The following is a 72,089-nucleotide window of genomic DNA, read 5'->3' as shown; positions in this document are numbered from 1 at the left end:
AGTAATGTCTACAATGAGGGCTGTGCCTGCTCAGGCACCACCGTAGGGGTTACAATGTCCCTTTCCGCCTGCCCATTCATGGTGATTCACCTGCCATGAAAAGGCAGGCAGAAAGTTTCTATGGAGGCCCCTAGCAGGACCCCCTTCCACCCTGGCCATCTGCTATGGGGTCTGGGGGTTATCTATGGTGCCCCCACTAAACATCCCTGCACCATGTGGCAGGCCACACTTACCTGCCTGCCACATAGTGCAGGGATGTTTTAAATGTATTTATTCGCTATTGGGGCGAGTGCTGCAGCCTGCAGCACATGTCGCAATAGGAAATATGCACATGGCTTCCTTCATTAAGGCAGTCACATCCAAATTCAGGCAGCAGGACTGCCAACTTCTAGTCAGGTGTTCCTGCCTTCGCCACAATGCTGGTTGGACGAGAGACTGACCTGCATCGTAATCAGTCCCTAGTTACCGATCAAAAGAATGACAAGTTCAAGCCTTTGGTGAATGGAGGATGGTGAGAAAAACTAACACAGGCAAAGCAGACCCGACTCAGGGCCCCTAAATCCCACTACAAAGCCAAGAAAGCATGTATTTGGCGGGGAGTCACTCCCCAAGCACCCCCCTGAAAGCTGATCCCCTGAACATACCTCACAGTCTCAGCAACAGTATTTTGAAAATCTCAGGAACCCCACAAGAGGGCTGATTTTGCAGCAGAATGGACTTATTTTATTACTTGCCCGTTTGTATTATGTGATGGCTAGTTTATGAATCAGAAAGTAGAGAAGTTGTGAAATATCAGCAATTTTAAATAAAGCAATGCGGAGTCTGCATCCTAAGTAAAAAGAGCTGTCTTATCTGTGGGGGTGTTGAATAAAATGGAATGCAGCACGAATTAGAGACATTTATATTCTTTACCATGCAGGGTAAAGTTGTTGAGGTGACACACTGTGAACCCCGCATGTCAAGTCTCAGCGCATATAACACTTATTGGCAAAGCAAAATGGTCTTGCCTATTCGAGATCTATTGGCTTTGTTAATAGTTTTTTTGCCATTTTGTTCAGCAGTGGGACTGCTTTGCAGTATGACTGAAAGTAAGAAAAAAAGTGGGAAAGAACGTCCAGCATTGACTGCATTAAAATAGTTTTTTTTTTCTGTCATGCTGCAAAGTAGCCCAGCTGCCGTACAACATGGCTAAAAAAAACATTGACAAAGCCAAGGGATCTTGCATTGGCAAAACCTATTGGCTTTCCCAATGCATGTTTTAGTGGTGTATTGGAATTTCCAACTTGTTTACAAAGGAACTATTTAAACATCAGTCTGAAATTGAGCTTAAGCATCTATCTGAAAGATGGATTGCTGACAGAATACAGAAACACAAATATTGTGTGGACCAAAGTAAATAGAAGTTAAGTGCAAATAGCTAAGTATAGATTTACTATTCTTAACTCCACGTGTATGCACCTTGAAGATATATATATATATATATATATAGATATATATATATATATAGATATATATATATACATACATATATATATATCTATATATTCACTGAAAAAAACATAGGTTTCACGCCAGTTATAGTTAGCTGGACATTTTACTGACATAAAACCATTGAAATTCCCACGTTATGGTTAGTTGGACTCACTATAACTTACGCGCCTGCAATGCACTGCTGATGACGTCACATATTACATCACTCATGACATGGTCAGTGACATCCCTCATGACATCACTGATGACACCATCCAGTGAATGTGTGTCTTTCTGAAAAATAAATATGTTTTATATGTGTATTTGTAAAGGTCGATGGACGAATAAATGTTTAAATAAATGTGTAAATGGATGTTTTTTTAATAAAATATTGATTGGTTAACTGGCTTATAAAGTGTATCTTAGTGAATATATATATTAGCGAGTAATTTTTAAATATTTAAATATAAGTATCAGTGTTTCACTTTGTGTATAAGTGGCTGCATGGGTTGGTGACTGACTCACTGTTTGTACATGTTTTGAAGACAGCATATGTGCAGGACTGTATGGGTGGATGAGTGTGTATATGTGTGTGTTTAGTGAGTGAATGCCTGCCTCACTAGTGTCTTTATGAGTAACTACATATGTTTTAATCTAGTATATGTGAGTATTGATGTATATAAGTGAGTATATATGAGAGTGAGAGATTGAAAGAGTTCCTGTTTAAATAAGTATGTGTTTCTATAAGTGATTGTTTAAGAGAGTAAGTATGTGTAAGTTTCCTTAGAAGTAATGTGCTAGTGTGTGTATAGCTGTATATGCAAATAAATGGATGTTCAATAGTTTATTTGCATGTGTGAGTATGTGTGTGAGTAACTTTTGGATGACTGTTGGTGTGTAACAGGATGTATATGAGTATCCCTACATATGATGAGTGAGTATATGTATGAGTGACTATATAGAACTGTTGCTGAATGAGAGGATGTGTATATAGATGGTGGAATTACTGAATTGGGTGTTGTAACTGGTATGGGTATCTCCATTTTTTTGAAAATGTTAGTTTCTATTTTTGAATATGTGTTTCAAGGGTTACATTACACTGAAAGGAGGTCTGTCAGTCTGTCACAAGGATGGTGTCATCAGTGATGTCATGAGTGATGTCACTGACCATGTCATGAGTGATGTAATATGTGACGTCATCAGCAGTGCATTGCAGGCGCGCAAGTTATAGTGAGTCCAACTAACTATAACGTGGGAATTTCAATGGTTTTATGTCAGTAAAATGTCCAGCTAACTATAACTGGTGTGAAACCTATGGGTTTTTCAGTGAATTTAATAGGTTTTTTAAATGCTAATTCCTAACTATAACTGGTGTGAAACCTATGGTTTTTTCAGTGAATTTCATAGGTTTTTTAAATGCTAATTCCTAACTATAACTGGTGTGAAACCTTTGTTTTTTTCAGTGAATTTCAAAGGTTTTTTAATAGCAAATTTCTATAGCTATGAAATGTAATATTTTTTATAATGAATCCTATAATGTATATTCATGTATTACTATTTTTTTATGTATATTGTTCATGTGTTTTGTTTTTTTTGCCCTGGAGCGCTCCCGGTGTGCGTCCCGGTGAGCGCACCGGAAAGCGCAGTCTTGCGGCGTGCCCCAGGGCGCGTACCGGTGAGCGTCCCGGTAGCGCCTTTGCCTTCGAACTAAAACATCATCGTGACGTATCGCGTAGCCGCGTGATACGCACGGTGTAAACGCACCCGGAAGCCCCCACGCGCATACGAACGCGCTACGTAAGCATCGCCGGGCGCGCACCGGAGTTCGTAGCGTAAGCGCGTCGGGTCATGTGACCTGAAAATAACACTTTTCATTGGTTCAGAACAGTTTTGGTTTCCAAATGATGAAAGCCCGGCTCGTGTGACCTGAAAATAACACTTTTCATTGGTTCAGAACAGTTTTGTTTTCCAAATGATGAAAGCCCCCACCTTTTTTCCTCATTCTCACCTATTCTTTGACTGAGGAAGACCTGCTTCTATTGATAGAGAAATGGCTACAGTAGCAGCAGCAGCTGGAGCATCTGCACCACCACCACCACAAGGACCACCACAACATCACATTGGTGGTGAAGAAGAAGAGGAGGAGGAGGAGGAGGAGGAGGAGAGAAGGCAGTTCCTGCCTGAAGACAATCCCCCAGATAAACCTAAGGAGCACTTTATATGGGAGTTTTTTTAAATCCCAAGGGGCGCAAAAAAGTTAATGCTGCAAAGGTGACCTGTCTCATCTGTGGCGCTGAACTTTCCAGGGGGAACCCTGCAAAAAAATATTCATTTGGGAATCACACAATGCTTCGCCACATGCAACGAAAGCACCCAAATAACTATTCGGCAGCAGAGGTCAGAGAACTGACCAGAAACCCTCCCCAATCTTCTCCGAGCACCTCTAAACAACCCACTCCATTGGGTCCTGAAACTATAGAGATGGTCCCATGCATCCAACGCCAGTTTGAAGAATACAAGATTACTTGTATATTTTGTGGGCCTACCATTTCTTATGGGGAGCAGAGCATCCAACTCATAAACCGTGCTGGAGACAACCACCGGTGCCGAAAGAAGCCTTAATTTTTCCCTGTTTTTTTTTTGCTCCAGTTGAGCTGTTTACAATTCTCTGTTTTTTGTTTGTCCCCATAAAAAAAACAAAAAAAATATAAAACTGTTCACAAAAGCCAAAAAAAGTATAAAATGTTCCAAAAAACAAAAAAATAAATAAAACAACAAAAAGAATTTAAAAAAACAGTTCTTTTTAGAACTATCTCCAATTTATAAAAAAAGGCTACATTTCTTTAAAAGTCTGCCATTCTTTTGTCCCCATGGTACGCTCCCCGGTCCGCTCCCGGGTGTGCGTACCGGGTGCTCCCCCCGTGCAAATCGAAAAAAAAAAAACATTCCCCGCGGGGCCCTTTTATGGCCCCCACATCAAACCTAGGGGGTCAGGGGGGGTCTACTCTGCCCCCTTTTGGTCATTTCCCCCTTTGTTTTTGCCACCTCTTGTGTCTCGATCCTACCGAGATACAAGATGGCGGCCGCTCCGGACTGTTTGGAATGTTGATAGACACCCGAGAGCCAATCAGGTTTCCGCACACGAACTCGCGTAGTGCGCTGGTTCGCTCCCCGGTGCGCGTACCGGGGCGCGCTTATGGATATATATATTTTTTTGAACCTAAATTACTCAAAATCCACTGGAGAAAATATCTTGAGACATAGCAAAGGCACATCGGGCTACCAGTCCCTACAATTTTACCAAGTTTGGTGGTAATCAATTCAGCCGTTCGGGCAAAAGTGAGGTCGACCGCCCTATGGAAATTAACATGGGGAAAACACATTTTGGGACCCCCCTTTTATATCGGCCCCCGCTTGACGAATCCCCCCCAAACTTTCAGGGAAGGACCGGAGCGCGGCGAGGCAAATTTGAGGAAATTTTCAGGCAGATTCCTCAACCGGCGCCAAAGTTATTCCCAATATAATGTTGCGATTTCCCTATTGAAAAAAATCCTAAATATAACTACCTACTGGCGACCGCCAGTAGGTAATATATATATTTAAATATATGTATATTTTATATATATATATATATATATATATATATATATATATATATATATATGTTGTGAGAGGCATCAATAAACTGCACTTAAAACTTCAAACCTTTCGTGGTGGTCCGTTCCTGGTGAATGAGTTCGCTTTTTTCAACTCAGGATTTGGTTATATATATATATATATATATATATATATATATATATATACACATATATATATATACATATATATATATACTCCAACCTCCGTTCTCCTACCGCAATCGCCTTCGCTCTCGATCGCGCTGGAAACAGACACGGACCAAACGTGAGATGCTGGTTTTCAGATTTTATTCAGCTGTCGCTGAAACTGCTCGCCCTGGAACTGCTTTAAGCCCATTTTCATACTTGCAACGGGGGCAGCGACGCCCACTTGGGTGTACTTTGGACAAACCTGGGGTCTTTAACAAGCATACAGACTGCATCTACCACAATGCAATGCCTGAATACGCCCACTGGGGCGGGTCCTCAAGCAAAACAATAAAATGGTTTCCTGATACTGCTACTGCCTCCGTGTCTCAGTCTACACCAGTGATCAAGGGCTCACAGCCCGAAACGCGTTTGGTGAATCGAGGGGAATGAGCCAATGCAGCAGCTTTGTCACCGCCGGGGATGCGAGTGCGGTAACTCCTCACTGAGTGACCTTTCCTCTGGGGGCAACCTTTCTTCTTTGAGATATATATATATATATATATATATATATATATATATATATATAGTAAATCGTCGAGGTACATATATATGTTGGGTCATATGCAGTAAAACTGTACTTACCTATAGAAACTTGCTTTCAAAATATTTTTGGCCTCGAAATTTTGTCCCACGATATTTGTGTGTCCGATATTGTGCCTAAATACATTCTCACATTTTTGTCCTGTTAACAGCAGTAGAAAATGTTTGTGGAAACAGCAATTGTACTGGGAACTGCATGAAGTGTTGGACTCAGTAATCATGGGTCCTGCTTCATATTCGCCATTGTGGGCCAGCACGAGACCTTTAAATGTGGCTTTTCAATAGCTCAGCTCTTTTCAAACAGTCAGATAAACCACGTTTGCGTGAATGTGGTGTCAATAGATGAAATAAAAACTAACTTTTTCTTTATTGCAGCAAATTTTACTGTTTCTGTGCTGATTATTAACACTTGTACTGTAACACCGGGATTTTGATTTTCAACTGTGTTTTGACATATCTGGAACTTACAATATAACGGAAATTGTTGTTCGTCATTTTTGGCGCACCAAACGTTTAGAACAAACATCTAAGTTTACCTTTGTGACTCGGGACCGTTCTGTACAAATGTAGAGAGGTGTTTCCACTTCATGCCTGACCTGGGGGAATTACGCATTGGCATTACCCATGACCCCTCTCCTTGGGAAGCTTCAGTATATTCCATTGCAGTGACCCATGCTTCTCATGAGATTCTTACTCATGAGCTTTCATTTCTTTTTACTAAATAGTAACAAGATAAAACTTGGTTTCTGAAATGATTCATATGTCCTTAACCGCCCATGGACAGGAATGGGAGTTGTTTCACTGATTTCCTGAGAACTGTACTGAACTTCACCGGCAGAACCAAAACATGTTGAAACAAGTATTGGCATATTTCTTAGGTCTGGCATTGGCAAGTCTGCATTGGTTTAGCAATCTAAGGTTTAAAAGTGTAACATTTAATAAAAAGTTAATATGCCAATCTGCATATGTGTGCAAAAAAAAACCCAAAAAACAAAAGGAAATTAAAGAAGAAATTAAAGCAGGGATAGGCTTTCTTGTGAAGAGGACTACTTTTAAAGCTGATGTGCACATGTGCACAAGTTAGATGCTGTTGCACGTTGCGAACAGAGCCAATAGCTGAGATAGGCTGACCAATTGCCCATTGCTGTATGCTGAGGTTTGCAAAAGCAACATGTGAATGGCACTTGAACATACCAACACTGAAAGTCCTTAAATGTATATACACATATACATACATATGGATAGATCAATATAGCAGAAGATGTTGATATAGAGAGTTATAAGATATATGTGTTTGTTTTTCTTATTAATCTTTTAGAATATCCAATACCTGAGAAAGCCAAACTAAAGAAAATCATACATCAGCACAGCAGATAGTTTTTAAAAGATCTAGGGCCTGATTTAGAGGTTGGAATTCTGGGTACTCTGCCACAAATGTGGAGTACATCCACAAAACTGAAAGACCACCGCCCCATGTAGAGTTGGTCAGACCATCAAGCTTCCGTCGGCGTGCCCTCGCTGGTGCTGCCATTGGAAACCTTGAAACACAACACTGGGTGTGGGCTTCCCACAGTAAGGCCAAGCCTCTTGAATACAACAAACCAACCAGAATGTCAGTACTGAGATTTATCTTTAAATGAAAATTGCCTACGCGCTGAGAATTAAACTGAGTGCGGGACAGTGACGTGGTTCACAGATTGAATCTATTTTATTTATAAATCAATTATTTGGAAAGAATCAGTTGGTTCAAAGTTTACCAAATGTTCATCACAATTGCAAACAATAACAATACAGAGACAGCTATTCATAAAAATGACATATTCTTAAAATGGACATTCCTAACAAAACAATCCAAAAAACAGTTCTTAGAACACACGCTAACGTACCATGTTGATCAACAAATCACATTCATTCTCTCATACACAGCACACACTCCAACAAAATGTAAATTTATAATGTCACAAATTAATTATTGAAATACAAGTGGATGGAAAATATATAACGGGATGGAAAATATATAACACCATAGACAAATGTTTTAGGAAAACCAATTGGCCTATTTTATAATTTCCACCAGAGTTAGTTTTTGATTTGATGGTCTTATGGTGTGGGAGAATGGTCTACGCGTTTCGAACCCTTAATGGTTTCAGAGGTTCTCATCAGGACCTCAAAGCTGTGGAAAGAAAATTGAGGGCTGGGTCAAAAAAGGTTGGTTTGTGTCATGCCTCTACGCCTTTGCGCTTCCTACCTGGTGTGCGGTTACACGTTCTGACAAACCACCCGGGCGTTGGCCAACTGCAAAACAAATGCGATGGGACACTGTCAGCCTACTATTCGACATTACATTGCTCCACCAAGAGTGTTCAGTGCACCATTTCATACTCACATGTAAAACACTTGGGGCCATGGTGTTTAATCTGTGAATAAGAGGGAGATTGTATGAGCCACCGAGAGGAGTTTACAGGAAAAGTGACAGGTGGCACAGGGCCTGCATATTTGCTTACTTGATAGTTTAGATCGTCGAGTTTCTCTAAAGAGGGTGTGGCGCTGCTCCGGTCAATTGAGGAGCGGGCCTGGAAAAAGAAGGTTACCGGGCCTGTTAAACCAATGTCTGCCGAAGATTGGGTGCTCGTGTTTCAAAGTGTCTGGGCGTTCTAGACATACCTTTGCAAAGCCGCAGTCGATCCTCTGTATTGTCGCACGCAAGACACCATCTGTGTGTGTTTGCGGTATGGCGAATCCGGGATTTTTAATCTACTTCCGCGTGGGTCACGTGTACGGAAGCCTTCGCTTTGCCCGGGCTGGAACCACTAGAGCATTTGGTTGTTTGGCCGTGGGGCCAGCTGCGCGGTGCGCAATGTCCTCCATAGAAAGTCGGTTTTCAGCTTACCTCGAGTGAAGTGTAAAATAAAAAATGCCTTGGAAATTATCCTGATTAGTAAAAGAATTCCCCTTGTTTCGTGCTTTTGGCCCATTCTTATGTCATTACCCATTTTAGGGCCCTGGAGGATGTTTCACTGAAATTCGCTTTCCTCCAACATTTTCGTTTTTAATAAACAGTGGGCACATGGAAACGTTGTTTGAAAGCTGAAAAGAAATTTATCACATTCAGGACGGGATTATTGATCGAGATGTCAAGGCTGGTGTATTATCTGGGTCTTTCATGGTGTTGCCATCCTTCTCATTTCGGATGACACGTGAGGCCATCACGGAGGTGGTGGTGCATTCCTTCTAGTTTCAGATGGCACGTGGGGCCGTCGCATATAGATTGTTCCAGTGGTAATGGCAAGGTGTTGGATTTAATGTAGGTGGTATGTCAGGCGTCTTGGCCCGAACCTTAATGCAATTTATGTAGTTCAGACATTTCGTTCAGGCCTTTAATAACAGTATTACATTTCAGAATCAGCATTTCTTCTTTTTGGAGCAATTTTCTATCCAAATCGCCCCCTCTCTGATCTTTGTCTACCTTTAAGATGACAGTCCACTTCAAGTCGGTTTCTTTATGATCCAGTTCAGTTCAAAAGCTTTTATTCGATTTGTACATACAAATCATACAAGCAAAATACATAATTGAAATATTAAAATCACCATATAAGCTTTCCTAAAAGGGAAAGAGGTAAAGTGCAGCAAGTGAAAGTAAACATGCCTCTAACGTTCTTGCAAGGACTAATTGGGAATCGGTAAGAATTACTTACTAGGCCTTTCCTGGGAACTGTATATTAAAACTGTTAAATAATCATTCAATACTGTGAATCACTGCATGAATATCTTAGTTACAGAAATTGATATAAAATTCATAGAAAAAACATATGAATACAGACAGGAGTATTAACATTAATTTCATCATGAATAAACCCTGGCAACTGTATAACGCAAGTACAGACAGGTCAGTAGATAACATTATGGTACAATACTTTTCCTGGCAGCTGTACATTTTAAAATAAAAGTAGCCAAAAAGAAGCAAATCTCCTCGTTCACTAGTAAAGATAAAAATATCAATGCTGTTTGGGTCGTACAGATATTGTATTTAATAAAAATTGGTTTAAGATATTTTTGCCTGAAATACTGATAATATTTGCAAAAAAGTAAAAAATGGCAACTACTCTGACGAGAGGAACCGTCACACGGACATAGTGTGTTTGAACTGGTTTTTGTGATTGGAAAAGCAACCAAGTGGTGTGCAATACCCAGTCTGACCCGTGTTAAAACATACTGATGGGAAGGGCGGGTCACGAATACAAGATAAGATTGTAGTCCAGAAGCTAAATTTAGATCTTTATAAAATTTCATAGTAGCAAGATTTCCAACAACTTTGTCACGCTCAGCCTTACGAAAATTAAAAAACGTTATCTTAATTTCTTTTTTTGAAATGGAGACAACCTTTTCGGGCTCATGGAACACATTAATGTTAAACAGAAGTAGATACCAATGATGGATGTATCTTAACCATGATACCCGTAAGGAATGATCCAAACCTATACAATCAAGAATAATATCCTGAGTAAATCGAGTCTCTGGCTTAGCCCAAATAGAACGCCACAATAAGAGTGGACGAACTGCTGCTAAGTCAGAGATATACTCGATCCCGACTTCTTCATGGATCAACTGTATGGAGGCGGAAGGGGGAACACATAATAGCCTCCTTAGGAACTTGTTTTCCTCCTTCTGCAAGAGAATACCCTCACAGTGACCCCACACCCCTGCCCCATACAGGGCAGCGGAAGCACAACATACATTGTATAGGTTCAACATATCATAGATACTTCGAGAGCCAAGTTTGGAGGCAAAACGAAAGATGCTACTATAAGACCGTATCATTTTTGTTTTTATGGCATCAAATTCCGCATTCCAGGACCCACTGTTACTATATGTTATTCCCAAATAACAAAAAGAGTTAACAGAGGTCAGCTTTTCCTTATCTAGGAAAAAGGTATGCTTTACCTTCTTAGCTGCCTGACCACATGACATTACATATGTCTTAGTTTTATTCACACGAAGCTGCCTAGCCTGTATAAACTGCGTAAAATTATCAATTAGGCGCTGTAGGCCCATCTGTGTTCGAGATAAAAGAACAGCGTCATCCGCATAGAGTAATAGTGGAACGGGTTTACCACCAATCAGGGGGGCATCTGCCAAAATACCGGTCAGGGATCGATCTACGCCATTAATAAAAAGGGAAAATAAAAGTGGGGCTAAAACACAACCCTGACGTATGCCCCGAGACACTCTAAAGAACGGGGTACATTCACCAAGGGTGCCATAACGGACTTTACATGAAAGTTTCTCGTAAAGTCTGGCTAAAAAATGCACTATTTCCCTTGGTGCCCCAGCATCTAGCAGAACCTCCCAAAGAATACCATGATTAACCAAATCAAAAGCGCTGCTCAGGTCAGCAAAACATAAAAAGAGGTTGCCACTTTTGGCCACAGTATATTTACTAATTAAAAGGTCCAGATTAACGCATTGGTCCAGTGTACCCAGACCTTTGCGGAAACCGTATTGGACTCTAGTTATGATGTTAAAATCAGTTGCCCAGTCTTCTAGCCTTTTTAGCAAAATCCTACTCATCACCTTTACAGAGGCATCCAGTAATGAGATTGGGCGATAATTAGAGGCCTCTGACTTATCGCCCTTCTTATGTAAAGGGATAATGATCGATTGACCCCAGGTAAAAGGAAATTCATTTTCAGCCGCACAATTAAAAACCCTCGTCAGAATGGGAGCCCATAACGCTGTTTCATCTTTGTATAAATCCAGCGGGACCCCATCGGGGCCAGGTGCCTTGCCTCCTTTACTTAAGGAAATTGCTTCCTGACATTCTTCCAGTGATATAGCCAACGAAAGAGGCAACCATAGATTTATATCTGGTGATGTTGATTCAGAAGTTAGCCCTTCAGGGTTAAAAATTTTGGAAAAATGATTAACCCAGTCGCTACATGCCACATATGAGGTCAGTTCAGGAACGTTATCTCTACTGAGAAACGGACTGTTAATCGTTTCCCAGTAGAGTTTACTGTTTTTAGTCTCGGCGGCCTCCCTCAGCTTATCCCACGCCTCAGACTGTAATACCCTTTTCCTTTTATTAATAGCTGATTTATAAATAACCCTGAGGTGTTGTATCTCAGTCTTAACACGTGGTTTGGTACCCAACGCATTCTTTAAGTTGCGAAGGGCTACAATACATGTCTTATCAAACCACCCCTGCTTTTGACCATAATTGGCCGACGGTGTCTTGGTAAAGATACCCTCAATTCTACTGTTTAAAGATACAAAACATTCTATTAAACAGCCAGGGTCGCTGTCAACATCCAAACAATACCTAATTTGATTCTTACATTGGGTGACAACCTCCTTCTGCTTGACTTTAGAATTTAAACCAGTCCATTTAACCCTAAGGCCATTTGGTCTGGTAGGCACTATATCAGTTGTGCATTTACCACCTGGAACTGATGAGGTACCATGCCCCAAGAGGGTAATACGTAGGCTATTATGGTCACTGAGACTTTCTTCGTTCACATATAAATCAGTATAGTCTCCACTGCAAGACAATAAAATATGATCAATGAATGAACCTGCATCTCTGCCCGTAAATGTAGGGCATGTTATTGCCTGATTGTTAACATTGCAGTTTAACAGGGCCATATCTAGCATGGCTAGCATGTTGTTTAGGGTGGAACCATAACTGCAGTGTTGGAAATGGGGAAAATCCTCCTTCCCCCCCAGGTCTCTCCACTGGCCATTTAATGCTACATCAAAGCCACAGATATTCCCGTTGGATAGATGACATGGCTGCAAATTAAAATCCCCAGCCCATACCACCTCAGCCTTTCTTTTCGAGATATCTAGCGCTTTTATGATTTCCTTTTCTAAAGGAAGTAAAATATCCCCCCTGGTGGCGTCAAAAATGTTGTTATAGAAATTAACGATCACCAAATCAATGTGCTTTCTGCATTCCACCCTTATAACTTGACTGTGCGTCCCCACAGCTGAACTATATTTAACCGTACAGTCACACAGCTTGGTTGACACTAACAATAAAAGGCCTCCCTTAGCCCTACCCGAGCTGGATTTGGTTGCTCTGAGACAAAAAGATGCATACCCTTCAATATTAATAGGGTCTAGGCACCAGGTTTCCTGTAATAAGATTAGATCAAAACCCTCACCCAAAAAGCTGGTCCAAAAGGGTGTACCCAATTTACTAGAAAGACCAGCAATATTCCAGGAAATAAGAGAGATTCCCGCTGGTTTCCCAGTATTACCAGTAACAGGTAACTCCTGCTGATTTACTGTTGGTAATTGAGCAGGACCCTCTTCCCGAAGGATGGTAACCGGAGTTAGGCTGGGGCTAGCAGTAGTTGTACATATATCCAGGCTACCCCGATTGCCTATGTACTGTGGGGAACTTAATGATGATGATTCGGTAGATTCCTGGAGCACAACTGGGGGGTTGACAGAGGAAAAAGAAGAACACTCCATCTCAAAGTTAGAGTTGTTTAGGCCCAATGCTTCTGGTAAGCTGAGTCAGTCTAACTCATCTAGCACGGCATATCTATTTGGGTGGGCAAATTGTGAGGACATGGGGTCTTGAGAGTAGGGTGGATCCTGCCACGTTTGTTGCCAAGGGTATTTGTCTAATTGAGGTGGCTGAAAGGATTGTGGCCATTGGTAAGCAGACTGGGGTAAAGGTGGCGGAAAATGAAGAGGGTGTTGCCAGTGGGTTTTGGATTGATGCATGGGAAACTGTGGGACATTTGGGAGCTGCTGCTGTGGATTAACAAGATGTGGGAAAAAAGGGGGCGGATAAGGTGGTTGCAACCAAGGTTTGACAGGTTGCTGTGGAAAGTACCCAGGACCACTATTACTCTGAAAAGTGGAACAGGGGGGATTAGGCCGTGCGGGCTTTGATAGAAAATAAGACAGGGGAAGTGGGTTGATTTGAGTCGTAGGACCACTATTAGGTGCATTACACACGTAGCTTGCTGCCCCTACATCCCTAAAATTGACAGTTATTACATCCCCTACTATTGATTTCTTACTTCTGCCCACCCAGTCCCCTCTACGCACGGTAAGGATTTCACCGTTCATATTGTTGGGTAGGGGTTTATGTAGGTGGAGCCATTGAGCACATTTATTCCTGAGCTCGGTAAACGATTCTTTTACTCCCTCCTTCAATGGGGGAACCGCCGTCAACACAACTACAAAAGGGGAAACCTCTGGTGGTAGGTTTATGGACCTAAAACGTGTCTGCTTTGGTTTGGGCCCTTCTGTTTTATTTTTAATTGGAGGTGCAGAAGTTGAATTGGATTTCCCTGCTACTTCTTTAGGTTGGATAATGGAGGAGGCAGTATTAACACCATCAGGATATTGGTTCGCCTGGGCAGGTGTATTCCCCTTTGAAATCTGAACAGTTATTGGTTGCCCAATTTGCGACGTAGGGGGTATCACTGAGTTCCCAGGGACTACAGTATCTTGAACCTTGTTTGGTACACCTTTAGGGGGCTGAGTGCTCGTTGAACATTCAGGGGTTGATTCTATAATCCCTTGTAACTGGGCAGACCCTTGTCCCTGCTTTTTTTGTGGCCATTTGGAATGTATTAGCGAAGTAAGCCTATCCACTTTAGAAATTAAAGGCTTGATTTGAGCTGCTAAAGTGGTTTCGAGGTCTAATTTTAAGTCTGTTACCATATTTTGCACCCAGCACGGGATACCTGATGACAATTGTGGGGTAGGGGAAATCAAATTATGATTCCTAACCGGGGCTTTTGCTTTACTTTTACCCTTCAATATGGTCTTATGAGGGTTATGAGCCCTTCCCCGGGGAGCAATGGGTACAGAAACTGTTTCCGCATCCTTATTCCCACTCAGACTCGGTTCCTCTTTGTCAGGTGACTGATAGATTTCAAGATCTGGTGTAACCTCCAGGTCTTCCAAAGACGGGTCCGAGTCTGATGGGGCGACCGATAGATCTACAGTATTCGGTACAGTCGGAACATTACTGGTGGGCATGGTTATAGGCAAAGAACAATTATTCACATTCTGTAAAGCAGGAGATTTGGCCTTTGCCAAAGGGCCCAGAGAAGAGCGCCTGGCGTTTGCGAGATCCATAGAGACTCTTTTTTCCAATAAAACAATACTTTGGTCAATAGTCTCATGTACGCGTGAAATAAAGAGATCAATAGGGCCAGTCACCTGGGCTACCGCCGTTCCTTTTTTTACGCAACTTCGAGTTCTGTTGCGTATGGTCGACATGTTGGGTATCGTGGTTTTCAAGGGTGAAGACACAAGAGTTCTGGGCCAGGGCCGTCCTCTGCCGTCCTTGAACGGCCTTAAACGGCCCGCTCTTAGCCCGGTCTTCGCCCCGGTAGTCGCCCCGCGCGCGTCCCGCGTGCGCGTTGTTACAGCAGAATATATGGGAGAGACAGGTGAAGGGGCGGGAAGAGGACCAGCTGCGGCCGATCAGCGCCGCGCTGCCTGCTGGTCCTCGCAGTCCCGCCTCACGTCCTGCTGGCTCAACAAAGCCGCGTTGGTGCTTCCAAGCACTAGGTTGATGGTCCCGCTGCACTAGACTGCAAGTTGACCTGGCCTGCGAGCGGCACCCGCGAAGCGGGGGCCGCGAGGCGTAGGTCTCAGCAACAGAGGAAAGGAGATGAGGGTTCTGCACTCGCTGCACAACAGCTGACAAAGAGAGTCCCAGGCAGCTCACTCGGCACGATGTATTTGACCGGTGGAGGGGCGGGAAGAGGACCAGCTGCGGCCGATCAGCGCCGCGCTGCCTGCTGGTCCTCGCAGTCCCGCCTCACGTCCTGCTGGCTCAACAAAGCCGCGTTGGTGCTTCCAAGCACTAGGTTGATGGTCCCGCTGCACTAGACTGCAAGTTGACCTGGCCTGCGAGCGGCACCCGCGAAGCGGGGGCCGCGAGGCGTAGGTCTCAGCAACAGAGGAAAGGAGATGAGGGTTCTGCACTCGCTGCACAACAGCTGACAAAGAGAGTCCCAGGCAGCTCACTCGGCACGATGTATTTGACCGGTGGAGGGGCGGGAAGAGGACCAGCTGCGGCCGATCAGCGCCGCGCTGCCTGCTGGTCCTCGCAGTCCCGCCTCACGTCCTGCTGGCTCAACAAAGCCGCGTTGGTGCTTCCAAGCACTAGGTTGATGGTCCCGCTGCACTAGACTGCAAGTTGACCTGGCCTGCGAGCGGCACCCGCGAAGCGGGGGCCGCGAGGCGTAGGTCTCAGCAACAGAGGAAAGGAGATGAGGGTTCTGCACTCGCTGCACAACAGCTGACAAAGAGAGTCCCAGGCAGCTCACTCGGCACGATGTATTTGACCGGTGGAGGGGCGGGAAGAGGACCAGCTGCGGCCGATCAGCGCCGCGCTGCCTGCTGGTCCTCGCAGTCCCGCCTCACGTCCTGCTGGCTCAACAAAGCCGCGTTGGTGCTTCCAAGCACTAGGTTGATGGTCCCGCTGCACTAGACTGCAAGTTGACCTGGCCTGCGAGCGGCACCCGCGAAGCGGGGGCCGCGAGGCGTAGGTCTCAGCAACAGAGGAAAGGAGATGAGGGTTCTGCACTCGCTGCACAACAGCTGACAAAGAGAGTCCCAGGCAGCTCACTCGGCACGATGTATTTGACCGGTGGAGGGGCGGGAAGAGGACCAGCTGCGGCCGATCAGCGCCGCGCTGCCTGCTGGTCCTCGCAGTCCCGCCTCACGTCCTGCTGGCTCAACAAAGCCGCGTTGGTGCTTCCAAGCACTAGGTTGATGGTCCCGCTGCACTAGACTGCAAGTTGACCTGGCCTGCGAGCGGCACCCGCGAAGCGGGGGCCGCGAGGCGTAGGTCTCAGCAACAGAGGAAAGGAGATGAGGGTTCTGCACTCGCTGCACAACAGCTGACAAAGAGAGTCCCCTCTTTATGATCCATTGTTATCCAGTGATTGACTAATGGTGCTGTCACTGTCTTCATTTTTATCCGTGATTTATGCTGAGTTATACGCGACCGTACTTCCTGGTTGGTTTTGCCAATATATAGCAGGTCGCAAGGACACTTGATCCCATAAATAACATTTCGTGACTTGCAATTTGTAAAGGCAGAGTGTTTCCAGAAGATGGTTTTATGTTGAAACACTGATCTTTCTTCTGTTGATGCACAACATACACATGTGCCGCATTTCTCTGTACTGGGGTGAATGTATGACATTGCTCTGTATTCTGTCCATCAATAGTTGTTTTTGCATTTGTCACCCGAGTGGGAGGGTATGCTCAGACGTGAGTCCCATGCTCTCCACACCACTGGAGTCAAGCCATCCTGGCTGAAGACGGCTGATAGCCAGAAACCGGTCCTAGGATGCTTGATTCTGGTCCAGGAAAGACATGGCTTGGCAGTTCGGCTGGACTGTTCCCATGAGGCACAGGGTCAAGGCTGATTTGCATATAGCCATGTCTGAACTGGGGTGGTGTGGAGTGCAAAAAAAAGATGGATTTAGGCCCAGATCCCTGTACTGGGTTGAATGTATGACATTGTTCTGCATTCTGTCCATCAATTGTTGTTTTTGCGTGTATCTTCAATTTTTGGCATAAAAAAGTTGCGGATCTGCTTGGATTTCTCATTAGATTTGGAAATTTCTCCTTGTGGGGATGTATTTTGGAGACTCTTAATCCCGAAAACAAGAGCCTGAGAGGGATTAGGAGCTTTAAAAAAAATGGGTCAGAATAAAACAAAATGGATTTAACTCTATTAATTGCATGTTTGCAAGCTGTGTACAACTTAGCCCATTCTCTTTTAGTGCCAGGATCATAACCACGATACTAAAGGTTCTCAGTGCAAGTTTCATAGCGTTCAACCTAGTGAATACCACTTAGTCGAAGGTTTATTTCTCTTCCTGGTCGATTTGTCTGTGGTCAGATGATCTGTTTCTATTTGAAGGAGCGTGAAGTGCTGGGTAACCAAAGTAGAAGATTTGTTGCCTGGACAGCACAATCCTACAATATTGTTACATAATTCCGCCTAAAAAATATTACTTCAGTTTCTAAGGGAAATATTCACTACAGTAGGTGAAGAAAACTGTCTACGATGGCAGCCTTCACAAAAGGAAGAAATGCCAAAGTTATCGGTAAAGGGTAAGGAAGGCAAGGCTGACCAGCCTGGGAATTAGAGCATACAATGTCAAGACAGTGACCTTGGATATGTCTACGTAGAGGAAGACCATATTTAAACCAAATATATCAAAACGATCCAGACATTTGGCCACAGCTGGCAGGGAAGGTAGATCAAAATGGATATTTAGGTAACCTTGTAACAGAAGATTTCCAGTCACACCAGCAGATTCAGTCAATACCTAGGTTAAGTGCACAAATGCCAATAGAGCCGATTTAGGTAGGAGACATCCAATGTTTTAAGTAAAAATGACTACATTTGAGACGTCGCAACCAGAAATTACCTTTGCTTCAATGTACGTCAATTGGAAAAATGTATTCCCCGATTTTCTTTCAAAATATCCCGACTTAAATGTTGGCATGTATGTAAGTGATCCAAAGCCTCCATGGTCAATTTGATTATATGGTAAACAAGGGTTCACACACATAGAATACCTGAGAAATCTGTAAACGTTATTATTAATGATGAGCTGGGAGGAAGTAATTGCTCCTGATGATCACAGCATGGCCTTGACCTCTTGTAGCAGGGTAGTGAGCCTCAAAAATTGAGTAACTTTCTGGAGTAATATCATCTAAGATATTAAGAGTAACATCAGAGAGCCAGGTTTCTGTAATGGCCAACACATCTAAATTAAGTACCATACAGAAGCCACATTCTTAACAAAATAATGCCAGTGACAGGATTGTTATCCTCTGAAGCTCAGGAAGGGGATGGGCACAGACCCCCAGGACATCCTGCTCAAGAAAGAAAAGCCCCTCTCCAAACCCAGTACCTTTAAACACTGTCTGGGAGCAATCCACATTTTACCACATGGGAGCCATTCAACAGTCATGTGTCACTGGACACTGGGAGAAAGGCCCTTTTCGTTCAGGCGAAAAATGTAATCTTTCTCAAAGTCAAATTTTTAAAAGGGTAATTTAAAATCTGACTTTACCATTAGGTTGGATTTTAACCCCTCCCATGCTCATGACGAGCTGAGCTCGTCATGAGCCGCGGGTGCAATGTGCTCATGACGAGCTGAGCTCGTCATAATGGTTCCAACGCTCGCACACGGGCTAATTCCCCTGCTGTGCGAGTGTTCCACAGAAACGGGTGTGGCCGTGACGAGCTCAGCTCATCATGAGCACATGGCCACTGTGGCTCATAACAAGCTGAGCTCGTCACGAGCACCGGGACCCTGTGCGCACCCCCCCCCCCCCACACCCCAGCCAAGGGGTTAAACTACTATTAAAATGAGTCCTTCAATCATTTCTCTAGCCACTCTCAAACTGAAATTAGTCCCAAGCGGTTCATTTGGAATTCATTTAACATTTTTCCAACATTACAATTAAAGGCCTTATACTGACCTCCTATCACATACATTACTTTTTAATAATGAGAAACACAAGATCAATATTTTTTTCAAAAGTGTTTGCACTGTAAGTTAATGGTCAAATAAACATACCATCACTGTAGCAATAAATCAAGATTGTACATGTTGTTCTTGTGCAAAAGTGACAAGTAAAGTTCTCTAGCAGTGCAAAAAAGTGCTTCAACCTGCAAATCCTTGATCGATCACTTTCAAATATTTTCAAAGCTTGACTACGTTTCACTTGATTACACCCTATGTGTGTTGAGTCACTGTCATTCCCTTCTCCCCAACTCAGTGTGAGTAGGTGAAGCTCTAGCTTCTAATGCGTCCACATTTTGACCCCTGCAGACAATATGTGTTTCTGAAAACGGGGATCCTCTCAGTACCAAACCAAAACCATACTGGCTGGCATCTGAAAACCTATGCAAAAGTAAAAATTGATAGATGGAATGCTGGACAATGCAAACATTCACCCCCAGTCACAAGGATCTGGGTTAAATCCATCATTCTTTTGCTCAACACACCACCCCAGTTTGGACCCAGCCGTATGCAAATCAGTCTTGACCCTGTTCCTTGTGGGAACAGTCCAACCTGAACTGACAAGCCAGGTGCTCCCTGGACCGGAAACAAGCGTCCTGGGACCGGTTTCAGGGCATCATTATTTCCTCTTTTTCTTCAAAGAAGTGGACTTGTGTTAAGATGTCCAGGGTTACATCATTTATATTGAATTTGGTGAGGATTCTGTGTGCCCTGTCCAGCCTTGGTGCCAATAGGTCCAGGTTGACCCTGATCGCCTGCAACTGGTCTTTCGAAGGGTCAGAATGTCAGAGCCCTCTGCTCCCGCTGCGACTCCTCTGAAACGCATGTTATTGCACCTGCTGTGGTTCTCAAGGTCTTCCTGTTTAATCTAGAGCTCTTTTGTGTGTTTCTTAAGGGCTTCGACTAGTTGCCACAGCATTTCCTGATCCTCCATCCTTGTATCAACAGTACATTCCAGGTTGTCTATTCAATGCCCTATCTCCATGTCCTCATTCCTCAGCTCCCTTAGGCATGTTTTGAAGTCCAAATGCAGGAGGCCTATGTCTGATCTAATCTCCGCTAGGAAGCGTTCCATAAAATCCTGGGTGACTGACGGGGTGAGTTGTGGGGGAGCCTTGTACACCCTGGAGGGTCCATCCTTTGCCTGGCTCTACATGTCGACAATAGAATGTTCTTTGGGGGCTTTTCCTTTAACCATGTGTTATAGAGGAGGTGGCAATGCTAGGTCACAGTGGCTGAGGCTAGTTGTTTATGTTCTGTATAACCTTCACTTGTCTCATGAGCCTTCGGGCAGTCTGACTCCCAGCTATCTGTCACCTCTACTAGGCATGGAAAGAGCTTGCGTGTGTGTCAGCGGTATGGTCCTGCATACAGTCAAGGGCGATCATTCTAATGCAGGTGAACACAGGGGGCAATCGTTGCATGCCTTGAAGGCCCCCATCAATGCAGCACCATCCTTATAGCTGCCCTTAGGGTGCAGGGTGTTTCGCACTGTGGCCCCTGCATGCCCACGTTCCCTTAATGCTCTTGTGTCCCAGGGTGGCACAGGTGTAGGTGTGCCTGGTTTAGTGCGTGGGTCCCTTGCACCTCCAGATCGGTTCCACACAGTGGTTGGGGACATGCACACCTGGGGTTTTGGCCCAGTCGGTCACTCAAGTTGAGGGGTGGCAACCTTTCTCTTGCCCCCAGGTTCAGGCCCCCTTGGCATGGGTGTCTGCTGCTGCGGTGTTCATGTGCCCGGTGGGTTTGTTCCTGTAACACAGTCCTCTGGTAGTGGGTTCTGGGGAATGTCTGGGCTCTCTGTCTTTGGTGAGTACAGGGGGTCCTGTCCCAGTGGGCTGTCTGGGCAGTAGAACCCCGACAGCAGAGCTTCCCATCATGTTCCCTCTGTATTTCCTAGAGGGTGCGCTTCCCAGGTCCACAAGCCCTCCTCAGCACTGTCTCGCACAAGGGACTCCTCACGTAGGCCGGGCCTCGGTTTCTGCCAGGCACTCTCCTTGATTCCGCTCAGGTCTTCTGCATCAGCAACAGGGCAAGAAAGGAATCGTGGGCCCTCTCTCTGCAAAGTTCCAGTGTCACTGAGCGTTACAACTCCTCGTAAGAGGTGTTAAGCACTATATAAAGGAAATTACAATACAATATATAACCCTTACTAATATTAATATCAAAACACTCTGATATTGAACAGTTGATTATAGTTCAGACAGGCTGCATAATAATGACCTTTTACTGCTTGACACTCTTACACTCACATAAGACAAAACTGCCATGTCCATCACCCAGTACTGTACCAGTCCGCACCAAAAAACATCCATCACCAACTGAACAGGCATGGAATAACTGAAGTGATCTGCAACATGCGGCTAACCGATGAAGGATTTTATTTTAGTCCACCACCGTAGGACCCAAAAATTACATACTACGACCGCTTCTTGATATGTCACAATGGCAATCAGCTATGGATGATATTTTAAACATAAGAAATAGGAAATACCGTAAAGGTAGCTGCAGAGCTGCTTAAAGCTGCCAACTTACTGAAAACAATAAACTGCACACATACTTCTTCATCCATCACACTGCTAAGATCATGTGTCAATATGCAAACCTATGCATGGGCATACACAGGAGGTGATGGTGAATGGTTTTTGTTATTCGTTATCATTACTTTGCTTTTCAAAGATGGACAATGTTTTGCTTTCTTAGAACCGTAAACTAATAATAAACCACATAAGGAAACAAGCACTAACAAAGTCAGCGTCTCTGTGTGTGAGGCCAGACCTATAGGTTTCCATTAGTAAAGTTACGAGCTTCTATTGTGACAGGTACACGCTCACAGATGCAGATGTTTATTCAGTGTGGTCATAAGACAAATAACTCAGACTCCCATTTTTTTTCTAAAAATTGCTGCAGGTGTTTAGAAGAAGACTACTCTGTTCAAATTTAAGGCATAGGAAGTACAGGTGATGGTGACGTGTCCAATACCTCAACACCACTAGGTTGCCTGCGCTAATGGCATCAGTCTGCTATGGGCAACATACTCAGTAGCAGTGCTTAATTTGATCCAGTGGTTTCCGGTACTTGGTACCGGCACTTAGTTGTCAACACCGGGACTTATGGCAGTCATGCCACATGGTGGCGCTGTATAGCTAATTTAGAGATGAGAAAACAACAGTTATTTATTCATTCAATATATAGTAGAAATGACTAATACCAGCTACCCGAATCATTCTTATGGCATCGGAGGCATGGAATAGTCTGATTTGTCATACTTGTAGGAGTGTGAGGGTTAGTAATAGGTATTGCAAGATGCTGTTGCCTCCTGACGAGGGCCATTGCACTTATATGTTTACAAATGAAGCAATGCTCAGTAGTCTGCTTTTATTGCAGTATATCTAACAACGCAGCAAGCAAGATATGTATGCCTATTACAACACAAAGTATTTTCTGTGATTCGCCTTTGGAGCGCACCTGGCATACTTCTGATAACCAGGATTAGGGCAGTAAAACGACTTTTTTAAGTCACACCTACTTGTAGCAAATTTTTGTGAATCGTTACCTTATAGTACAATATCCAAAAGTCAATATACCACAACTACATGGAGAAGAAACTAACTGCAACTGGTCAATGCGATTTTCCACCACTGGGAATAACATTCTGTTTATTTGTTGACTATGCCACTTTCCTCTTCCATTCGGCCAACACATATATTGCCATGTTCATTCCGCCACTCCCAGTATCTCTAACATGATACTGGTTACCACCGCCGAAACTGACCGCTAAAGAAAGCGGTACAAAAGGGGGTGGGTGCCCACTAAAGAAAGCCATCCACACTCTGCACCTCTCATTATTAATCCTGATTTCAATCAGATCAGTTGTGCACAAGTGGTGCATCAAGGGGCAAAGTGGGGGTACAGTTGCAAATAAAATAATAAGTGACATAAAAAGAGTAGCTAGAAGTACAGAAAAGGTAGGCGTGGGAGATGGAAAAAAGAGACAGTGCCAGTGGAAGATTTTTTGCAGTTGTGTATAGCCTGACCTCAGCCCAAGGTGCGCTTTATATGAGGACTAGTTATATTACTCACGGCCAGATTCAGTTTTAACTTTTTTTAGGCACAGGAAGATTAAGTAATTTGCCCAAGATCATAGGATGTTGGCCTAAGTCGACATCTCTAGCTGTAAGGCCACATCCTCTCTTTGTGCATACTGAAGTAATACGATATTTGCTGCTAAGTGAAGCCAATACAGAAATTCAAAATCTCAAAGGTCGACTTTGAATGCAGAAAATCCACGATGCAGCGTCCATCAGGAAACGGTGAGGGCAAGGTAAAAAGCTGACAGCAACTCGGAGGCACAGTTTCAATTGACGAGTACCCACGAAGCAGGCACTTTAGTGAGGTGAGATATGAGATCAAACTTAGGACACCACATAGTGGTGGTACCAGATTACTGCAAAAGTCATTGCCAGGAGCAATGAAAGTCCTTGCAATGTTCTAGACCTCCCAACTCCTTGATTCAGCTCTCGGTTTTGGTGATCTCGATTTTGTTAGACTTAAGACTCTGCACTTTACCACTGCTAACCTGTGCTAAAGTGTATTTGCTCTCTCTTTTAAACATGGTGAAATTGGCTTAAACCCAATTGGCACATTTAATTTAAGCCACTAGTAAGGTGGCACTACAAGTACCCAGGGCCTGTAAATTAAATGCTACTAGTGGGTCTGAAGCACTGATTGTGCCACCCACTTAAGTAGTCTTTTACCCTGTCTGAGGTTTGCCATTGCAGACTATGTGTACCATTTTAAACTGCCATTTTGACCTGATAAAGTAAACCTTTTGCCATGACTAAACTGCACCTTGCCCTATGGGCTTTTTAGCGTCAATTTTAGGGTTGATTGACCCTAAAAAGCCCACAGGGCAAGGTGCAGTGTATTTAAAAAGTGCTACATGTACTTTTAACTTAGAAATATTGCGTAAGCGAAAAACTCTCAAATGTATTCTTTACTTCTTCAAGGCCTACCTCTCCTATAGGATTACATTGGGCTAACTTATAACATTTAATATGTGAAATCTTGCACTTGGGAGCAGGAAGGAATGTCAAGTTTGGTTTCTAAAGAATTATAATTTAAAGCCTTCTTTAATGGTAAAGTTGGATTTTAAGTCATGATTCTGAAAATGGCTCTTTTAGAAAGTTGGAAAGTTAGGGGCATATTACCAACAACTAGCGATAATTTTTGTCTCTAACTTGTTTAGAGACAAAAATTATCGCCGCACATCGGCGATTTTTATCGCAGATAAACCTTGCTATTAACAAGGTTTATCGCAAATGCGATAAAAAACGGCCGAAATGCAAGAATATCGCTGAAAAGTCAGCGATATTCATGCATTATCGAGCAAATGCTCTTAGCCATGTTATCCACCTCCCATTGGATAACATGGCTAAGAACTGCTCAGGGCAGGTGTTAGCTTTTGGAGATATTCCCGCTTAGCGCGAATATCTCCAAAAGTTGGTAATAGGAGATAGCGATGTTAGCGACTGTTTTCAGTCTCTAACATCTTGGCACGCCCACTTTGCATCTCATTAGTGATAAATATCACTGACATGCAAAGTGGGGCCCAAGATGGTCGCTATCTCCTACTAGCTGTCGCTAACTGGTGTTAGCGACAGCTTGGTAATAGGGAGATAATTTTATCTCCGCTTTCTTGGCTTTTAAAGCCAAAAAAGCGGAGATAAACCCCCTTGATAATATGCCCCATAGTACTTAAAAAAGACTGGCTACAGACTGCGGACATTTCAGGCCAACCCACTTAAGTGGTGTGCAGACATCCACAGACAAGGAAACACAGACAGGGGTCAGCCCAGGCTGACTTTGAAAGCGAGAAAAACTGGTGAAACTAGGAGAACCCTGTCCGATGATTGGGAGTCCACTGTAACCACCCCATGAAATGTCAACACTGGCAGCCACACTGCAACTATGCAACAAAGCCTGCACTCTGTTGATGGGAAAATAGGTACCCTGAATCTCCAAATAAATTATCTCACAGCCAAGCTGTAAAAACACACGACTCGCCTAAATGAAGCAGACAGCGCATCTCAGCGACGGAAGATGACATGCGCACCATAAGTACCAAGTGCCTCCATATGAGAAAAGTATTAGCTGTCATCCAGTCTAAGAATGAGGACTTGGAAGCTCTCTCCCGGCCGAACAATATATGCATTATGGGGTTCCCCATGTCAACTAATACCGGGAAAATGGAGGCGTACGTAGAAACCCTACTGAAAGAGGTCTTTGGCACTGATAACCTTTCTCCTCTGCTAGTGGTCGAACAAACACATAAATCACTAATGCCCAGACCACCGCTTGGGGCACGCCCTCGTCCAATCAATGCAATGTTTTTAAGCTACAGAGATTGGAACACTGTGCTACGGATGGAGAGGAACAAACAGTCCATCAACTATCAAGGTAATAACCTAGAGTTTTTCCAGATTTCACAGAAAGTGTCCAGGCAGCACACAAAGAGCTTCTTCATGTTAAAAAAGCTCCAACATGTGGAAATACAGTACATGATTTAAACCCAGCTCGACTATGGATTGATCACCAAGGAACAACCAAGATCTTAGCGACCCCAAATGCAGCCATGGGCAACATCAAAAAACTGACACCTTGAAAACTGATACAGGCAGACGCTGATGGAGAACAGGACAGCAACTGACCACAGGGATGTGGGGGCTTTCCACTGTGCTTCGCTTTGATCCAAGCTGTGGTAGATACCCTTGCTGACCTGATCAGGGCTCACTGAGCCAGGAGGCAGACTGCACACTGGGGTAAGGCAATCAATAGTGATGCAGTTACCCTGTTTCTTCCCTGGAATTGATGATCTGACACACTGCCAGCCACGGTGTGCTGTTTATGGCCCGGTGAGTCGTTTGACACACTGCTGTTTTGGAACACTTGTTTTTCCCTTGTTTTTTTAAATAAAGTTAACTGCTGCCACCACACTCCTCTATGTTCTTGATTTACACTCACCGATAAACATTGGCATTCCCTAGCCATCTTCTGTTTCAGTGGTAGGGCTCACCGGAACTATAGTCACCCCACAGCAGGTAATCCCCAGATAGTTTATAGGTATGTTTTACTAGTATACACAGGACTTTTTGCTACCTGTTAATAGGGTCATTGAGTACATAGGATGTCTTTAGCATAATTGGAATGCTGAAGGGGGTTGGGGGAGGGGAAACACCTAGGATGGGGAGACTTTCCGTTATCACAGATCCACTGGATGTTATTGTCATGTTGATGCACACTACTCATGGGGGCATGCTACATAGACCCTGGATTGCACAGCCCTGCTGGGCATGGCACTGACCCATAAGTGAATATCCTTTCCCACATGGAAAGTAAGGGGACTTAACAACCTTGCAAAATGTGCCAGGTACTTGTTTATCTCGATCGTCATAACATGCAATTACTACTGCAAGAGATGCACTTGACACAGCATATGGAAAGCACAGTGGGCATTACATAGGTGTCTACATGTCTAGCTTGCTCCTACTCAGCATACTCTAGAGGAGTATTGGTCCTGGTCAAGAGGGGCACTCCCTTTGTGCCTACCCACTCGGACGTAGAAGCACAGGGTTGATGCAGCACAAGTTATGCTGAAATTGGTAAACACATATGGTCCCAATGTAAACGACCCTAATATTTTTAGATTTGGACCAGCAACTTGCCCTGCAGCCATCGGTCATTCTGTGGCAAGGGGATTTTAACACATGTCTCTATTCAATATTACACAGGTCAGGTCAGACTGAGCGGCAGGAGAGGCAGGCAGCCAGAGTACGCTGGGATGGCACGGAGGAGAGTGGCCTATTGGACTTGTGGGTACTGCGCAATCCCACCAGGCAAGACGGGACCTTTATCTCCTCTGTGTCAAGGCTATGTGATCAATTGACTAGAAGAAGTGTAAAATTTACAAGTGAAACTGGAGCATTTGAACGAACATGCTAAAATACCTTAGTGTAGTGCACAGTAGGGATGTTTCTCCCTTTCTGGAAAATGGATCTAACCGGACAAACTTTGGTGTTACCAGATAAATCAGGCTTTTTACCCACTCATTCCACAACCCATAACCTATGCACCATTTTTGCCCTACTGCACAAATCGTACTGCACTACGGAAGCGGCAGCAGCCTTGTTAGATGCTGCTAAATCTTTTGACTCTATTTAATGCCTCAATCCTTTAGCAATGGATACAACTACTTTACACTAAACCATGTGCTAGGGTACGGATAAACAGCATCACATCAGAACCATTTATCATTCGAAGTGGTACACAGCAGGGCTGCTGCAGCAACATTCTGATTCAGCGCTATGCTTTGGCTGAGGCCTATAAGTATATCATTATATCCAGACTACATGGTATTGTGTGTGCCCAGCCCCGTGACATACTTAGCACTGCTCATCAGAGAATGCATAAATTTTTAACGCTAAGGGCGTTAAGTATTAATTGGTCAAAATATGTCCCCCTGACTCCACATACACAGCAGCTTCCTCTCGACTTCCCTCTGGAGTGGTGCAATGATCCTGTTAAATAGCTTGGGGTTTGGGTACACAGGGACCCAGACTTGGTAATCAGGGAAAACTATGGGCGGGTGGTCCCCAAACTAGAAGACCAAGTAGCCACTGTCGCTAGCGGATAGAATAACGATCTGAAAAATGGTTGCTCATCCACGTTTTTTATACCTGCTCATCAATATTCCAATTACACTGCCTCTCTTTTTTTTTTAAACAATACTCTCTTCTATGATATCTTAATATGGGCAGGCAACCAACCCAGGATTCAATGTGAAGACCTCACACTGCCATATGCACAACAAAGGTTTGGAGCCCCAGATCTTTACCTATATTACTTATGTGCCCAAGCATTTTTCACACATTGCTGGCATCCCCCATGAATATGTACCATATCTAGTTATAGAATCTCCAACCTCATAAATCCCTCACACAGAGATCAACACAACAAGTGCACAACAATGGCTTAGCAGACGCTAGATGCATGGTGCCATAAGACCCCATTTTATGTGCCGGCTCTCCCTCTAACGCATCACCGGAAGAAATCTGTAAAACAAAACACGCAGTCACCCTAACCCTACTGACTGGCACCATCCTGTGGACTATGGGAGACATATGCCAGGGTGGTTCTTTCATTTTGCTCCCCGAATTCTCCTCCGGACAACCACAGACTTCTCTTGTTACCGTCACTTATTTTCACTTGTGCATAGCTATAAGGCACTTGTACCCATCCTTCCCCTCAGAGCCTGCTGTGCTTTGATCCCTCCAAGCTTTATTCACTAGCCCTACCCACAGGCCCCTAATTACCATCCTGTACAATGCAGCTCAGAGGGAGAGACATACTAACACACACCAGGCCCTAGAAACAATGAACGCTGAGCTAAATGCACCTTTGACTATAGAAGAATGGTGTTTCTGCTATACACTCACGTGTATGCTCATCCTCAACTGCAACCTATGCATCATAAATTTCAAATACCTCCAACAAATGTATTACACACCTGTCAGGGGTAGAAAAGTACTCCTTTTGGCATGGCTACCTCCCACTTTTTGCCTGACTCTGATTGCAACTTTGATTGGATGTGCACTAGGTTCCTGCTAATTAGGTTCCCAGTGCCTGAGTTATCTCCCAAAACTGTACCTTTATTTCCACAATTGGAACCCCTTTGGGCACCTATAAGTTCCTTACAAAAGGTACCAGTGGTACCAAGGACATTGTGACCAAAGAGGATCTCTAAGGGCTGAAGCATGTATTACGCCGCCCTAGGAGACCCCTCAAACACATGCACACTGCATAGTGAAGCCCTACTGAGGAAATTGGTTGGGAGCTTGTCAATACGAGTTCTATAACTCCATGATGGCTTCACCGACTCCCAAGATGTTTGGTACCAAACATCTCAGATTAATGAGCCCACACTGATGCCAGTGTTGGATTCATTAATACATGCACCCAGAAGCACCTCAGAGTTGCCCCCTGAAAACATACCAAATCACTAGTGTGTGCCTGGCTGGTCTGCACCAGCCTGCCACCTCTCAACATGTTTCTGATCCCCTGAGGTGAGACCCTTTTGCCCTCGTGGGTCAGAAACAAAGCTTGTTCTGGATGGAGGTGCTTCACACCTACCCCCAACCAGGAACAGCATTGAAGGGCGGTGAGCTTCAAAGGTTTCCTCCCCTTTGTTATGATAGCCAGGGCCTCTGCAGCTAGTGGAGCTACCTCCTCCCCTGACCAAGCCCCACTTTTGGCTGCAAGGTCAATGGGAAAATTGTCACGCTGGAGAGGTGTGTCCCCTCTCAGTCAGGACCACCCCTAAGGTGTCCTGAGCTGAAGTGACCCCCTCCTTTCAAAATCCTCAATACTGCTTTGGAGGATTTGGGCTAATAGGGTTAGGGGTATGCTCCCTCTCTGGAGGCAGTGGACATACAAAGGGTGTAGTCACCCTAAACGCAAGTAGCCCATTGGCTATTACCTTCCTGTCCCTGTAACACCCCTAAATTGAGTATTTAGGGCCCTGAACCTTAATCCTCAGATTCCTGGTGACCTATAGAAGAAGGACCAAAGAGCCGTACCAGCATGGAAGACTCCAGACTACAACTGACTAGGGCCCAGCCCTACCGGCCTGTCTGCAGCGCTTTAAGAAACCTGCTCCAAAACGTGACTCATCCTTAAGGCCCAGCAATCTTTAAAACCTTAAGAAGACTACCTGCCTTCCCTAAAGACCAAGATCTCCTGAGTACAGTGGCCCTGTCCACAAAGAAACCAACAACAAGAACTCCAGTGCCCTGCTGAACCACACAACTTGACCTCCGGACCCACCTCTGCACCCGACGCCTCCGGCCCTAGTCAAAGTGGTCCACTAGTCCCAAGAAGGTTCCCCAGTGGTCTTGAGCTTAAGTCCAGCCCAGAGTGACCTCTCCTTGACTCCACAACAATGCCTGCAGCCTCAACACTAAGGGTCCCCCAACCGCGACAGGCTCCGGTAAGACTTTTCCGACACCTAAAGACACCCCTGCACCTTCAGCCCCGAGGGCTTGGGGAGCTCAACCGACAGTGCCCCTGAGTTCTTCTGCATCCCAACTTACCTCCAGAGTGACTGGTTCCCTTCTTCCAGCTTACTGGTCCAAGCCTGCAGACTTTGTTTGAGACTGTCATTCCCCATTGATTTGTACTGGGCGCCTGACACTGTGTTGGCACTCTGCACCCAAGTGCCTCTGTGTCGGTGAGTGTGTGTGTTTGGTGCTGCCTCATGCCCCCCATTGCTGGCCCGAACCCCCGGAGATTAAACCCCCAACTCCAATGTTACCTACCTTCAACCGCTGCCTCTTAGCGTGCCCCAAGTCTCCATTGATTAACATTGGGCCCAGTTACCATTTTGACCTCTGCACCCCCCTACCCTAGTGCCCCAAGTTGTGCAGTCTCTATATTTACCTGACAAATGTCCAGTACTGATCATAAAACCCGAAGACAGGAATTGTAAGTCTTGTACTTACCTGTTAAATTGCATGATTGTTTTCCTTCCATAGATTAACATTGAACTATTTAAAAAATGCAGTGTCCACTTTTTATACTGAAAAGCAGTGATATTGCAAAAAGCATTTTACTGCAACAAAGTATCTTTGGCTCTAATTAATAAACATACAAAAAGTGATATGTTTACAAACAATTGGTATTGAATTTAGCTATTGAGTGAGGGTAATCATTTCTTGCCTGAGTGTGTACAAAAAATGCTTAACATGGCCCTCTGATAAGCTTAACTGCTTGCCACCACTACCACAAAAGAGAGCATTATTTATTTTACTTTATCCTCTGTAAAGCCTCTGCAGATCCACTGGACTCTGGACTCTGTGCACACTATACCTTACTTTGGTATAGTATATACATAGACAGCTTCCTACACCAGGTTGTTTAGGAATAGGCTGAGGGCAGATGCAATTTGTGTGCGTTGTAGGGAAATGCACGCCGGTCTCCGTCATCTGGACTGGTTGTGCCCTCCAGTCAACCACTTTTGGGCTTAGGTAACGGATGCCCTTATGGCTATGGCTATCTGTTCTCCATACAACAAAACTATGCCTACTTGGCCACACTTTGGGGCAGATTTACAAACCCCCTGCACCACCATGATGTCACTTTTTATGATGTACTGGTGGCGCAGGGGGCTCCTCCATATTTACAAGGACAGGAAAAGCCACCCTGCGTGACTTGTCCTCTCCTTGTAAAAACGGCCCCTTCACACACAGCACTTTGCGTTGAAGGGGCGTTCCAGGAGTGGTGCTGTGGGTGTTCCCACGCAATACCCATGGAACAAGACACATCTCCAGATTTACGAGTAATCGTAAACCTGGAGATGCGTCTGAATGCTATGCCACCCTGGAGGTTGCAACAGCACCGTCACAAGGCCATATTCAGAGACAATTGTATTACGATCACTAGTCCAAAACTGCTTCTAAGAAGCTGCTTAGAGGCACTAATTCCTGAGCTGAAGGGGCTTGTGATCGTGACCTTAGCCGCGATTTGACAGATGACAGTAGAAATTAAATTTTTGACATCACTGCTTTCATATCACCTCAATATTGGCATTATTGATGACACGACCATGGACACAGTTTCAAATCTTTGTTTGGATATGGGTTGTTATTTAACAATGCTATGTTGTTAAGTTATTTATCAGTATAAGTATTGTGAAGTCATGAGCATTACATGCGGGCTGTAAATTATGGTCTGTATGGGGGGTTGCTTTTATGTATAGGCTTACCGTCACTTTAATTGAAATTTAAAGGGAACTTTGGAGCTTTTGCTAAACATACATTAATGTTGTTTGAGTAAAGGAAATCAAAACTTACCCTCCGCAAAAAGTTTTCAGTGATTTTCTTTTCTTTTTTATGGTCTACACGCAGGGTTGGATTGGGATTAAAAATCGGCCCGGGCACGATAGAAAAAAGTGGCCCACATTTGCTTATTGCCTCTGTAAAACACTGCTTCTGCAAAGTTTTATAGAAAACAAGGAAGGGGGAGTAAAAAAATACTCCGATTAGCTTGCACTGGTGAAACACATGAATACAAGTGAGGCCACTTTTGCCTCTGCTCTGTAAATGGGCCGGCCCCAGTGAGAGAAAGGGCGTGATCCCTCTGTGGTGCTTTGGGCCCCCGCTCTTCCATCATCCGGACCATCTGCGCCGTCATCGATGGCTTCGTCGGCCTCCTGGGGAATGCCATCCGACACTCCTATCTTTTGAAACAGGATACATTACGTGTGACAGTCTGTTGGCCGAGGCGGGCAGTCACCATCGTTCCTCGAATTTTCTCCACGATCCATCGCTCTGCTTCAAATGGGGTTCTAAATTTCCACCCAGGGTGCCGATCCCGTACCACGACGGTGTCTCCTTCTTGCAACCCGGGGTGTCTCGCATGCCTTCTTTCACTTGCTTTCTGGTTCGTGACAGTCCTCCGTGCTTGGATGGCATCACTATCTCTCTCTTCAGGGGTCCATGTGGAGGACGCAGGGATGTTGCCTCTTGGTGCCCTTTTGAATAGGACATGCGCCGGCGCGCAGCGAGTGGTGCTATGAGGGATTTGTCGGTATGCACTCAGGAATTGATCCAACGCAGTTTCTGGGTCCTTGCCATCGTTGACAGCGATGCGGAGCACCCTGTTGAGAGTCTGCATGAGCCTCTCCACTTCGCCGTTTGCTTGCGGCCACAGTGGTGTGATCTTGCGGTGTTTGATCCCCAGGCCATCTAGGTATGCTTGGAACTCTCGCCCTTGAAAAGGGGGTCCATTGTCCGATTTCACCTCTTCCGGGAGTCCCATAGTGGCAAAGATGTGGTCCAAAGCTTTCTTGACTGGTCCAAACGCTGTGGACGAGAGCAGCTCCATGACGGGGAACTTCGAAAAGGAGTCCACGACTACCAGCGTGTGTCGACCGTCTGGGAAGCTCCCGAAGTCTACGCTCAGCTGAGTCCAGGGTGTTGTCGCCGCTTCTTCAGTAATGACTGGGGCTGGGGCTAGATCTGACCCCGTGATGGTGCAGGCATGACAGGAACGCACCATCTCATCCACCATGCGATCCATGGCCGGGAACCACACCTTGTTGCGTATCCGGGCCTTCGTCTTGGCTGTACCTTGGTGGCCCGTGTGGGCGATCGCAAGAGTCTGTTGTTGGAGGCTCGCCGGCACCACGATGAGATGCCCTCGCAGTATAATGCCTTCATCGCCGACGCTCAGTTCATGGCGGATCTGCCATAGCTGTTGTCGGGCATGGCTTATCTCCGGACGAAGTCCTTGTGCTCCCTCCAAAAACCTTGTCCAGCTTCCGGTATCCAGGGCATTCTTGACACGGGTCAGAGTCTCATCTTCAGCGGTGGCTCTTCCGATCTCCGGCAGGGTGAGGGTCTCCGGGCAGGCAGCCACGGATACCATGTGGACGAATTCCTCCACTAATGGACCATCAGCCAGCGGGGTTGCTTTTCTGGTTACATCGGGATGGCTGGACAGATAATCCGCTGGATTATGGGCGCCGGGCCGGAAAACCAGGGTAAAGTTGTAGCCTTGTAGCTGGACAGCCCATCGTTCAATTCGCGGTGGGGCGAGCCTGGAGAATCCGGTAAACAGAGACAGGAGTGGCTTGTGGTCGGTCACAATGGTGAAGGGCTGGCCACAGAGATATAAGTGAAAATGGAGACAGGCCCACTTGATGGCCAACGCTTCTCGCTCGATTTGAGCATACCGTGTTTCGGTGTCCGTGAGGGCCTTGCTTGCATATGCGACGGGTTTCCAGTCATTTTGGCCATATTCCTGCAGTAGCACTGCGCCGAGGCCTACGGGGCTGGCGTCCACGACCAATTCAGTCTTCCTGCGGGGTTGGAAGTAGGCCATTGTGGCCTTGTCCAGAAGGCTCGCCTTAATTTCCTGGAAGGCTTGGTTCGCTGCGCCTGTCCATTCCCACTCACGGTCCTGTCTAGTGAGTGTGCGAAGGGGCTCGGCCAGGTCGGCCAGGTTGGGTATGAATCGGCCACAGTACGTGGCCATCCCGAGGAAGCTTCTCACCTCGGTGGGATTTCTGGGTGTGCTGGCATTCTGGATGGCTTCTGCCTTCTTTGGGTCAACCCGGAGCCCTTCGCGTGTGAATCGGTAGCCGAAGAAGTCCACTGCTTCTTGGTAGAATGAGCACTTTTCTCTGTGGAGGGTTAGTCCATGTTCAAGTAGTCTTTGTAGGGTGGCCCTAAGATGTGCATGGTGTTCCTCCAGCGTGTTTGAATAGATCAGAATGTCATCGCTCAAGTTGATGACCCCACTCAGCCCAGACAGAACTTCCTTTATTGCATTCTGAAACACTTCAGCCGCCGATGACACTCCGAAGCTTAGCCGCTTGTATCGCCGGAGCCCAACATGGGTTGAGAAAGTCGTGATGTATCGGCTGTTCTGATCAAGTTCCAACTGGTGGTAGCCCGCGTTGAGATCAAGTTTAGAGAACCACTTCGCCCCGTTGAGGTCGGCGACGATGTCGTCCATGGTGGGCGTGATGTGGCGCTCCCGTTTCACAGCCGTATTCGGTAGTCTCATATCGACGCACAGCCTGATGGCGCCAGGCTGTTTGGGTTTGGGGGCAACCACCAGTGGAGACACCCATGGGGTCGGTCCTGACACTTTCTCGATTACGTCGAGAGCTTCGAGTTTCTTCAGCTCCTCTTCAACCTGAGGACGGAGGTTAAAAGGCACTCTTCTGTGTCGCAGGGCGACAGGGCGGATGGAGGTGTCTATATGCAGTTTTACTTTCTTGCCTTTAAGCTTTCCGAGGCCACTGAAGAGTGCGGGGAATTCTTCTAGCAGGGTATTGGCATGCGACTGGTGAACTTGGTTGGCGAAGAAAACTAGCCCTAGGTCTTCCGCTGTGTTGCAGCTGAGCAGTGTGCCTTTCTTCCCTTCAGTGATGTGGAACCGGGCCTCTGTTGTGTACTCTCCATTTCGAATGGTGGTGCTGATTACGCCGCGTAGGGGCATGGGTTCGGCGCCCCCATATGTGTATATTCGAGCGGTCGTCGGGGTCAGTGTGGGTTTGGGCGACATCTGTTCATACTGGTCCGAGTCCATGACATTCACGGAGGCTCCGGTGTCGATCAGTGCTCTGATTTCTGATCCTTCCACAGAGATTGTGCACATGGGTGGTGGTCTCTTCCGGGTGGCTACCCTGCTGACATAGGATATTACATACACCTCGTCATCCTCTTCATCTTCGTAGTACGGTTTCCGGTCTTGGGCCTGCGTGTCCGGCGGTGGGTGTTCTTGCTCTAGCGACAGTTGTCTCACTCTGGATGTCATCGATCGAGATCCGTATCCCCCTCGTGACTTTTGTGCATTGGGTCTGTATCGTCCTCCTTGGCACACCGCGGCAAAGTGGTTTAGTCTGCCGCACTTTGAGCACGTCTTCCCTTTTGCGTTGCACACAGCGGTCGCTGCATGGTCACCCCCACAGTATGCACATTGAGCGTCTCGACCATGCCACTGTCGAGCTCTTCTGCCCGTTGGTCTCCTCTGTATCGCATCGATGGTCTCTTCCTTGATGGGCGCCATTTTGGGTGCTGCTTGCTGGGCTATGGGGGACCGGAGCGCCAGCTCCATTTCATCTGCTCTGGAGTCTGACAGCTCATGGGAGCGAGCGAGGACAAGAATGGCATCCAACGTGATACCCGGTTGTCTGAGGATGAGCTTCCGAAGCAGTTTCGACTTGCACCCGACGGCGATTTGGTCACTGATTTCCTCACGCGGGTCGGCAAACGGGCAGCTGCTGGCCAGCCGGCGCAGCCTCGCATAATACATGTCCACAGATTCACTCTCAGTCTGCCACGCCCGTTTAAACTTGAACTTCTCGTAGTCGGTGTTGACCTGTGGGTCAAAGTGAGTATTCAACGCGGTCACCGCCGCGTCATAGTCGTCGTCCTCACCGGTGTTTGGGAGAGATTCGAAAAGGTCGTAGATTTCTGGGCCGCCATACAGGAGTAAAAGCGATCGCTTCACGGTGCTGTCGGTTTCTCTGGTCCCCTTAAAGTAAAGGTTCAAGCGCCCCAACCATGCCTTCCAGCGCGGCGCCGCGGTCGCGGGGTCCGCAGTCTCGCTGAACGGCGGAAGTGGGGCTACCCCAGTGTGTGCATGGCTGACCACGTGCGTTTCATCTCCGCGCCGCGGAGGCGGGCGTGGCGTAGTGGCAGACGTGGCTGGCGCCATGGGGGCACCTCCTGTAGGGGCGTCGTTCATGTCGGGATATCTCCTCTGGCGCGCACCCCAGCCGTGCAGGCAGCACTGTGTCAAATGGAGCAGGACAGTGGGACTGAGGCGGTCAGGTCACTGTGCAGGTGGATCCCTAGAAAGGCAGTGCTTGGATGCGCTAGTGCTTGTTTGCTGAGTCCTCTGTGAGGCTTTGTGGTGACCCTCTCTTCCTCCGGGACTTTAGCCAGTCGTGGCCACGGAGCGGGGGGCAGACGGCAGAAGAAACAGGACCGTGCCTGATTTGTAGTCCCCCAACTCTGCTTGAGCCAGAAGAAGACTTCAGCACCCAGGGCCGGAGGAAGCGAGCCCACGGAGCGGGGTGCCACGCACAAGAGCGGAGATCAGGGCAGGCGTAGGAGCCGTGTGGCAGGGCCTCGGGGCTGACGTGCGGCGTCTCCCCTCTTCGCCCCTCCCCCGCCGGGGCAGCGCGCCACAGGGAACGCGCTCGCGCTGCGAGCGCCGCGGGGCGAGCCCCCAGACAACAGCGCACACAGCGTGGGGGCGCCGGGGTGGAATCAACTCACCAGGCGGCCCCCCGCCAGCTGAACACGCTCCGACCTTGGAGGCGCGTGGGCGGGGAGCCGACTTGAGCCCAGGCGGCAGGCCGGCGGACGGGCTCCGCGGCCACGAAGATGCTGGGCAGTCACCAGCAGGCAACGGAGCAGGCAGCTCCTCTGGTCGGCCAGGCACGCGCGGGGGCGGAACCGGCCTCGTCGCCAATGTGGTGCGCGAGGTCTGGGCCTCGCACGTGGCGTGGAGCACACAATGACTGGACACGTACACAGGTAAGAGGGTATGCCGGAAAGACCCCGAGCGGTCTTCCGCGCTTTTAATATATACCTCGGGGCGTGCCCGTCCCGAGGGTGAAGGCGTGCGTGTGTGTGTGTGTTGTTACAAAGTTGGTGAGAGGCCGGGTGGCTCTCTACACCCTCTGACTATCGATAAAGGAAGGTAATGAATGCCCATCTACATCTAGAACTGCCCCTCGGGCGGCCGCTGGGCCGCTGGCAGCATCAGGACAATGCAGAAACCGCCAAATATCCCCCAGACTGCCTAAAAAAAGCAGCCCACAGCTGGGAATGGACACCGGCCCCTCGGGCATTGCCCGAGTGCCCTCGTTATCAATCCGACGCTGTCTACACGCCATGAACCTGACCCAGGTTGCATAAATCCCAATTGGAAAATCTGTTGGGTGGCAGAGGATGTTCTTCTTGCTCCTTACGCTCTTTCTGATTTATTTTTCATAACAGAGGTATCGCGCACTGCTTTGTGTAAGGGTGGCTGTAACAGGAATTTTCCTGTAGAGGCCACTCAGCCAGAACACTTGGTTTCCGGAACGGTTTTGGGTCTGCAAATCCCCATTAGATGATGTGAGAAAATGCTATGTCATCAAATATGATTCGTACATTTTTCATATATTGGGTCAGCGAACTGTCCACAAATCAACAGTGAAGATAAACAAATGTCCCTGGCTGATTATTGCTTCAATGTCCGCCCACACCTTTTTTCAATGCAGATTTCTGAAACACTACTGATCAAATGATTTATATTAAACCAACCAAAAGCTCGCCTCTGCGTGACGTTTTATTTTCAAGCCAAGTTTGATCATGTGATTCTGTTCAGTGGTTTATGCTGTAAATCAGAGCAAAATATCTCAGGGTGTTTACTACTGAGTGTGTTAATCTTAACCGAGACCTGGAGGTCTGTGGCAGGGGGTTCTTTTCTGATCCTGGATCCTGGATCCTGCTAGTGTGCACCAGAGAACGTCATCACATACATGCGCATTGAAAGTGACGCTTGTATTTGTTCACACTACACCCCCAACCTAGACAATAATTTCTGCTCAGACCAATGCAATAATGTGTCTGTCGGGAGTTTTAACAAATCTATGGGGAGACAGAAACTGGGAGGGATGGGAGAATGAGGCGGCAAGAGTTCTGGTTCTCATATGTTGCTGCCATGTGCAGTGAAGGCATTGCCATTAGGATGCTGTCAGGATTGTGCCCCCTTTCGTGTCAGGTGGTTCTTCTCACAAAGGCCCTTTGAGGTCCTGCCTGCAAACCAGTATACAACAGACCAGAGCTTGACACAGTGCAAGCCATACTCAGCTTCTCACTCGATTCCTCATGGCCACACTTCCACAGGGATATATTTTGGTCTATCTAGTCCCTTCCTTTCTCAGACCTTACCAAGATCACATGGAAGAGGCTCTTTTCCATTTGTTATCATAGTTTCTAGCCCATACAGGTTTTCTGGTATTTACAAGCATGCTTTCCAGACTTATCTCTGCCCCAGCTCCAATCTATACTTGGTTCTTGGATTCCCTGTTTCCCTTCTTGTGCCCTCTGGCTTCTCTAGTCCTTCTCCAAGAAGCAGGCAGCCTTTCCTCTCCAGCTGCAGCTCTCATTGCCAGCACCTGACTAACAGTTTTTCATTGCCTCTCTTCCTCCATCTCCGCCACTCCCGTAGCTACTTCGTTATGTTATGTTAGTGGGTAGTTGTAGTGCAGGGTTTAAGCCATTTATTGGTTTATAACCAGGTTTTCAAGTGTCTTCTGAAACACAAAATAAAGGTTTCACGCTGTTGGAATACAGTTAGCAAGTTCCATTTTTTTGCAGCAGCTACGCTGAATGCTTTGCCACCATGGAAGGATGTCTTCGATCTGGGGACAGAGAGGAGGACTAGGTTGCCAAACTTCATTTTTCTAGTGGGATTATGCCACGAAAGTTTAGATCCAGGAAACATTAGAGAACTTTTGTAAATGGCCTTGTGCAAAACAGTCACCCATTTAAATATTATCCTGTGATGTACAGGTCATCAGTGAAAGGATTTTACGATGGGTGTATTAAGGTCCTTCCTGGCATTAGAATCCTGAATGTGAACTGCTGCATTTTGCAGAAGCTGAAGCTACTGAATCAGTTTGTCAGAAAAAGACAAGTAGACTGAATTAGCATAGTCCAGCCTTGACTAGATCAATGTATTACGGTATGCGGTATTTGGAAGTCAAATTTCAGAAAAGGAAGAATTGTCTTTACTATTTTGAGCTGAATCAGGCAGCTCTTTGTTACCTTGGTGTCCTGACGTTTCTGTGAGACAGAAGACTCAAGGTGAATCCCTAAATTTCTTATGGTATTAACAAGGGCAACCGATGTCCTATTGACGTGGGACAAGAGATCTGGTTCAACTGATCAATACTGATGAGGGTAAGCAAGGCCTCAGTTTTTTTTTGACAATTCAGGTTCCGAAACTTAGTGGATCTCCACCATCAAGTGATTGCCAAGCAATCATTCAAATTGTTATGGTTGGAGTTCGAAGTATATGTTTTCTAAAAAATGAGATGGTGAAGATAAACTGTGTGTCACCTGCATACATATAAAATTGTGCCATGGAGCAATCGGGAGACTACCATAGTTTATCAAACTGGGATTCGATTTTAAGCAGAAAAGAGAGGCAGCCTTAATTCTGTTGGTAAAATAGGTTTAAATTCATTTTAATGCTCGAACTGAGATGCCTGTCTCTTTTCAGGTTTGTATGAGAGTTGAGTGTTGGATGTTGTTGACCGCAACAGGGCAGTCCAAAGTATAAGGGTACCAACACCACCATCACCCACCACTCTTCATAGGTCATCTATAACAGAGAGTACCACGACCTTGGTGCTATAACCCATTCTAAAGCCACTCTGAAAGATATTAAGTCACTTATTCGCTTCTGTAGATGTTGGTGGGATACAAGCTTTTTTAATATTTTACCTACATAGGGGTCGATTCCGATCCGGTAAAAACCGCTCCCAATAGCCGTTCGGAGCGTTTTTCCCATACGATTCGTACCCTGCAACGCCCCCCGTACGTACGGAGAAGTACGATTCGTACCAGCAGCTGGAATCCGTACGAATCATACAGAGACCGTACGACTCTAATCTCTGTACGATTCTCACTCGGAACCCACTGTACGCGACATATGTAAGGTTCGCGGCTGGTTTATACGACCCAGCAAGTACGATACGTGTCGGGTACGCACCGTACGACCCTTTTTCTACGGGAGCTGAAAACATCCGTAAAAGCAGAGTTTGCGCCGAAACAGGTACGGAAAGGCCCCCCCGGTACGGCTGGTACCCCCATGATCGCAGGGGTACGCCGCGTACCCCTGCGATCATGGGGGGTACGCACCGTACACCCAGCGTACATGGGGTATGCACCGTACCCCATGTACGCTGGGTGTACGGTGCATACCCCACGTATGCAGGGTGTATGGCGCATACCCCCATGATGGCAGGGGTACGTGGCGTACCCCTGCGATCATGGGGGTACACGCCCTACGGTGTGTATGTGATTGTGCGCTTTTCCGTACGAATCGCCCTTACCTGACATGGACCGCACGAATCGCGTCCTGATTCCCAAGTCCGGATCATACTCGTCGGGTCGTACGGCGTGCATACGAGTCATACGGAGACGGCTCCGGATGTGAATCGTACGGACGGTTATTTTACCGGATCGGAATCGGCCCCATAGAGTAAAAATGAGAAGGGGAAAATGTTACTGGGTACACGTGTTAGACCTGGCACCATTGGCGTGGGGCTCCCTTCCATTTTTCGCTTTTGGCTCCGCTGTGTTTGCTGGTGTTAGTTGCTCTTGGCGATGTGCCACTGCCATTCAGTGCCACAGCGCAAATGCTCCCTGTGGTAAATTGACTGTATGAATTGGTATAATCCTAATTGACCCAAGGAAGATGATAGGAAAGTCGAATTTATTAATACTGAGCTCCAAGTGCATCTTTTAGTGACGATTATTTTCATATTCTGTGATTGTAAATACCACTTTTAGGAAGTTGGTATTTTCTTGCCTAAACATTTCAGTGTGCTCTGCTGTTATGCGTATTGGCTGTCTGGTTTTGGAGGCGCAGGGCAGGCTGAGCCCGACCTGGATTGAATGGAGAGATCTGCAGTTGGAGTATGGGGAGGGGTGACCCTTTGATCTGAGCAGGGCTGTGCTTTGCAAGGTGAATGATGGCTCCACCTCCCACTGTGCGTCTGATGACAGACGCATAGAAAGGCAGGATGTAGCCTTGTAAAAAAAGTGCTCCAGAACGACACCAAGTCTTTTGGGATATAAAGATCTGTGCAAAAAACCCTACACAGTGTGTTACTTCTGGATGTCAAGACGAACCTCTGTCTGTGTAACTAGAGGGAAAGTACTCTGAAACTTTCATCCTTGTTGCTGAAGCAACTACCCAAGGGCCTTATTTGAGCTTGCCTCCTGCCAAAATCTCAGGGACATAAGACTTCACCCATCAGCCGTCCGGATTCCTATTTGAGAGCACGCATTTGCCTGTGCTACCAAGGTCATCGTTATCACTATTGTGGGCCGCCGCAGCTGAGGAGCTGTTGCCGCTGAGAGCCGGCATTTGGCTGTGTTACCAAAGTCATCGTTATCGCTAATGTGGGCTGCCGCAGCTGAGGAGCTATTGCCTCTGAGAGCTCGCATTTGCCTATGTTACCAAAATCATCGCTATCGCTATTGTGGGCCGGTGCAGCTGAGGAGCTGTGCCGCTGAGTGCCCGCATTTGCCATTCTACGAGAATCATTGCTATCGCTATTGTGGGCCGCTGCAGCTGAGGAGCTGTGCTGCTGAGTGTTTGCATTTGCCATCCTACGAGAATCATCGCTATTGTGGGCCTCTGCAGCTGAGGAGCTATGCCGCTGAGTGCCAGCACTTGTCCCCACTTCAAGGACCGTCTTACCACCTTCGTGTGCCACTGGATGCCTGCCTTTAAACCCCGTCCCAGGATTATCGTGATTGCATGCCGCGGACCGCTACAGCTGGGAGCTGTGGCCGCTGCGCGTCCACCTGTCTTCACCACGGCTTCCTTGTGAGGCTGCGTGCCGTGCCCTTTTAAATCTCACGCACATTGTGCACCACCGGGTTGCATGGACCCCGGCCTCAAACTAAGGTCGTTTCACATGCTTTTTGAGTGCCTTTATTGCTTTTGAAGTGAATCTCTAACTATGTGCATTGTGACTCCTTGAGCACTTTTAAGCCTCGTGCTCAGACTATATAAAGATAACTATTTTTCTATAACTGATTGTGGTGTCTTTTAGTAGCGTCTTCCCTGCATTATTGTGTATGGTCATAAATGCTTCACACACTGCCTCTGAGATAGGCCTGTCTGCTCGTGCTACGTTACCACAGGGTTGTGCAGGGGTTATCAAAGGATGTAGCCCCCTTACTCTGCCGTAGGAAGAAAGATCCCTATTTGGACCTTGGCGCGAGCTTCTGCCAACTATTGCCAGTTATGTCTACAATGGGTAGGCCAACGTCCAATGCTTCGGATGATCTCATCTTTGAGGAAGACAGGTTAGAAACCTACACTGCCAAACAGCTAAAGTCTTTTTGCAAGCAATTTACAGTCCCTGTTGCGGGTCTCTCTGAGAAGGAGGAGTATCAGAAGACCCTTAAGGCCTGGTTAGAAGCAAGAGAGCCCACTAGGAATGAGCAAGAGAATGCTGGAGGGCAGCAGGATGATGAAGTTAGTAGGAGTTAAATCACTTTGTAATCCAGGTTATTGTGTCCTCAAAGGGCCTGTCTCTAGAAGAGATGGAGGACAGGGATAGAGATAGGAGGCATAGTTCGGAGATGGACAAATTGGAAGGTCAGAAGGACCTAGAGAGTAAAAAGTTGGATATTGAGAATAACAGGTTAGCTTTTGAACTTGAGAAAATGAAACTTGAGCATCAGAGAGTATTGAGGGAGTTGGATTTCAAGGCTAAGAGTCTAGAGATCTCCCCCTCTGATGGCAGCATGCCCTTAGTACCTACCGAGAGTAGAGTTTACATACCCAAGGATGTCATCCGGGATTTCCATAGGAGTGAGGATATTGGGCAATGGTTTGCCGCATATGAGATAGCCATGGTGTCCCACCGGGTCCCTGAGAAGGATTGGGGAGCGGGGTTGTGGGGACGCTTTGGGAGTGATTGGAGGGATACCCTGTTGGATCTGCCTGAAGAGAGCAGGATGGTGTATGCGCATATGAAATAGGCTTTTGATGACACAATATGGTTTAACCCCAGAAATGTACAGCCAGAGATTTAGAACCTATAAGAAGTTAGATGGTACCACTTGTCTTGAATATGTGTCTTTTTTTTGCAGAGCAATGGATCGCTGGGTAAAGGGTAGCAAGGTGGAAACTTTTGAGCAATTGTATGATTTGTTTGCATGGGAGCCTTTATCTAGTAACTGTTTTCCAGAGCTACGCCAGCACCTTATTGATAGCAAGCTAACTCACCCTAGGAAGCTTGCTGAGGAGGCCGACCGCTGGGTGAGCACCCGGGTTCACAAGGGTCCGGTGGGAGACTTCGCCAAAGGTGGGCAGGGTCCCCAGCAGAGAAGTGGAGGGGACAGGGGTAAACAGAGGGAGTTCCAGAGAGGGCCCCAAAGTAATTCCCAAGGGAACCAAGGAATGGTGTCCCAGTCGCCCCCTGAGAAGATGCCAGTGCCCCCGACAGGTAGGTCTGTTCAGAGGGGGCCTCTTACTTGTTTTAAGTATGGTCAAGTGGGCCACCGGTATTACAATCCCCAGTGTCCACAGAGGGACCCCAGCGCACCACCCTGTGCGCCCCCTACCACATTGCCAGTGTAGCCCTGGGAGGGCAGGAGATGGGTGCCCAATGTGGGGGGGATCCTGTCGAATTGACCCTTGTCTCGCTAGGAGACTTTGAGAAGGCCCCTAACCCCTCGCTGCCTGATAACACTAAGAACTACAGGCAGTGGGTGACCATCAATGGCCATAGAGTGGAGGTTCTGAGGGCCATAGGAGCTAGTGTGACTGCTGTCAGTTCCCGGTTGGTGTCCAAAGAGCAGGTTGTCCCCTATGCATTGTGTCCAGTAGTGTCAGCAGACAACTCTGAGAGCCAGTGTGAGGTGGCTCAAGTTCCCTTTGATTGGGGGTCTCAGGAACTCTTCAAATAGCTGTGAGGCCAGCCATGCCGGTAGACTTTCTGTTGGGCAACGATTTAGAGAGCTCCCCAGGGGCTTCAGTGGAGAGGAAATCTCACTTGGAAATGTTGGGTCTGCCTGAGTGGGCGTGCATGACCACTTGGTCCATGGCAGCCAGTCAGGATGTTCAGAAGGACATGGAGCCTGAAATTATGGTCCAGGCCCCTGCCTTAAAGAGAAGGGGTAGAGGGTGCGGAAAACTGGCCCCCATGGTTCCCATGGTGCAGGAGGGAGCAAACCTTGAGGGGGATGCCCTGGAGCCTACAGGGGAACAAGTCGCCGAACTGGGGGACCTGCCTGAGCTGACCCATTGGTAGCAGGAAGGGGGGCCCGCCAGGGAGGAATTTTGTGAACAGCAGAGAACATACCCATCTCTTGAGGGGCTGAGGTGACAGGCTGCAGTCCAGGCAGCAGGTGATCAGTCAGGGTCACATCTGATCTAATGGGAAAAAGACCTCCTTTACAGCGAGCCTAGGTTTGCTGAGCCTGGGTCAGCCCATGTGCTGGTGATACCCCAGTGCTTCAGAGCCAAGTCAAAAATGTATTTATTGCACAGTTACTTAAAACCATTTGCAATATAGCAAAATAAGAAAGGAAGTGATTCAATAGCAATTATGACTCTTTTCTTTCCATAGAAGAACATAAAACAATATGGACATAGTATAAAAGTTAAAAAGTTAATTAAATTTAAAAAGACATTATCACCGAAGTGTCACTTTGTTTGTGCACATCGAGACTATTTTTGTGCAATTATCATTTTCATTGTCTTTGTCAAGTCTGGAATGAACGTCCTGCATATATCTCCCGAATCTGGCCAGATCGGTTGTTAATGTGCAAGAGAATATGGCTGTAACTGCTTCTTTTGTTGTTCGAACACCTTTGCGTAGCCATATTGGCTTTAGTAGCTTCCCACGAGATTGTAAGAGCCCCGTGCAGCAGCACATCAGATGTAGCAATGATTCTGTTTTGAAGTTGCATATTCTGCAGCAGATTTTATTTTGCAAGGTTTTCCAGCCCGGATGTAGTTCTTTTATTGGAAGAAATACAAGTCTAGTCCATTGAATGTTTTTTAGGGCCTTTCTCCCCGGTGCTTGATCAAGATAAGGCTGGGATTTGTGGTCCTTGTAAGTTGCTATCACCCCAGATTGACCTCTTCCTTTTTCAAGATTTGTTAAATCGATTTCTCTTGACAATCGATAGCATTGTTTGTTTATTGCCTTTTTGATAATCGGGTAGGTTATACCTTCCTGGCTCCAGTTTTGTGTTACCAAGTCCAAAACTTCCACTGCTTCCTGCAGATAAGCCTGGCATGGGTTGGGTAAGCCTTCATAAATGGGTTTCAACCTTCTCTTCAAGGTTCCGTCCAGCGCATTGAGTTCTGAAGACTAGTATTTTGCATGCGTACCTAGGCATTCTTTGCTCATGTGCATCAAGCTGAATTCCAGGCGAATCCCGCTATTGCGGGTGTATTTCGGTAGTTTGAAAATACGTTTAAATGCCCGACACTGTGCTTTATCCATCATTATGCTCATTTTGCCGGGGAAATCCTGCTCGGCGTATCCCGCGACTGCCCTTATTTTTGATTGTAGCACCTTTCTGATTGGGATGGTGGTGGGGCTCTGCATTTTCTCTTGTAGCTTGCACAAAGCATATATTGTGGACTCCACCTTAGATTTCATTTTATGTAAATGCATAGTAGCTTTTCCTGAGTCGCTCAACCAGCACCCAAGGTAATTGTAAAACTTTTAGACAGTTATTGTCTCTTTTCCCACATGCCATTTTAGGAATGTTTTTTTTAAACAATTCCCATAGATCAATACTTTGGTCTTTTCTGGATTTATAATTATTTCATTATTCAGGTTGTAATCATTTAGAGCATTAAGGCCCCTTTGTAAACCTGTTTTCGTGTGATCCATCACCACTAGGTCATCCGCATATTGTAAAATTTGAATTTTGTCATCCCCAATTTTTGAAACTGCTGGGTTAGCATTTTGGATCGTCTTGCCCAAGTCTGCTGTATATAAGTTAAAAAGTGTTGGGGCAAGTACGCATCCCTGTTTTAAGCCCCGAATTGTAAAGCACTTTTTTGTTGTAATGTTGTTTAACAGTTTGACTCTGATCCATGTATTGCTATATAGTCAGATAATGGGATTGAGGAGGCCAGATGGAATTTGTCAGTTGCGCAATTTGGACCAAAGCTTGCAACGTGGCACTCCGTCAAATGCTGCTGAATAATCTATAAAGCAGGCATAGACTGGTTTCTTGTCCTTGCAATTGGCTTGCTGACCTAGATATGATATTGCCGTAATGTTGTCGATTGTCGAGCAGCCTTTGCGGAACCCTGTTTGATGGAAGGGAAGAATTTTGTTTTCTTCGACCCAACTGGTTTATTCTGTCAGCAGGGTATTTGCATAGGCTTTCCCTTCGATGTCCAGCAGGGCTATTAGTCTGTAGTTCTTCGGTTCTGCGTTATCGCCCTTCTTGAATATGGGTTGTAGAATTGACCCACGCCACTAGTCTGGCACCTTGCCCTGTAATCGGCATTCGGTGAATAAGCCAGATAGAACTCTCCCCCAATAAGTTGGATCTTCCCTGAACATCGCAGCCGGCAGGCCATTAAGTCCTGGTCCCCCATCTTTCCTTATCTTTTTGATCACTTTTTCAGCAGCTCTTACGTCCTGGTCTTTAAACATAGCTAGGTTTGTGGGGGTTGTGGGTTCTGCATCGTTGTTTGTGCTCTCTATGTACACCATGGAACTTCCACGTTTAATGCACTCTTCCTTCTCCATGTATATTGCGTCCACATGTCTCACCCATGCGTCAGCGTGTACGGCATTACTCCGGACTACTTTATTATTATCCAACTCTGCTATATAATGCCAGAGTTGTCGTTGTCTGTGAGGTCTTGTTAATTCGTGGATTTTAATCCATTCTTCTTCAAGCCTATTTTGCTTGATTGTCTAGAGCAGTTGTTTCTGTTCTTTGTGCAATTCATTGTACTTGTCCCGTGTATTTTTGCGAGCCTGCGATCTTATATGCTTTTTTTGCCCTTTTTAAGCTGCGAGTTATATCAATCAATTTTTTATTATTGTCCTTGGATTGTGTAATGGCCATCTCCTTAGAATTGGGCTCAACTGTCTTCAGGAATCTTTTCAGGTCATTTGTCCACTCTGACCAATTTTCCCTGTTAGGCGCAACACCAGGGTTGTTCCCTGTGTGTTCTTGGTTTTCTTTCCAATGTTTTAGAGCCCTCACCTGGTTAGTGTTCCATTTTATTCTTCTCACCAGGGCGTGTTCTTCGGTGCCTGTTGATTGGGAGACCGTTATAATTCTTTCTCGATCTTTGGTAGTGACATTGAGTTCTACCTGGAGTAATGAATGATCACTTGTGTCGTCTGTTTTGGTTTCAACATTTTCAATTTTGCAAGCAAGCTGATTGTATAAAAAAATATAATCAACTGTGGAGCAGTTCTTAAATGTAGTTCTCCCTTGATTGTGTGGGTCTGCCCTTTTTAGGTTTCGACCTGGCGAGGGGCACGAAGTGCCCCTCCCAGTTTGAAAACTTTTGTTTTCAGTAGGGATGTTCAGACCGCCTCTGTTTCCAATTGGCTAGCTCCATAAATGGAGACTAGCCATTGGGAGACAGAGGCTGTCAATCACGCTTTCTTGCGAAAACGCGATTCGGGGGCGTTTCTCGTTCTTTTTTTAAGCCCCGCCCCTTTGTCCTGGGCCGCGCTGTGATTGGCTGCCGGCCCGGGACACCCCCGTGACGTCAGCCAATCACAGCACGGCCCGGGACCTGACTTGTTAAATCTGCTATAAAACCGAAACACTAGACGTGTTACAGGTATTCAAATATTTAAATAATGTATGACACGCATAGAGGCATTAAAAGCACTTGCAAACGCACAAAAACATGTCTACGAATATAAGACTGTTTATAATTAATACAGTTTTGCCTTTTAATAGTAGCACTTCTTCATTATGATAATTCCATGCACGTCAGACTGCACCTACTACATAGCCGGAGAAAATATGTCATCTTTAGAGATAGCGTGGTAACTGTGACACTCTGTGGCGTACACCGGCTCGCGCTTTACCCTGCGAATTCACTCTGCTCTATGGGTTTTCCCTCTCAGGGAACTTGGAGAATTGGGTACTGTGGCGCAGTCACTCAGCTGTACCAACAGAGACATCAGCGCTGCTTCTGGGGAGAGTGAAACGCTGCTTGTTTATTTAGGCATGAATGGCCCCGCAGTCCGTACGCCGTTACCGCCCCCCCCCTCCTGTGCCCATTCCCCCCCTCCCTGTGCTCGTGGTGCTTTATTTATTATTTTAGGCATGAATGGCCCCGCAGTCCGTACGCCGTTCCCGTCCCCCCCGTCCTGTGCCCGTTCCCGCCCCCCTCCCTCCCTGTGCTCGTGGTGCTTTATTTATCCTCCCCCCCTCCCTTCCGCAGTCCGTACGCCGTTCCCGCCCGCCCCCCCCGTCCTGTGCCCGTTCCCGCCCCCCCCCTCGCTGATCACTTTGCAGCTTATAACATAGCACGCTTTGCCGTTTGAACTTCCAGTTCAAGTCAGACGGAGAACTACGGTACTGAAAATAGAAAGAGACCGTCGGACTTCATCGGAGAGGAAAGGCAAGTAACTGAGCCCGGTATTGTGAACTGAGTGTTGCTTTTTCGAAACAACCTATACGAATACAATTCCAAGCGCAGGCGTCCTTTATTCCTTTGAGTTGAGTCTCTGAATTTTAACTGCCATTCACTTTTTTTGTGTTTCGATTTCCTTGAGTAGCGTCCTCGTGGGTAGTCCGTCTTCTTTTTCCATGACATATTTCCGGAATTATGTCGCCTTCTATTTACTTTATTCAATATTAAGCTTATTTTCCTCTAGTTGGAGTTGTTCTGTTTCATTGACTTATCGCTTTAGTTTTTTTTAATTCCCTAAGTATTACCCATTTCTTCTTTATTTCTTCGTGGTCCGATTCCCATTGTGTCCGTCTCTCTGTGTAATAAAGTTTTGTTTGCGTTTTTGTCGCACATGCACTGTGCAACCGCTTTCGGCGTTGCTGTTTCGAAGTTGGAGGTCTTTGCCCATGAATTCAGACCACTCGCTTTGTTATAGCACTTTATTCAGGATATAAATAATCATAAAATTTCCCAACAGATCATCAATCATGTAACTTTGGCATTTGAACGCAAACCATTTATTTATTTATTTATTTATCTCATTTCATTCAAAATTTGGACTTTATACCGAAACCATCAACTAATCATCAATAACTTCCCCAACATTTTCCTTCCATTTTTCCCCTCCATTGTTGTGTCTAATTCCCCCTATCTAACTAATAACTAGAGGAGCCCGCTCTAGGCTTCTCATCCCTGGGGATTTTATGCCACCCAGGAAAACCAACGAGTTTTCCTGTCCCCACCTAAAATAGCACAAACATCTTGTTCATAACTTGGAATTGCACCAAACGTTGACCTGTAGTTCTTGTGCAAGCATGTCTCTTATTTCCACTAAATAGTAGGCCATGCCTATCTGGGACAGATGGACCCCGTCATCCCGGAAAAGGTGACTCTCGCTACCCGAGATGCTCTCATGTCGCAAAACCCCAATCTTCATAACCTTACAAAAAACTTTCATGGCTTTATTTAGTTTTCTCCTGGCCTTTTCGACTGCTCCATGGGATCTGGCCTGCCGCCACGATTGTCTGTAAACGAACTCAGTCCAAAACACACGAGTGGTCGGCCAATTTATCCTTAAAACTGTTAAGTCAAGTTGCATTTGCTTGATGAGCGTGAGTCCTGACATTTTAACCAAGTCATTCTCACCCAGATGTATTACCAGTTGATCCGGGCATCCTCGTACGTGGAACATTTGTGATAGAGTAGGAAACAAATCAACCCACTTCATTCCTCCTTTACCCTTCCATACTACCTTGTGCGTCGCGCTAGGGATACCCAATGACCGTCCGTAAATCTGCTTCTCCGCAAACAGGGCTGCCCACTTTATAAACGAATGTCCCACCATCCAGGTCTGTTTCTTAAACTTCGAATTTGCCCCCCGCACTGTACCTGGAATGAAATGAAAATTAGACCTACACAACCTATCAGTTTTATAAAACAACAGAAAAATCATTTTCTAACATAACTTTTGTAGCTGCTAGATTTCCATCTGCCTATGCGTTTCAGCACATCCACACCTAAACCCAACCTGCCAGCCTCTGTAGCCGCCCCTATCCGAAAAGAGTGTGTGGCAAAAAACTACGGGTTTTCCCCCATAAAGGTCAGCGCTTTTCTTAACACTGCTAAGAATTGAGAACTTGTAATCTTCCTCCCAGATTCATGTATGAAAATCGGTCCCTTCTGAAACTTGTCCCCAGAAGCAAAATGAACCCACTCTTGCACCGGGCAACAGTCTGCTACCCCACTCCTGTTCAGAAAAACCCACGTCCCTCTGCCTAGCTGATCTGTTTTCGACCTCCTCACCCAAATTCCTAATCTGTGTTCTCTTACCGAAATCTCAACACTGGATAAACCTGTGTCCTCTCCCACCCCCAAAACTTCCGACACCCTGAAAGCCCCAAAGAACATCCAAATCATAGCTAACCTAAAACGCCCCACCTCCCAAAGATCATAACAAATTAAACCCAACTGATCTAACAACTTCTGCAATAAGTCAAAAGTGATGGGAGCTCACGGCTGCTGAACAACACTTGACCCCCTCTGTACACCTTTCAACATTCTTCTAACTAATTGATCCTCAACCGGGTCAAAACCCCAGAACAACTGACCGTAAAATGATAAACCTGACAGTTTTCCTGCTATGGTTGTATGTGACAAACCTTTATCTATGAGAGTCAAAACAAAATCACAGATACTACCTTTGACCTTCCCCACTGACTCAGATCTGCCCAAACTCTGTGAGTACTGTACAAACTCTTGCCACGCCTGCACATAGCTTCTTCTAGTCGAAGGGGCAATGGACTGTTCGACTATCTGACGTATCCTCACTCCCCTAGGGCCCATATGTTGTGCGGCACTGTCGTTTTGTGGAAATCTTGCCCAGGCGCCAGCTCGCGGAACTTCTGCCACTGAAATCGGGAAAGAGCATCAGCGATGGAATTATTAACCCCTGGGACGTGTTTAGCCTTAAGCATCATGTTGAAACTCAGACTTAAAAGCATAAACATCCTCAGTAGTTGCAACACTCTAACATCCTTAGCCTTTTGGTTATTTATCAAGTTCACCACTGCCATGTTGTCAACATGAAATAACACTGACCTGTTCTGAAATTCTTCGCCCCACACTAGTAATGCTACAATCAGTGGAAAAAGCTCCAAAAAGGCTATGCTCCTGCCTTGACTCTTCCAATGTACTGGCCAACCCTCTGCACACCACCTGCCTTCCCAGAAGATACCGAAACCAATGGATCCCGCTGCATCTGAGTATATTTGAACTTGCCAAATGAAGTTGTCATCCACAAACTGTAAAGGTACACCATTAAAATTGTCCAGGAAGCACAGCCACACTCGCAAATCTTCCTTGATGTGTTTCGTCACTCGCACTCTGTGGTGTGGGAGATACGCTCCCGATAAAGCCATGCCTAGACGTCGACAAAACGTCCTCCCTGCCCTCACCACCCGGCAAGCAAAGTTCAGATAACCCAACAAACGCTGCACCTGCCTCACTTCAATCTTAGTGGTATCCATAATCGTGAGGAGAAAAGCCTTAATTTCACAGATTTTACTCCGTGGGAGGCGCGCATACATCTGTTTGGTATCCAACTCTATGCCCAAAAAGGTTATGACTGTATCCGGTCCCTCGGTCTTGTCTGGTGCTAACGGGACCCACAAAACTTCAGCCCATCTCTGAAAATGCATCAATGCCTGTTTACATTGCCCAGTGTTTGCTTTTCCTATGAACAGAAAGTCATCTAAGTAGTGACAACTGACACTTTCAGGACACGTCTGGGAAAAAATCCATTGTATGAATGTGCTGAACATTTCAAAAATCGCACAAGAGGCCGCACAGCCCATTGGCAATACCTTGTCGACAAAATAATGTCCTTCAAAGAACATTCCTAATAGTTCAAAGTCAGTAGGGTGAATTGGCATTAAACGTAAAGCAGATTGAACATCACATTTAGCCATTTCAGCTCCCTTGCCCATTTTCGTCACAAGCTCCATTGCCTGATCGACTGTTTTGTAGGATACTGATGTGTCGACTTCTGATATAAAATCATTGACAGATCCCCCCTCTGGCCAGGATAAATGCTGTATCATCCTATATTCTCCAGCAGCTTTCTTGGCAATAACTCCAAGAGGGGAGACCATCAGATTCGGCAAAGGGCAATGCCGGAAAGGGCCCGCTATTCTACCAACTTCGATTTCAGTTGCAAGCTTCTTATGGACCACCTCCGGCAGTTCCTTCGCCGAACGTAAATTGTCCGCCCACCTCTGGTGCCTGGGTCCCTGGTATCCCAGTTTAAAACCTTCTTGAAACCCCCAGAACAATCGAGCTGCTGAATCAGTACCAGGATATCTATTCAACCAGGGCACTAAGTTGTTCAATTTAATTGGAGTAGGCGCCTTTCGGGAAAGTATGGAAAGGGGCACCTCTGCCTCTTGTTGCCCAGCCCCCCAGCTCTGGGAACCGCTGCTGGTCACCGCCTCTGTACCCACCGAAATTCCCTGCCGGTGCATTACATTGCGTAAGCGGATGCCGTCCCCCACAATGGGAACAGTCGGGTTTGAAACGGCATAATGGCCTGTTGCACATGCCCCTGTTGTAATTCCAGCAGGCTCCTGTACCTGAAGAGAAACCTCTTCCCCCTGTACCCGCTCCAAATTGAGCGGGACGCCATAGAAAGGGCCGGTATGGGACTGGCAAGCCACTCGCTGTATGCGTCGTAGCTGACGGATGAGACATGGACATCCATTGAAGCCACAACTCTGAATCCACATCACCCCAAGGCTTATCTACACAGATGCTAATACGAGCTCTAAATTCCTCGTCATAATTCAGCCAAGAGTATCCACCAAAATGTGAATGTGCCTTCCTGACTATGTCCATATATTTGTACAATGCCACAGATCTTTCAGGATACCTTTCACAGTAGATGCTCGCATAAATCAAGAAAGCTGAGGTCCAGTTCTCAATCGTGCGAGGCACCCTGGGACGTCGCGCCAACTCCCATTCTTCCTCTTTTGACACCTCTTTGGCCTGTAGATCTCGGTGAAGCAACTTGAATATATCTACAAACTCGTGATTCCAAATTCGCTGTTTATTTTTTTCTGATAAGTGGTGTGGTAAATATTTGATTTACCGTCCTAATTTCTATGCAGGTAAGTACTTTAACAAAAATAACTCAATCGGAAAGAAAGAGGCAGAGTCCGTGGTGTTAGAGTTCTTAGGGGTTTTATTCCTTAAAAAGGAATGGTCATGGTACCAGATCGGATATCGTGTTCCTGCCACCACTGGGGTGCAGGAAGGGATAGAGCAATATTTTATTGACAATACATAGCTTATATACTTAAATCATATAATAGAAACCAATACAGTAGGCGTAACAGCTGAGAGAAGCAAGATAAGAGCACACACGTGGTAGTGATACGTAATTAGAAGGCGTGAACTAGGGGCGTGTGCTAGAAACGTCATATGTGAGTGTCACGAGTAGGTGGGTACAAAGCAGAATTTGGCAATGTCAGCAGAAATCTGAGGCCTGGATGCGCGCGCAGCTGCATGACGTGTGATTGACGTGAAACTGGAGGGTGCAGGGGACTTGACATTTACACCAGCGGAAAGAGACAGAAGTCTGGCATGTCAGATCAACTCGTACCTCTATCATATCTGGTATCTGATGTTTAGGAACCATATTATCTAGAAGGAAAAGGTCTCTGGGGCAGAAGCTATTCTATACTGACTGTGAGTGCGTGTATAAGCGTCTAAGTGTCTGCATGAGATGCGAGGGGGCATGGGCCTACCATGGTAACAGAGGCTATGAATTACTTGCACGGAGACAGTGAGGCCGGGCCCTTTGCTCTGCAGCTGGGGGGATGTTTACTTAAACTAGTAGGTAGGAATGCATTTTCGAGGAGCGGAACAGATAATTCGAAGGTTGAATTCAGTCTTGGCAGGCAGCAGGCTGAGCTAAGCGCCGTTAGCCGCACAGGAAGTAAGGCAGAGGTCACGGGTACAGAGACAGCCCGGGCTGAGGCGTTCAGAGTTAGAAGGCAGAAAAAAGGCTCGATGGCAGAATTCAGGGCCTACTTCGCCAGAGCTGAAAAACGTGTAAAGTACACCACAAAAAGACGTTGGCATAGCATACTTAGGAACGGAATATTCAACCCATTCAGGGTGGGTCTGAAAGAGGACATGTTAACGTTGGACGCAAATGTATTTGCGTCTTCATAGCTGGCACAGGAGGGAAGTTACATGCACTTTAAGCTGGTACATGGAGACGGTGGGGTACACGTTAGGGAACATTACTTGACCATAAAATTTATATTTCCTCATTCCCTCCTTGTTCCCTACGGACCCTTCATGATACATCGATCCTCATGAATCGATCAGTCTGTTCTTGTAACATCATTTGCTCTTCTTTCTTCTTTTCGCGTTTTGAGTGAAAACTGGAATGTGCAATGCACGATGTGGCGCACAGACCACAAATCGCTGGCCCACACTGAAGGCACAGGCAGCAACTGAATACTATGACAAGGGCAATGCCTAGGAAGGATAGGATCTTCCATCCCCAAGCGGTCAACGTGGTCCAGAACCAACCGGACCAAGTCCAGGTGCCTGGATTCTGATGTATCAAACTTGCAATTTTATGAAGACGTGTAATAGCTTGGTATACCATTGGCGCGTTTTCTGGAATGAAAACACAGCAACTTGACCCGATGACCTTACAAGCTCCGCCTCTATCTGCCAAGATGACGTCAATAACAAGACGATTCTGAAGAACAACAACCCGCATGGCGGACTGCTCCTCTGTTAAGTTGCCTAGAGCGGAGGCAGTTTCATTCACTACTGCTTCAAGTGTTCTAGTTAATCTGCGTATTAGTTTACTATTTTGGACGGGGCCTGTGAAGAAAAAGAATCCTTTATTGAAATCTGTGTATTGCTCCCATGCCGTTTCAGTATAGTCGACAATCGGGAGATCTCTTCGGAGTCTATTCTTTACTAGATTTGTATTTCTGTGATAATCAGGAGGGGCTAGAAAAACAGGGGGCAGAAGGAATGCAATGTAACAGGTACCATCCCAATCTGGAGGTAAGCGTATGTATGCGGTATGGCCACAAACAAAGTAGGAATGACGAGTAGCTCTAAAGGAAGACTTGCCTTGATCACTGAATTCGACCACAGTAGTACATTTACTATGACCTAAGTGTACTGAACCCTTCTTTCTGACACATAAATCGCCAGTGACTGGTAATACTGACATAGCAGGGAGAACTGGTGCAGCTTCGGATTCGACAGTAAGAATCATAAGGTTAATTGTATAATTACCTAATCCATATACTTCATTTTCTAGATCAGTTCCTATTCTAATGGGAAGTCCCTTCTTGTCAGGGTAACAGGCGTTAAGCAGAACTAAGTTCAAGTTTCCCCAAACCCAGTTTCCTTTGAAAACAGCAATATCAGGATCTAAGGAATTAATTATTCTAAACCATGCACCACAGGAGCCATTGTGAGTGAACGGGTACGGAAAGAGAGGCAGAACTCCCTTGTATTTCTGATAGGGAGGGAGTCGGCCACATATCCAACAGTTTGTAGCATTGTTAGTCTGATGGGAGTGATGTAACATACTAATGAATGTATTGTTGCGCAGCGCAAGTCTGTAAGATAGTTCATGGGGAGGTAACTCACTAAAAGAATGTTCGGCAGTGACATTGTAAGAAGGTTGTTCACGCTTGAAGATAGGGTAATATATGGGAAGCAATATACTGGCAACAATAATCAGGAGACTTAGAAAAAACATAATCAATAATGTCACTATACAGTGACTGCGGAGTGATTTACAATATGTACGTTTCTTGAGTTGTCTCTCTCTCTCTCTATCTCGATCTAGGGGATACATGTCAGAAACTATTTAACCGATTCACCTAGGGGAGGACTTAAACAATTAAACTGTCTGACTTGCTAGATCGAAGTTTTGTTCGATACTCCTCTTGGGGAGTTTTCTCTCTTTTTGGAACTTTGAAGTCTTTAGTATCGAGGCAGTCCTTTGAGGGGGTGGACGAGTCAGTTTCTGGCAACAGTTCATTACATTTTTTAATATGACTCGTGTGGATCCACCCCTTTCGGCCTTCCACTTTGATGGCGGTCCTCGTGGTAAGAAGGACGATCTTCGGCTCTTTCCAGCGGGGCTCCAGTGGGCTTTCCTGTCGAAGTTGCGAATTAACACTGTATCTCCGGGACGGACATCGTGTGGCTTTACATCAGTGTTGTCGGGAAAGGCTGCAGCAACCTGTGAACGACATGATTGGAGTGCAGACATCAAGGAGGCAAGATAATCTGTCAGCATGTTACAATCAACATCGGTTATTTTCTTAGGCATGGGCGTCCCCCACATATTCGGTGGTCTGCCAAAGACCACTTCATACGGGGATAGTCCTGATCTCGAATGGGGGACCATTCTCATATAGAACAGTGCAACGGGCAGGGCGACTATCCAGTCGACCCCTTTCTCTTTACAGATTTTAGCAAGGCGGGTTATCAGTGTCTGGTTATGCCTTTCTACAAGGCCAGCGGCCTCGGGATGTCGGACATAATGGAATCTCCACTGATATCCTAGCAGGAGGGAAACCTGTTTCATTAGCTCAGATGAGAATGGCTGTCCGTTATCTGAGTACACGACACGAGGCAAGCCGTACCGTGGGAAGAATTCTCGAACCAGCTGCCTGGCAGTGGTCGGAGCAGTGTAATCTGGGACTGGATATGCTTCGGTCCAACGGGAAAGTGCACAAACAACTACGAGGACGTACTTGAATCCTCGACAACGGTCCATCTGGATATAATCCATCTGGAGGACTTCAAAAGGGTGATCGGGAGGATGGAATCCACCTTGCTCTACAGGGACGCTTTTACCTGGATTGAACTGACAACAGATCATGCAAGTACGCACTTTCTGTTTTGCTGATGCTCGTAAGTGTTTGTTGTACCAGAGATTCTGTAAACTGTCTAACATAGCTTTTTCTCCTAGATGTGCTGGACTATGTGCTGTATTTATTATGACTTGAACCATAGAGTCGGGGAGAAACTATGTAGATTTTCCCTTCGTCATCCATCCTTGATCTGTCTGAATCCCTCCTAGTTCAGTCCATTTCTTTATTTCATCTGGAGTAGCATGTGTCTGAATATCGATTACATCTAGTGTGGGATCCCTAACTGCCATACAATGTGTCGGTACTATGATCTTTGTCACGTCAGTTGTCTGGATGTGAGTCAATGCTGTATGTTTCGCTGTTTGGTCTGCCAGGTCGTTACCCTGGGAAACAGAATCTGTAACTTTAGTATGTGCTTTACACTTCATGATGGATATGCCTGAAGGCAGATGTATTGCTTCTAACAGTGCTTGAATGAGGGGACCGTGTTGGATCTTGGCACCGTGAGAGGTCAAAAAACCTCGTTCTTGCCATAACACTCCGAAGTCGTGTACGACTCCGAAAGCATAACGGGAATCAGTGTATATGTTAACATTTCGGTTCTTGGCTAGTATACAGGCTCGGGTCAGAGCGATGAGCTCCGCTGCTTGAGAAGACAGTGTATCAATACGATATGTTTCTTTTACTTCAGTTTCAGTGGTCACTGCATACGCGGCCACTAATTCTCCTGTACTTGTTCTCATACATGAACCATCCACATAAAGTGTCAGGTCTGGATTTGTCAACGGAACATCTGTTAAGTCTCGTCGGGGCTTTGTTACTGCATTAATGATCTCTATACAATCATGCGGGGCTGGATCTGTCATAATCGAAGGTAACAATGTTGCAGGATTCAGAATGCTGCAGCGTCTGATTTCTATGTGTGGCTGGAATAGCGTTAGTTCATAACCTGTCAGTCGTGCTATAGTCAAGTGTTGAGTCTGGGTTCGGTTTAAAAGAACCTCTACAGAATGTGGAACTTGTACTGTTAATGGATGTCCTAAAACAATTGAGTCGCTCTGTCTGATTGCTAGTGCTGTTGCTGCTACTGACTTTAAGCACGCAGGGAGTGCCTGGGTCACTGAATCCAATGTACTTGAAAAATAAGCGCAAGGCTTATGTGAACCTGCTTGATCCTGAGTGAGGACAGACAACGCTGTACCATCACGTTCTGTAACAAAAAGTGTAAAAGGTTTGCTGTAACACGGTGTTGCTAAAACTGGTGCTTGGCATAAAGCTTTCTTTAATTCCTCAAAGGCCTGTGTATGTTCCTGAGTCCAAGGAAGGACAGTCGAAGTCGCTGCCTCCTGTGTTGTCAACTGAATGAGTGGTTTAGCTAGAAATGCATACTGAGGAATCCATTGTCTGCAGTACGAGGTGAGGCCTATAAAGGCCCGCACTTCCTTTTGTGTCTGGGGTTGTGGCATATTTACAATTAACTGGATACGGTCAGGAGTGAGCTGTCTCCCCACTTTGGACAGCAAGTGACCCAAGTACACAACTTGCTGAACACAGAATTATAGCTTCGAAGGAGACACCTTGTGTCCCTTGTCGGCCAGGAAATGTAAAACTGTCAGTGACGCTTGTTCACATTCGCGTTCACTTCGTGCGGTGATCAGCAGATCATCGACGTATTGTAGTAAGGCGGTGTTGACTGGCATTTGAATACAATCGAGTTGTCTTTTCAGTGCTTGACTATAGATGCTGGGGCTTTCTGTGAATCCTTGAGGTGCGCGTGAAAATTTGAAACTTCGTCCATTTAAACTGAATCCGAAGAGATATTGGCTCTCTGGATCAATGGGCACACTGAAGAAGGCGTTCTTGAGGTCAATTACAGTAAAGAACGTTGCTTCTGAATCAATAGCAGTCAATAGGGAAGAGATGTCGGGAACCACAGGGTACTGTGGAACGATGCATTTATTCAGTTCTCGTAAATCAATCACCAGCCGATATACTGGCGGTGCATTGGGATCAGTACGTTTAAGAATCGGAATGATAGGGGAATTACAGATATTGGAGTCGGTCTCTACGACCACTCCTTGGGCAATGAGCTCTTCAATGATTTCCAGTAAAGCCACTACAGCATCGGGTGGTAACTTGTATTGTCTGATTCGGGGTAAAACAACACCTGGCTTGAGTGTAACACGGTATGGTGTAATGTGCATGCAGCCTACATCGGTTGGGCCTTGTGCCCACAGGTGTTCTGGTACATTTTTCAATCTGACATCAAACTCTCGTAATACATAGTGACCCTTAAAGTCACGCAAGAAAAGTCTAACTCCTTCCGGAGAACAACATATCACAGCTCCTAGAGCCTTCAATGTTTTGATACCTAACAGATTTTCTGGACATGATTTCGTAAGTAATAAGTCTGTAACACGTGATAATGGACCCACAGCCAGGGGGACGGGTTTCGATACCTCATTTATAATAGGCTGTCCTGAAAAACCAAGGGAAACATTCTGTAAGCCTGAGAGGGGTGCCCCTGGGACTTCATCATGGCTGATTGTTGTGCGGCTTGCCCCTGTGTCAATTAAAAACTTTCTGTCTTTTCCCAATACTTGACTGTGTACGTAAGGACCCTCTTGATCTACGGGAACCTCAATAAGAGGCAAGCCAACCTCCCTCTCTAGGCTGTTTCATGTGTATCGTTGATAATCGGGATAATCAGATTGGGCATACTGGCACATCTGCCGTGAAACTTGCTGCTTTGCGGCAATGGGCTGTGGCTGTGATTGTGACTGTGATACCGCTGCGTTTTGTCATGTATGTGGTGGAGCATGCATAGGTTGTGCATTCTGTGAAGTCTGTTGCTGTCCCTGGTCTTGTCTAGGCGGATGCGGTCTTTCTTTAGTTTTACCTGTTGCTATATTGTGTTTCAGGACTGGGCATTCATGTACGTAGTGACCTGGCTGCTTGCAATAGTTGCATGTCCCTTTAACGGGAGCTGCTGCATTTCCTGTCTGGGCCGTACCCTTTCTCTGGCCGTCGGCTGGAACCGACTAGGCCACTAACATTTTCATTTTCGTGTCTTTCATGCGTCTCTGTTCATGATCCTGTTCTTCTCTGATTCTGTTCTGGTGGTATTGTAACATCTGTAACATCTGGGATGGCGTATTTGCTTGCCATGTACTCTCAACCTTATATACACGGTTCTTAACTGATGTCAAGGAATTCTCGACTAATTTCGTTACAAAAAGATGCGGGTACGACTCGCTACCTGGTTTTAGGCCACTATTAATAATGAAACATTTCTCGAATCTTGAATAGAAGTCACTAGTATCTTCATCGTGTTTCTGTTTACAGGCTGAGATTGCGTCCCAGTCTTCCTTTTTAGTGGTCAGTAATCTTGGCAAAACCTGTACTATCAAACCTGGTAATGCTTTAGCTTTCTCCCCAAGGCCTAGCCCTGGAGTACGAAGTTTTTCCTCGTCTTCTATTTCTGTCCATATAATCTTTTTGTCTCCCACCTCCCATTCTCTTTCCTTGAGTTTCTCGTAGATGCCTGTGGGCAACAATACCTTTAATAATTTCATAACATCAGCATATGTGTAATCTCCCATTAGTAACATGTCTTTAAGTTCTCTATGAAAACCTGCAGGGTCTTTATCGTGACAGGGTAATAGTTTCTTCATCTCCAATAGTTCTAACTTGGTCAGAGGTGCGTATACATACACACGTTTCAAGGTATTATCGGTACCCATAACTGGATGTACTTCTCGTAAAGGGTTCTGTCTTTCTAAACGCTCCATAAGATACATTTTTCTTTCTGGGGGTGGAGCGGGAACATATTGTGGGCCTAAGAAAGTGTTGTATCTGTGCCGTTGTTCTAGAATTATTTGGATTAACTTAGTACTTAGGCCTCTCCATCTATCCATGAGTAGTGCTTCTAATGTATCGTGTAAGGGACCTGGATCAGAATGTTTATTTCTGTATAACGTGAGGAGGTGCTGAATCATATATATACCTGCTAATTTCTGCTCGTCTGGGGATAGGTTCAGAAATGTCTGCGCTACTGTGTCATCATTGTATATATTAGTATTGTCAGCCCATAGTACTGCTGACCGGGCTAGTTCTTGTTCATCCATAGAATTGAGTACATGGTACCCCATTCGTTCTCGAAGCATTTTATCAGTGTCTTGAAACAGATATTCAGGAGAATTCGGTTTTGATATGCCAGAGAGAAAAACTCTCTTGCTTTCTGGACGAATGCCTTTCCTAAGGTAAGTTCCCTTACCTACATACGCTATTGTATCGGTAGTTGTTTCTGGTTCTTCAGGTCCTTCCTCCTCCTCGGAGGAAGCATTTTCTTTTTCTTTTTCGTGTATTTCTATTACTGCTTTTCTTATTTTCTTGTACATACTAGCTATACAATTCACTTTATCATGTTTTCCTTCGGCTATATTTTGACCCCACCTGTTTAGTGCTTCCATTTCATCCTGTTCTGTCTCAGGCCTGTCTCGTTCTCTTATTAAGCAATTTATGAAAAAACGTAATATATATGCTTGAGTGTCAACTTTCTGATGTGCCAGGGCCTCCTTAATACTTTCAGGATTTTCCCCAGTCAGGACAAAATGATATATTCTATCTAGGTGATCAGTCATCCCTGAGAATAACACTAGGTAATCTGTAGCTTGTCGCAAACGTAGTGATGCTATCAACATTCTATCATCTTTGCCGGGTACTGGATCGTATCTGCAAACTGGAAGTTGTTCTTTGAGTATGTCGAGACGGGGTGACTGGAGTGTAGGGTGCTTCTGCATGTCCCTAAGGTGTAATCTGTGTGTTGCTGGCGGGGTCTGGTAACCCCCGGTTGCACCTCCTGAGGCGGAGGCTTGGGCATTATCCCTCTGTGGAGTCTGTATGTGTACTTGAACTTGTCTTTTAATAGGATCAGGCAAAAACGGATTTGGTATCTTAACCTTAGGTGTGGGAAGTGGTGGGGGTGGAGGGACGACAGGCTGTCGGACGGGGGAACTTTGTTGCGGTAATGGCGGGATATGGTCTGGAGGCGGGTTGCCACCTCCGTCCCCGTCAGTAGGCGGGGCGCGTGAATTGGTGTAAGCGGGTGCTACATCATCTAGATAGGAATTCAGAAACATGTCTTTAGTAGTCCTGTGATTTACTTTAGTTGGAACCAATGGTGGCGGCAGATCTTTCGGTATTTCTGAAGTGGCTTCAGGCGAACCCTCGGCCACTAAGTACATGCCATTTTAAAGATTGTTTCGTGCGCGGTCTACTTGTTCTGCTTTTACTCGGATTCCTTCAGTAACTAATTCGTTTTCTCGGACTTTATCCGATGCCTCTCTAAGTCTGTCTTCTTTTCGTAGTTCTTTCTCGGCTCGTTTATGTGATTCTTTACGCCATAATTCAATGGCATCTTTCTGTGATTGTCTGGCTTTCTTTCTCCATAGTGCTTCTTCTACTTTCAGGATGCACTCAGCATCCCACGTTCCTGTAACGGGCCATCTGTGTCTTTCTTCTAGGTGCTTAGTATAATCGGCCCATAAATCTAGATACAATATGGCGTTTATGCCATGCTTATGGTACATGAAATTTCCAGGCGTGTCCCTAGGGGGGATAGGAATTTCTTCCTCTAGTATCCCTTTCCTAGTTCCTATCTGCTTTAATTTATTGAAAAACGGCATCTTGTTTACTTAGTACTGTATACTCAATCCTTGCTACTTAACTCTGAACACGACTAGTTACACAAAAACACAATAATGTACATTAAACAATCACTCACACCACGACATTAATCACATGAAAAACATTTTGAACATATATCTCTACCCTAGATACTGGATGTACTGCTAAACAGCACAGATACACTGTCGAAGACAGTGCAAGAACTTGAATAACTGATATACTGCTAAACAGTACAGATACACTGTCTAAAACAGTGCAGACCGTGTTTGTGTACCCAAACCCGTCTTTACCGGATACATAATAATGCACCCGTCTAGATACGTCCCAGCAATGGTAGTCACCGGGAAGCACGGAATCGGAAGGCCTCGGAAAACTCGACTGGACTGGACCGGACTGGACTCGACTCGACTCGACACGTGGATACTTCGGAAACTGGTGGGCCTCTTGACACCTCGGACCTTGCTTCTTTCGGCTAGGCTCTGGTCGGGATCCTCCGCACTCCTCACCGCCTCGTCTGGGTGCTGATCGCAGTCTCCGTCACCTCCGTGGGCCAGAGGGAGAAACAGGAAATCCTGCGGGTACGCGTAGTTCCGTCTTGACTGATGGCAGGGGGCAAAGCTTGCAACGCACCTACCGGCGCGTGGGGTGGGGGAGGGGTCCCTATTCGGGCGCCAAAATAATGTGGTAAATATTTGATTTACCGTCCTAATTTCTATGCAGGTAAGTACTTTAACAAAAATAACTCAATCGGAAAGAAAGAGGCAGAGTCCGTGGTGTTAGAGTTCTTAGGGGTTTTATTCCTTAAAAAGGAATGGTCATGGTACCAGATCGGATATCGTGTTCCTGCCACCACTGGGGTGCAGGAAGGGATAGAGCAATATTTTATTGACAATACATAGCTTATATACTTAAATCATATAATAGAAACCAATACAGTAGGCGTAACAGCTGAGAGAAGCAAGATAAGAGCACACACGTGGTAGTGATACGTAATTAGAAGGCGTGAACTAGGCGTGAACTAGGGGCGTGTGCTAGAAACGTCATATGTGAGTGTCACGAGTAGGTGGGTACAAAGCAGAATTTGGCAATGTCAGCAAAAATCTGAGGCCTGGATGCGCGCGCAGCTGCATGACGTGTGATTGACGTGAAACTGGAGGGTGCAGGGGACTTGACATTTACACCAGCGGAAAGATACAGAAGTCTGGCATGTCAGATCAACTCGTACCTCTATCATATCTGGTATCTGATGTTTAGGAACCATATTATCTAGAAGGAAAAGGTCTCTGGGGCAGAAGCTATTCTATACTGACTGTGAATGCGTGTATAAGCGTCTAAGTGTCTGCATGAGATGCGAGGGGGCATGGGCCTACCATGGTAACAGAGGCTATGAATTACTTGCATGGAGACAGTGAGGCCGGGCCCTTTGCTCTGCAGCTGGGGGGATGTTTACTTAAACTAGTAGGTAGGAATGCATTTTCGAGGAGCGGAACAGATAATTCGAAGGTTGAATTCAGTCTTGGCAGGCAGCAGGCTGAGCTAAGCGCCGTTAGCCGCACAGGAAGTAAGGCAGAGGTCACGGGTACAGAGACAGCCCGGGCTGAGGCGTTCAGAGTTAGAAGGCAGAAAAAAGGCTCGATGGCAGAATTCAGGGCCTACTTCGCCAGAGCTGAAAAACGTGTAAAGTACACCACAAAAAGACGTTGGCATAGCATACTTAGGAACGGAATATTCAACCCATTCAGGGTGGGTCTGAAAGAGGACATGTTAACGTTGGACGCAAATGTATTTGCGTCTTCATAGCTGGCACAGGAGGGAAGTTACATGCACTTTAAGCTGGTACATGGAGACGGTGGGGTACACGTTAGGGAACATTACTTGACCATAAAATTTATATTTCCTCAGTGGGAACCCAAAGGCATCGCCAGACCCATCTAGGGAAGCTTCTGCCTAACATTAACAGTTACTCTTTGATCGGATGCCGCCTCCTTTGTATTCCCTCCCACCACGACCGGTAACTCCTGGGGTAAATCTAACGTGCCTGTTGCTGTACTGGACGGCAGCTTACCTGGAACTGCCACGACACGTGGTACCACAATCTTTCTGCCCTCTCCTCCCCCCACAAACTCCACCACAGGTAGTTCCCTGACAGTCACTCTGTCGCTCCTTCCCTCATCCCACACTGCCCACCATTGATGCTTACCGCATGGTAGCTGTCCTGCCCTCCGCTGTAATTCAGTCGGAGCCATCCGCTCTTGATAGTCCCGTGGTGTCACATTTTGAACCGAAGAGTCCGCACTTGACCTCTGGAACAACAAAGAAGAATGTGTTGCCCCCCCAATCCTGACCTCTTTCCCCACATTGCCTTCAACACTTTGTTTTGAATTTACACTCTTTTTGCTTTTCTTGAAATTCCCAGCCTGACTCCTGGATGCCTGACTAAACTCACCACTCCCTTGAAAACCAGCACTAGTCCCTGGGCAAGCCCCGTCTCCCACCCCCCCATCAAACTGTGACCAAATCAGACTTGAACTCCGCTCTTGAGGCCTATCTGATCGCACAAAATCCGCTCTGGATTCGCTAGAGTAAACTTGATCAAGCTCCCCAGTATACCTTGACACTATAGGGGCAGCCGCATTAACAAATGGCCCATTCAAAGAATTCACCATTTGCGCTTCAACCATGTCGCGCTGTACTCTTGAGTTAGCCACCTCTCTGGAAACATGGCGCACATTTTGTTTGTCAGTGAAAATTGGGTGCTCCACCCAAAGCAACTGACCGTCTCCGCTCTCGCCCTGCGCGCTCTTCCTGTGTGGAATATCATATGGTGAAGGGCGTGCACATGGAAAAACATATTGAGTGTCCCATTGCCCGGCGTCTTGATCCCTAGACACAAGTCCATGTCCTTGGTCCTGCTCGCACTCTACTTCTGAGTCAGTCTCTTCATAATATTCTTCTTCTACCTCAGAATCACTCACATCCTGAGTCCCCTGACCTGAGCCCTCTCGCTGACCTGTCTGATGCCCCACCGCCGAATCCAATGGGGGCTTCCTCGCTCCAGTCTCCACCACTCTTGTCAGCCTGGCACTATTCTGAGGTATAGGGATAGGAATCAGCTGAATGAGGGGGGCACTGGTGGGTTGCGTGTCATAAACTATTTCTTCTTCGCTGTCGCTTGAATATGCCACTAAAGAACCCAACCCCCCTCTCATGATGAAGTTCTGACTGGCAGAACTCTGCATATAGTCCTTGCCCATCGCATCCCGCACGGGAAGACAGCTAAAGGTGTGGGAAGGTAATGCCAACCCCTGTTCACCTATTCTGTCTTGCGTAAGGGCCACCTTCTTAATCGCTTTTTCTTTCCCTTTTCTCTTCAGGGCTACCTGTGTACCCTTCTTAGCCGCTCCTGAAGGTACCCCCGCCACCTGCACATTTACCTCAGCTCCAAAGTCACTTGCTGCCTTCTGCCGTGTGAGGAAAGACGCTCTACGCTCCTCTGTACCCCTTTCCATCTCCACAGGTCTTAAAGCTGCTTCCGCACCTGCGCTCAAGGAACGAGCTCTCACCTTCTTCTTCTTGACAGAAGCCGGTTGACAGGCTTCAATTGCAATTTGAACCCCTTTTGCCGCTTGTCTCCGTGGTGGGCGCTTCGGGGGGAGCATTTCCTCAAGTGCTGCTTGTGTCAGCATGTCCTCCCTACCTTCCTGCTGTATTACCCTTAAGGCAGCTATTAAATTTTCACTCATATCCATTTCTCCCCTTCAACAAAACCCTCCTTTTCTCTCACTAAATACACTATTTTCTACAGTAATATCAATATAAACACTATCTACGCTCACTATTCTGATTTTACTGACAAACGCCCTCTCTATCTACTTACGCCTGCTCTCCTCACTAAAAAACGCCGTCTAATCTGCCCTAAACGCTCTCCCTGCCTCGCGCTCCTGGACCCTACCATCTGTGCAAAAATCCGCAGGGGGAGACGTCTCGCGCCGCTCCCCCTGCGGAGCCATAAGGGGACTGGTGTGTGGGGAGTGGTGAGTGGGTCGTTCTGTTGACGAGAATGTCGTTATTAGTTGGAAAATGTAGAGGGAGGATTAAAGGTCATCTTATGATCCAGGCTATGGACGGGGATCAAGGACAGGGTGGCTTTAGCACTAAAAACTATCATGATAGGTGGATTGTTGCTAGTCTACTAGGTTTTAAGGCATATAGGGACATTTACTGGGATGGGGCATCAGATGCTGAGCTGTCTGACGGTTGTCAACAACTATTTAATGGGTCAAGAAGTCGAGGAGCCTTATGGATTGGAGGAGGGGTCGTATTGTAGCATTTGTATACCGCGTATGATTCCATTGTGGGGCACTAAAGCATTTACCCACTCTAATAGCTAACTGCATTGTATAGGGTGCGTGATTGGATGGGAGTTGTCTTTGTTTTGAACCTATAGGGGAATTGTGTTCATGTCGTTTGGTGGTGACTACTGAAGTGTGGGTCTCGCACAGTGGGTGGTGCTAGGTGCAAGTATGCGAGCGATAGATGCACATCAGTTCCATGAAAGCCAGATTAATGTTTCACGTTTCAAACGTTGTATCATTGAGTGTTACCTCGTGATTAACCATTTCTTCTTTATTTCTTCGTGGTCCGATTCCCATTGTGTACTTTTGTGTTTGTCTCTGCTGTGTAATAAAGTTTTGTTTGCGTTTTTGTCGCACATGCGCTGTGTAACCGCTTTCGGCGTTGCTAGTCATGGCATTTTCTTTGAGCCGATTTTTAGGCTTTGGTGAGTGTAAGATGCGGTTTCAGAGGCGGGCCGGTCATCGTTTTGTGAAGTAGCCTTTATTAGAAAAGGAGGTTAGGGTGGTCGTCAATACTGTATGTACCCCTTCTTACCCCCACCTACTGATCGAAAGGCATAGCCACTTCCCAACCCTTCCGTCCCGAGCAGGACTCCTGATTTCCCGAGAGAGAGAGAGAGAGAGAGAGAGAGAGAGAGAGAGAGAGAGAGAGAGAGAGAGTTGTTGTTGATCTGAATCTGACAGTTGCTCCACTGTCAGTTTCCTTCTCAGCCTCGGGGGCTTCATTCAAACGCCTGGCTGGCCCTTGGCCAGGTTTCCACATATCAATGTTGCTAGTATGGCTGCTCTGGAGAAAGAGGTTGACCGATCAGCCACCTGTGGAGCTCTTCTGGCAGGAAGTGAGGATAACACCTTCCTCCCTCTGAAAAGTCAGAACCAAACAACCTTTGTATACAGATCTCTAATATGTAACATAGACGCTGGAAGTAGGTTTGAAGGGGGTGCTGTAGCCCCGCCAAATAACCGTGCTGGAGCCCAAGGTGATTGAACAATAAAGGTGCCTTTAATTTTTATTCATATGAGAATCTTGCTGGTGTGAAAAGAAATGTTGTGGGATGTCACTTGATACGCTGCTGAAGTGGGTGTATAGAGCTGCGTTTCCTACATTGGTACGTCTACTATCTTCAGTGCCATTGAAATTATTTGGCTGCAGTTCTTTTTCTCTTAATTAAAGATTTACCACATAATCTTTGCCCAGACATCATTCCCATGTGCAAAAATGACCAAATAATCAAATACTATCAAAATATGGACTGCATTATGTTTCATAATATCTTGCCTCATAATTCATTCAACTTTTAAACATAATTCATTGCTCCCCTGTCGCTTAATTCGTTGCTCTGTTGGTGTGTGTTGCTCTGTCTGTGTGTGTTGCTCTGTCTGTGTGTGTTGCTCTGTCTGTGTGTGTGGCCCTGTCTGTGTGGGTGGCTCTGTCTGTGTGTGTGGCTCTGTCTGTGTCTGTGGCTCTGTCTGTGTGTGTGGCTCTGTCTGTGTGCAAATGCAATAGGTCTCGCATTTGTGAGAGATTAAGCTATTGGCATTGTAAATGACAATGCCATTTATTTATCTGCTTTCAAAACCAACACATAAATACAAAATTTGTCATTTACAATGCCAATAGCTCAAACTTTTACAAAGGCGAAACCGTTGCATTGTAAATGCTTGTTTGTAAGTGCTCTGCCGAATTAAGTTTTTAATCTAATAAAAAATTATTAAAAATTCTTTCTGCGCAATTTAGGTAATTTCTTTCGCACTGTTTTGTTCCTAAGTGATGCAAATTGAAATCGCCCACAAGCATTTTTGCCGGTGACCGGTATGTACATAGAATTTCCTGTATTGTAGTAATCATGGATTTTGTGACCTTTAATTTCCATTGGGCTGATGTGTTTAAATATACATTATTTACAAGCAACGAGACAGGATTTTCCTTTTCGCTTTTTCCTTCCATTAGCAGTGCTTGGAGCATTGGTATTTATATTCCTAACAGTTAATTGTTTTACATGTTTGACATAAGTCGAGATCCCACCTGATGGTCTTCCGTAATGGTTATGTTTGGTGGCAAGTTGATGGAAACCCGCATACCCTTCCAAGTGTACCGGTGCTGTTGCCCAGGTTTCTTGTAGGCATATGATATCACCCTCTAGCAATTACTTTATTGCTGTCACTTGTCTAAGGGCTTTTTGTAAGCCAGCCACAATCCTGGAGACAAGTTTGAGACTTTGGTATGTTTTTTGCATTTGATCTGGTATGCTAGTGTTTTCCTCTATTAACAAATTTGTTCTGGACTTTGCTTGAAGGTATCCCGAAAAGTCCGCAGTGTACTCTTTTGCGTCAGGTATGACGAATGGAACTCTGTGCATCACTGTAATTCCCCTTAAAGTGCCTCTGCTTTTATTATTCTATATGCGGATGCTTCCTCCTGGGTGCTTACAATGATACTTAGATTATTATAGCTCTGGTCTGGTTGTTTATTCGAGGTACCTTTCAATATGCTACAAGAGTGTTGCTTTACTTTCTATATATCATTGACCATGTTTGATAGTTCAAGTAAAATTTGCTGATATTTTTCTTGCTCAGGTGTCGTCACTTCTATACCCCAATTTTTAAAGGTTTCTATTTCCAAGAGCACAGCTTCTGTGATGTAATGATTTGTCCAGGTAACTACCGTGTTTTCCTGGTCGGGGTATTCGTCCCTTGGTTCGAAGTGAACTCTCTCCATGTCTGCACTTATTATGTTAGACAAAGATGGAATATGTTGGAGGAGCCTTAATGGGTTGCCCCTATTTATGATGTCATGTCTGCCCTTTGATTTATAAGATGGCTGGAAGACGCTTAGTCTTGCGTCTCTTCTATCAGTCAGAAAGCAATTGTTGTGAATTGCATTGTGCGGGGATTTAGTTGCATCCGATGTTGTCTCACCTGCAAGCTTACATGTAGCCCCATGAGGTTGGGGGTTTCCTTCCCCCATTTTGTTTTTGGGGTGTTCATTTAGTATTTTGTCCAGGCAAATGGTTATTGTGTCGGTTGAATCCCTCTTTGCTACTTCCTCTTGCTCAGATTTCTTCTGAGTTTCTCTGAAGGCCAATTGTTAAACTTTTTTCTGCTTTTCTCTAGTAGCAAATTCAACTGGACTTTTCACCGTCACAGTACCATTTTTTTAAAATTCCTTTTATTTGAGTAACCAGCTCCATAACATTGCACATCAGTTAGCAACGGAAGTTCATTGACAATCATTAATGAAATCAACCACAGCTTCACTAAAAAGGGTTAAACCCACCTACCACGACCGACCCTCCCAATAAACATTGACATAGCCCCATTGGATCCCCAATCTTGACTCATCAATGCAAACATATTATAATCACCACCCCACAGTACCATTTCCTAATTGTTCATTTGCATCTGTTTGGAAAAAATTGGATATGGTCTTTTATTTGATTGCTGGTCCTGTTTCTTGTTTAATGCTGTTACTGGTTCGTTAGAGCCATGTGTTGGCTGTCCCCAGCTTCTTCTAACTTGTGTTGTCTTTTCACCCTTTTTTAGTTTTTTAAATTTTTTCTTCATACGTCTAGTCATGTTCGGTTGTGTTGGTTGGGTTAAAGCTCCTTGCTTCTCCTCCAAATCTGAAATTTCTATGGTAACTATCGATTGATTGGCCAGTGCTGAGTCTGAGTCTACGCTTGGCTTATTTGATTCCTCTTTTTTATCGGTGTGCTAGGGCCGTGCTAGCATATTATTGAGCTTGTTATCGTTGACTACCCTGGTCTTTCAGTCCTCAATGAGGGTAGTCAAGACTTCCGGAATTGTTGCCAGTTTATCGATTGTTGAGCAGCAAGCACTTTCTGTATTTAGTGTGGTCGCGTAGGCCTGTACTAGTGAAATTAGAGAGTTGAGATCAGCCAATTTTTGGTCAATCCCTGTAATTGCATTTGCCATGATGTTTAGCAGGTCTACCTGAACATCCATCTTGTTTAAATGGTAGTTTAGTGCCTCCAGAGTGAGTTGTGATGTTTTGAAGAAGATGTCCCATATTGTCCCTGAGTCGGTTGCTGCCGCTGTTTTGGTTGTTAGTGCTGGTGCGTGGGTCTCAAAGCTTTGACTCAGATTCGCACCGTTTTTTAATGGTGATGTTATTACAGATTGTGTGCTTTTTTCTAGTAGCTTGATATTCTGATCTGCTTCCTCATAATATGCTTGTTTTGGTGTTTGATTGAGAATTTTTACCTGGACCTATATTGGTTGTTG

At 45.9% G+C, this 72,089-nt stretch overlaps 1 protein-coding gene across 1 annotated transcript; it reads right to left on the bottom strand.

Moving 5' to 3' along the window:
* Positions 1-50,144: 50,144 nt before the first annotated feature.
* LOC147728848 (uncharacterized) lies at positions 50,145-67,257 on the bottom strand. The gene is made up of 2 exons (XM_086963351.1): positions 65,690-67,257; positions 50,145-50,767 (listed from the first exon to the last, which is right to left on the bottom strand). Exons 1-2 carry the CDS (start codon positions 67,236-67,238, stop codon positions 50,145-50,147), a joined length of 2,172 nt encoding a protein of 723 aa, XP_086819477.1. The 5' UTR covers positions 67,239-67,257.
* Positions 67,258-72,089: the final 4,832 nt, after the last annotated feature.

Source organism: Lissotriton vulgaris, chromosome 3_1 (assembly GCF_964263255.1).
Source record: "Lissotriton vulgaris chromosome 3_1, aLisVul1.2, whole genome shotgun sequence".
NCBI lineage: Eukaryota > Metazoa > Chordata > Amphibia > Caudata > Salamandridae > Lissotriton > Lissotriton vulgaris.
The sequence above is the reverse complement of the archived record's forward strand: the minus strand, read 5'-3'. Positions and strand labels throughout refer to the sequence as shown.

Coding starts and splice junctions, on each gene's coding strand:
- LOC147728848 (XM_086963351.1), bottom strand. CDS start 67,238: ATGGATATGAGTGAAAATTTAATAGCTGCCTTAAGGGTAATACAGCAG. Junction 50,768..65,689: donor GGCAGGACAGCTACCATGCG/GTAAGCATCAAT, acceptor ATTTCATTCCAG/GTACAGTGCGGGGGGCAAAT.